The 68,796-nt window shown below is 59.0% G+C and overlaps 3 protein-coding genes across 3 annotated transcripts in view; 1 reads left to right on the top strand and 2 right to left on the bottom strand.

The window, feature by feature from the left end:
* TUBB4A (tubulin beta 4A class IVa) overlaps positions 1–942 on the bottom strand; it is an 11,381-nt gene extending 10,439 nt beyond the window's left edge. The window contains exon 1 of the mRNA XM_073318553.2: positions 792–942. Within this exon, the coding sequence (XP_073174654.1) occupies positions 792–848 (57 nt within the window). The 5' untranslated portion in view covers positions 849–942. The remainder of the gene's footprint in view (positions 1–791) is intronic.
* An 11,406-nt stretch (positions 943–12,348) lies between these two features.
* On the bottom strand, positions 12,349–29,218 carry LOC140900891 (phospholipid phosphatase 3). Its single transcript, XM_073318825.1, has 7 exons — positions 29,005–29,218; positions 27,590–27,978; positions 20,328–20,485; positions 19,395–19,675; positions 17,606–17,663; positions 15,808–15,984; positions 12,349–13,424 (listed from the first exon to the last, which is right to left on the bottom strand). The coding sequence occupies exons 2-7, from the start codon at positions 27,783–27,785 to the stop codon at positions 13,329–13,331; spliced, it is 966 nt and encodes a 321-aa protein (XP_073174926.1). The 5' UTR covers positions 27,786–27,978; positions 29,005–29,218; the 3' UTR covers positions 12,349–13,328.
* A 36,166-nt stretch (positions 29,219–65,384) lies between these two features.
* LOC140900929 (E3 ubiquitin-protein ligase RNF220) overlaps positions 65,385–68,796 on the top strand; it is a 4,546-nt gene continuing 1,134 nt past the window's right edge. The window contains exons 1-4 of the mRNA XM_073318932.1: positions 65,385–65,629; positions 66,608–66,694; positions 67,467–67,584; positions 68,596–68,670. Coding sequence (XP_073175033.1) covers positions 65,586–65,629; positions 66,608–66,694; positions 67,467–67,584; positions 68,596–68,670 — 324 coding nt within the window. The 5' untranslated portion in view covers positions 65,385–65,585. The remainder of the gene's footprint in view (positions 65,630–66,607; positions 66,695–67,466; positions 67,585–68,595; positions 68,671–68,796) is intronic.

The following is a 68,796-nucleotide window of genomic DNA, read 5'->3' as shown; positions in this document are numbered from 1 at the left end:
GCTCCCACCTCTCCCCACAGGCGCTCCCTGCAACGGGCAGGTTTCCCCGAAGGGAGCCATTGCGAGTGTGCGCAGGGCCGCCTCTCCACCCAGCCCCACTCATGCGGCACTGGCAGATTTCTCCCCCCGCCCCGTTCCACGGATCGTCTCCTGCAGCTGGGGGGGGGGGGGGGGGGACACGACACGCTGCATTTTCGTCCCGGGTGGGTGGGGAAGGGCTGCTCCCCTGGCTATCTCGCCCGTTTATTTCAGCCCGCCCCGTGAATCCGCAGCTATTTCAGGCACAGGGGGGCTGGGAACCGGCCCTTCTGCCCACCCCACCCCACCCCTCACTGCAGCAAACAGCTGCTCGGCGTGTCCTTCTCCAGGCAGGCGGGATCGGGGCACAGAAAGGACTTGGGGTGGGCAAGCGGGGGGGTACCCCAGCCAGACCGGGGGGGGGTACCCCAACCAGACCCCGCCACCCCCCCCCCCACACACCGGGCACAGAACTACTAGCTGCCCGATCAGGTTACCAGCCCCCGCCCCCCACGCAAGCGCCTGCTAAGGGGTCTCCCCAATCAGCAGGGCACTGAGAGCGGTGGGGGTCGCACTGGGCTAGGGACCCTGGCAGGGAAAGACAAACCCCAGGATAAAGGGGTACCCAAAGCCTTTACCCGCCCCACCAGGGGCCGGGCTGAGATCCTGCGGGCCCCCGCTTCCCACCACCTGGTCCCGACCCCCAGCGGCCTTCATGCCCCCACCCCCAGGGCCCCTCCCTACACCCCCTTTGGCCCGGCCCCCGCCCTGACCTTGGCTCCGATCTGGTTGCCGCATTGCCCGGCCTGGAGGTGCACGATCTCCCGCATGGTCTCGCTCTGGCTGCGGCTCTTCCCTTAAGCCGTCCGCGGCCTCGCATGCGCCTTTAAATGGAGCCCGGGGGAGACGGGGAGGGGCGGGCCAGCGAGAGCCGCTGTGCAATTTGCGCATGAGCCAGAGCTGCCCGCCGCCCCCCCCCCCCCCGCGCGTGTTGCACCCCGCTGCGCGCGCCCATGGCTGCACCCCAGCTCCAGCGCGCTCCGGAGCCCCTCTCCGTGCAGCGCGCGCCCATGGCTGTACCCCGGCTGCTTCCCCCCGCCCCCACTCAACTAGCCTGCGGCACCTTCCCCCCCCCCCCTCCGCAAATTCTCCATTCCCTCAACTTCAGCACCGCCTGCACCCCCATCTCAGTAGCCCATGCCCCCAGCTTCAGCACCCCCGCCCCCCAATAACCCCATGCACTCTGCATCCCCAGCCTGTGCTCACCCAAGACTCCCCCCGCCCCCCCTAGAAGACAGACGTGCTCTGCTTGCCCCACAGATGACTGTGGGGGTTATTAAGGTTTTCCTGGGGATTTAGTGAAGGAGGGCAGAGTCTGCGGTGCGAGGGGGAAGACAGGTGGAAAAAAGTGGCGGAGCTCCTATAAGGCTGAGCTGGAAAACAGGGTGCAGCAGGAAAGATGGGGGCTCTAAGGTAACAGACGAGGCTGGAGCACGGGGGAAGTAGGCCAAAAGTACCAGGTTTCCCGGAGTACTGTTCTCTGGAGGGAAGCGATACGTCCCGGGGGAACAGCCCAAGCGCTGGGCCTGGATGTATCCTGTCCCTGTGAGCGAGCAGCACCCTGCCCGCTAGGCCATTCTTGTGCACCAGGGAGTGCTGATGACCCTGCTCCTTCACCGTTAGCGTTGCCAGGTAGATCAGACCAGGAAGGGGCCCATCTAGGCCAGTTGCTCCAGGTTAGGGAATAGGTTCATCTAGATCAGCCTCCCCTGTGTGGGGGAGAGAAACTGGTGCCCCTTTGAGGAGAAAGGCCACAGATCCTATTCCCAGCCCCCCTGAGCCAGCCAGTCCCGTCCCCTGCCCAGCGTCTAGATCAGAGCCGGTGTCCCCTACAGGGGAAAGGCCCCAGATTCCATTCTCCTCCCCCTGAACCAGCCAGCCAGCCAGTCCCCCCGAACCTGGGGCTGGAGCTGAGCCAGGGGAAGGCCTCTCATGCCTTTATGTGGATGGAAATGAAAGGCTAAACCACACAGCTCCAGATGATTACTGCTGTACTCCAGCGCCATCCTCTGGCTTGTGGCTACAAAGGAGTCCTCGCTCTGCCTCCAAGTGTTAAATTGTGGGAGCTTCCCCACTTGATTACCCTGCACACCACAAGCTGAAGCCTCAGATAACATAGCAGAGTGACAGCGTAGGTTAAAACCAGACCACTATGGCAGCAGTGAAATTGCTGCGTGCCCTTGCGGCTCCGAGGCTACCAGCTGTGACATTCTGTACCCCGATGTTCACCCCTTTCGTAGACAGGTGATGAATGTTGTACCAAGTATGCCTGGTGAGGTATCATCTGAAAACTCATAATTTGCTGATCATTATTGTATGGATGGAATATGTGTGGCAGCTTTGGGTGTAAAGACATAGAGTTCCACTGTAGGATACTACTGAGGCCATGTCTACACTGACAAGTTTCCAGTGGCACGGCTGTAGCGTGTAGCTCTGTTATGCCGATGGGAGAGGGGGTTTTTCACAATCCTGAGCGAAAAAAGTTTTAAGTGCTGGTGTAGATGTGGCCTAAGACAGGTTCCAAGCAAGGACAAACCAGTTCCCCAGCGACAAAAGCTAGCCCAGGCCTCAGCCTGGTGTCAGTGAAATCAAATGGACCATCACCTAGTTAAGTGGCCATTCTTTGGCAGGAAAGAGGGTGTGAGCAGAAAAATCTACATCTGGACAAAGAAACAGCAGGGAGTTCCCCTCCACTCAGGCCTTTTGTCTCAGGAACCCCAGCTGGAGGTGTTTCTTGAGAAGGCTTTAAGAGGAGAAAGCAATTGGCCCAAATGGTCTCTTTCCTTTTCTCTTTACCAATGGTGTAGACAACACTTGAAGAAAAGAAGGGATACTGGACTGGGGAGATCTTGGCTGAAAGATTCAGCCAGTTTGGGTAAAGCTGTTGTAACTGACAGAGAGAGTTCTTTGCTTTGCATTCACTTTACTTGTTAAGTCTGGTGTTAGCTGTGTTTTACCTTTTATCTCTTTGTAACTGATTCTGACTTCATTGCTTGTAATCCTCATGTAATAATCATGCCTCATTGCTTGTAATCACTTAAAATCCATCTCTCTGTAGTCAATACCTTTGCTTTGCTGTGTTATCTAAACCAGTGTGTTGGGATTGAAGTGTTTTGGGGAAACTCCTTTGGCATAACAGGATTTGTGAATGTCATTTTCTGTTGACAGATGATGGGTTTTATATGAGCTCGTGTTGTCCCGGAGGGTGCAAGGTGCAATTTCTGGGGGAAAGTCTAGGCCGGGGAATTTGCTGGTGTGGCTCTGCTGTGTAATTCACGAGTGGCTGCCTACAGCTCTCAGCTGGGAGTGATTTAAATGGTGGTGGCTGGCTGTGAGCAGACTAGGAGTGATCGCTCTTGTAAAAGGTGTCAGAGAGGTAGCCGTGTTAGTCTGTATCAGCAAAAAGAACGAGGAGTCCTCGTGGCACCTTAGAGACTAACAAATTTATGTGGGCATAAGCTTCCGTGGGCTAAACCCCACTTCATCAGATGCATGCAGTGGAAAATACAGTAGGAAGATATAGATACACACAGAGAACATGAAAAAATGGCTGTTGCCATACCAAGTATAATGTCACAGCCATTAGCACCTGCTCTAAGAGCCAGAGTGGCTGGGTTCAGCCCTGCCTGGGGGCAATGGAGCATGACCCTGTGTGGGGGCTTGTGGGAGGGGGACCCAGGTTCGGGCAGGATGCAACAGGTGGTGAGAGCAGGGCAGTGGGGGACTGAGGGTTACCAGCCCTGGCTCTGAGCTCCCTGGAGGCCCTTCCTGCTGCCCTTGTCCCCGGCTCTGGCCTACTTCTTTCCCTGGAGATCTCTCTCACACAGGAGTGTTCGGGGCGGGTTCCCCAGTCAGCCTCCCTCCCCCAGTGGCTCTAGTGGGGGTGCCCAGCAGGAGCTAGGTGGGGGGAGTTATTTCTGGTTCTATCCACAAGAATCTGGGATTGGTTTGGGAAGATCCAGAGGGGCTGGGATGGGGGGAGGGAGGCAGGTGACAGTCCCCTCCCAGTGTTTGGAAGAGGTTGCAGATCTGATGCTGTGGATGCCTTAGCCACCCCTCTCCCCCCAGACCTGTGGGTCACATGAATCAGGACAGGTTGCATTTGCATAGCTGCTTGGATGCAACATGAGTGCCGGTTCTGCAGGGCCCTCACCAGGGCTGCACTGCCCCCTGCTGGGCACCCCTCAGCTGAGCCCTGCTGCATTCATTCCACCTGTGGCTCAGGGGTTAACGTTGGCTAGGGACCTCTCGCCACCTAGTGGGCATCGAGCTGTAGTGACACCCGGGGGGAGCTGAGACTTTTTCAAGGCATGGGTCACTTATTAAGATGGGAGATTCTCTGGGATAATTCATGATTGATTCATATTAATTACTGTTGATTAATGGAGTATTAATAGTAAGTAGTGAGGCCCACTCCCCCCAAGGCACTACAAACAGCATGATGGATAGGTAGAAGTCTGAGGATAGCTAGCTAGCTAGGTGTGTATAGGAATGGGTAGGTAGGTAGGTAGATGGGTGTGTATCGAGATGGATGGATGCAAGTGTATAGGGATGGATAGATAGATAGATAAGGTAACAAGTCTTGTGGATGGGGGGAAGCGGTAGATGTGGTATATCTTGACTTTAGTCAGGCTTTTGATAGTCTCTCACATGACCTTCTCATAAACAAACTCGGGAAACACAGCCTAGATGGAGCTACTATATGGTGGGTGCAAAACTGGTTAGAAAACCATTCCCAGAGAGTAGTTATCAGTGGTTCACAGTCATGCTGGAAGGGCATATCAAGTGGGGTCCCGCAGGGATCAGTTCTGGGTCCAGTTCTGTTCAATATCTTCCTCAATGATTTAGATAATGGCATAGAGAGTACACTTATGAAGTCTGCAGACAATATGAAGCTGGGAGGGGTTGCAAGTGCTTTGGAGGATAGGTTCATAATTCAAAATGATCTGGAAAAACTGGAGAAATGGTCTGAAGTAAATGGGATGAAATTCAGTAAGGACAAATGCAAAGTGCTCCACTTACAAAGGAACAATTAGTTGCAGACCTACAACATGGGAAATGACTGCCTAGGAAGGAGTACTGGGGAAAGGGATCTTGGGGTCATAGTGGATCACAAGCTAAATATGAGTCAACAGTGTAACTCTGTTGCAAAAAAAGCCAACATCATGCTGGGATGTATTAGCAGGAGTGCTGTGAGCAAGACACGAGAAGTTATTCTTCCGCTCTACTCCGTGCTGATTAGGCCTCCACAGGAGTATTGTGTCCAGTTCTGGGAGCCACATTTCAGGAAGAATGTGGACAAATTGGAGAGAGTCCAGAGAAGAGCAACACAAATGATTGAAGGTCTAGAAAACATGACCTATGAGGGAAGATTGAAAAAAATTGGGTTTGTTTAGTCTGAAGAAGAGAAGACTGAGAGGGGACATGAGAACAGTTTTCAAGTACATAAAGGTTGTTACAAGGAGGAGGGAGAAGAATTGTTCTTCTTAACCTCTGCGGATAGGACAAGAAGCAATGGGCTTAAATTGCAGCAAGGGCAGTTTAGGGTGGACATTAGGAAAAACTTCCTAACTGTCCGGGCGGTTATGCACTGGTATAAATTGCCTCAGGAGGTTGTGGAATCTCCATCATTGGGGATTTTTAAGAGCAGGTTGGACAAACACTTCTCAGGGATGGTCTAGATAAAATATAGTCCTGCCATGAGTGCAGGGGACTGGACTAGATGACCTCCCGAGGTCCCTTCCAGTCCTAGGATTCTATGATGGTCTATCCATGTATCTCTGGGCAGGGAGCCAGCTGCATTTGCTGTGTTATGGGGTCCTCTAGTGGTGGGGTTGGGGTGGAAAGGGGGATGGTTCTACTTTCTTCAATGGGTCCGACCCCAGAGCATTTGTGAAGCAATATCAAGTGGAGGCCCGACACCACAAGCGGTGTGTGTGTGATTCCCCCAAGGGGGGAGGGGGTCACAATGACTTACAGCCCCCGCCCGGGCTTCTGCTGAACAGGTATGAGCGACGCAGGCTGGGGGTGCTCTCCCCTCGCAGCCAGCGCTGTGCTCACCCCGGCACCGTGCCGCAGGGAGTGGGGTGCTCTCCCCGATCAGTCAGGGCTGGCCCCATGCCCTGTCACCCAGTGACTATATCTAGCCCAGAAGGGATCACAGCCCGAGGGGGGATGAACCCAGCATCTAAACCAAACCCAGAGCTGCTGGGAGTGGGGGGGGGGGGGTCCAGAACCCCTGACCCTCAGTTCCAGCAACTCCCTGCTCCCACCACTGCAGCACCCGCATGGGTCCCCACACTGGCAGCCACAGTAGGTCTGTTCTCCACTAGGAAGCAGCACCCCTGTCCCCTGACACAGGAAGGCCAGCAGTGATATCCAGCCCCGCTCTCTGGGTAACTTGAGCCCCCCTTGGGGTATTTTTAGGGCTGAGCCGACCTGCCCAAATCTCAGTCTGGCCTTTCAAAGGACAGGTATGAGCCAAGGAGCTGCCCTGCCCAATGATCTGTCCCCCATCACTTCCAGGGCAGGTACCAGATGCCCCCAGAGGGAGGGGAAGGGGGGGCAGGGCCCCAGGGAGCGGGGTGGGGGCAGGAGCTGTGAGGTGGGCTCCTGGGGTGTGTGTGTGTTTGGGGGGGGGGGAGGCTGGGTTCGGCTGCCTAGGAGGGAGGAGATATTCATATGGGGAGAGCCTCAGCTGCTAAGAGGCTTTCAGAGATGGAGACACACACCCTGCAATACCCCTCGCAGCCAGGAGGTGGCGCTCTAGGCCTTGCTAATGTCTCCCACTAGCCTCAAGCCTGCAGAGTAACCCCCGCCGCCCCCCCCCCCCCAATTCTCTCCCTTCTTATTTGGTTGGGCCAGTTCTTGCCGCCTCAGGGACCCAGATCTGGCAGGGCCTTCGTGGGAGGGGAGGCCGGGGGGGGGGGAGGAGGAGTTGAAGAGGCTGGCAGGGGCTTCTAGCCATAGGGCACTGATCTGGGAGAGCAGCCGCCCAGTCTGGCCGATGCTGACTATGAGGAGGAACGTATGGGAGGCTCTCCGTTAGACCCTATCGCTACGGGGGCTATGACACACAGTCAGGCAGTGCTGAGCCCATCCAGCAGCGGGCTGTGAGTCGCATGCGCTCGCACAGAGTGGGGCATTGGGGTCAGCACTGACTGTGTGGGCCAAGCGCCCCTTCCTGAGCCCCCACCTTGCTCCCTGCATCACAGCGCCCCCTAGTGTTGCACTAGGGGGAGCGCTGCCTGTGTGGGAGAGCGCCCCCTGCTGGATCTCCACCCACCAGTGTCTGGGTGGGGCAATTCCCCCCTTCCCCCCCACCCAATGATGGCAGCTGGGGTGTTATCAGCCCCTCCCCCTATCACTGGCTCTGGCCCTGGTCTCAGTTCTGGGAATCATCCCAGCTTCTGGGGAAAACCCCTATTTATAGACGCAGGCTGCAGGAAAGGGCCCGGCTCAGAGCAGGCCCGGCTCAGCTGTATTCAGTGGTCTGCGGGGGTGCCCTGCTCCAAGTGAGGGTACGCCCGGGGTAAGGTGCAAATCACCCCATCCTCTTCCAGGCACGGCTCTCTCTCCCCCCCACATGCCGCTGCAGCTCCTAAGTACGCTTGCCCAAATCCCCCTTCATTCCACAACACAGCCCCACCCCCACTCACCCAGGTGCCCCCCACCTGGGAGGGAGGCAGCCCCGTGCACGGTGGAAAGCAAATGGTGCCTTCCCCTTCTGCTGCCAGTTCCCCCCCCCCACCCAGTGAGAGCGACCCCCCCTCTTGGGACCCTGCCCCCCCTCCACTCTGGGCTGTCAGTACTTGTCCAGTGAGAGCACCCCCTGCTGGCCCTCCACCATGTGACCCCCCCGGTGAGAGCACTCCCCCACCCCCGATCACCCTGAGATGCAGCCCCAAGCTCTTGGCACACACCCCCCCCCCGTCACCCCAAGTCGCAGCTTTGCATGCGATGTAAATGCAAAAGGCCAGCGAGGGGGCCCTGCCTCTTGGAACAGACTCCATGGCCCGGAAACGCAGAAAACAAACCCGGCTCCTCGGGCCTGCAGGGCTTCTCTCCCGGGAGACAGGAAGGCCGACCTGAGCTGACCCTCTCCCTGGATCCAAACAATCCAGATCACCGGGGGAGTCCATCCCAGGCAGGACACACCGTGCAGCCCCCCCACTGGCCAGGCTCTGTTGAAGCAGCTGGGCACATGGCAGGTCTCACCAGGTCCCAGCCGGCAGTGCCTGGTGTCATCACAAGGGGTCACCCTATGACACGGCTGGCACAATTTGAACTCTGGTTCCTACGGGGCGGGGGGGGGGGAATACCCCAGCTTATTCCCCTGTGCGGCATCGCTGTGCTCTGTTACCAGCTGCCGTGCCCCACCCCAGAGGTGGCTGCATTTCAGCGCTGGGTGAGCCAGCCCCGGGCAGTGTTGCAGTGTGGCTGTGAAACAACTGGCCTACCCCACCCCAGAGGCGGGCGCATTCAAGCAGGGCTGCGCAGGTAGCGTTTGGGCTCCCCGGGCCGTGAGATATGCCCCGGGGGCAAGGCTGAGGTGTCCCCTCTGCCCCCGCCCAGCGCTGCAGCCTCCCTCCAGCCCTGGCCGCCCGCCAGGCTGGGAAGTGACTATTCCCGTTCAGAGCCAGTGGGTTACACAATGGGAAAAACAACCAGGAAATTAGTATCCAGCCCATCGCAGCAGCTGCCCTGGGGCTGGGCGCACAAGTACGCCGGGGACAGCCACATAAATATGGTGCATGCATGCACACACCGGCATGGGGGGGCGCGCACACACATATACACACAAAACTGCAGGCAATGTGCCCCCCCCACAATACCCTAGCCAGCAGGGGGCAGTGGAGACACGACCTCTGCCCCCAGCTCCAATCCCATTGCAGGACTTTTGCCCCCCTCCCTCCCCCGCACTGAGCCCCACAGGGGGCTGCTGCCAGGGCGAGTCGGGGCTCCAGTCTCAAGCCTCCGCCTCAGCCGTTTGCAGGTTGCTTCCTTTCTCCCAGGACAAGCCCTGGCAGGATTCTGGTAGAGCAGGGAGGCTGGGCCAACCCAGCCGTCTGGTGCATGTGGGAGTCAGGCCAGGAGCTGGTAAACTGGGGGGGTCAGAACCCAGGGCCTTCAAGGCACAAGTCAGGTGAGAGATGGAACTGATGGTGTCAACACCATTCGGCCTATTCCTGCTTTAACCACTGGACCCCACTCTCCTCCCAGAGCTGGGGCTAGAACCCAGGAATCCTGGCTCCCAGCCCGTCCTTACTCCGACCACTAGACCCCACTCCCCTCCCAGAACTGGAGCTAAAACCCAGGCAGCCTGACTCCCAGTCCAGTGCTTTCCTCGCAGGCCTGTGTCCTTGTGCCCCGGGTGGTATTTGGTATCGAGCCACCCTGTTCTATTAATGTGCCCCCTTCCGAGGGCCTGGGGTGCCCCGGCCAGGATTGAGTGCCGGGGGCTGTGCCCTGCCCAGGGTATTGATCCAACCAACCAGCCCTGCTTTGTACCTGTTCCCTCACTCCTCAAATTTTAGCTTGAAAACGGCCACAAACACATGGGAGCGCGTGGCTGGGGTGGGCAGGCACTTCCTCAACCTCTACACAACAGGAGCTTCCCCCCTTCACGTCTCTCCCATCTGATGAGCCCCAAGCTAACAGCTGGACCTCGTTAAGGACAGCTGGAACTGCAGACTTCCCCCCCCCCCGCCCCACAATCCTCTCTGTTCCCCAGCTGTTGGCTGGTGCAAAGCTGCCCCCCCCTTCACTGCATCTTCCAGAGTTGGGTCAGTGCTGGGTCAGACTCCGTGGCCGCTGTTTATTTTGGGCCGAGCGGGAGGTAGTAGAAGGACCCTTTCCACCCTGGATATATCCCCAAGGGGGAACTCACGTCACTTGCATTGGTTTGGGGGGAACTCACGTCAATTGCATTGGTTTGGGGTCCAGAGCGCTGGTTCGTTTTACCTCCACCCCACTCCAGAAACCCATCCAGAGTTGGCTTCACCCCTGTCGCTAGCCTGGGGGAAGGCTCCCATTTTCCCTTAGCAAAGGCCACGGTTCTAATACAGAAAAGATCTCCTGGCTGTCGTTACTGGAGTGTTTCTGTTGTTACAGCGGGAGCCCTCGCGGGGAGAGGGGGACATCACTGCATGTTGTCTTCCAAGTTCTTATTGTGCGAGCAAGTGTTCTGCCCTTGAAGACATGCTGTGTGGTGGTGTTCATTGAAATGATGCATGATGCGTGTTATGGGGCGGGGGTAGTGGCAAGCAGTGGAGGAGTTTGCTCCAAAGCCAAATTCTTCATAAATCGGTCAGGTCAGGTCAGGTCCGGTGCTTCTTACGCTGCCAGTGGCTTCTTGATTGAAGCTGCTGGCAACATGGTGGAAGAAGTGGGATTAGAACCCATGTCTCCATAGCAGCTCTTAGCAACCATCTCCGCTCCTAACTGTGATACCCTCAACCACCTCCCCTCCTGCTCATGAACCTGCTGGATCCCTGGGGAAGCCACAGCCGTGGTTTGCGTGGTACAATGAGGTTAAGAGAGACCGGGGTGTGTGCGTCCCAGTGTGCTGCTACCCACATCCTGTCACCTCAGCCAGCGGGACAACCAGACTGGCTCCCTCTTCCACATGCTTTCACAGGCATCCAGGGACTGCCAGAAATGCTAGGAGCCACAGTGTGGGACCACAGAACGGGCCATGTGGTCTAGTGGTTGGAGCAGGGGAGGCCGGGAGTCAGGACGCCTGGGTTCTATTGCCAACTCTGGGGTAAGGAGTGGGGATTAGTGCTTAGAGCAAGAGACAGTCAAGACTCTTTGTTCAGTGTCCTGCCGTGTGACTTTGGTCAGGTCACGGCCTCTCCCTGTACCTCAGTTTCCCCCCGCTGTAAAAACGACTCATTATCCCTTATCTCCCAGGGCTGGTATTGCGGCTTTGCTTGGTTACCATCTGCCTTGGGGCTCAGAAGGAGCAGATACGGCTCCGGCTATTGTTCCCCTGAGCCTAGCGCTGGGAGTCACACGGCCCCTGTCTCCCACTGGGGTATAAAGGAGTCATTCATGGCAGCCTTGAAAGGAACTCACAGCCTCCCCCCCACCAGAGGCTGTTGTGAAATAGTCGGAGGCAGGAGACAGACAGGGGCTCTGGTTCAAGAGCCTGGATTCCCCCTGAGGATTTGTTGATTGGGCCTGTTGATACCAACCCTGAATTCCTAAAAAGGCCCAAACACTTGATGAACTATGCAGGGATTGCTTGGGCCAGCTCCGAGATGCAGCCAGCTCTGGGGTGAGGCCTGGCAGCTGGTTAACAGCCACAAAGCACCACTGTCCAGTGTTCCCGACAGAGCCACCATTCTTGCTCCCTGCTGCACAGCACCCCCTAGGGCATGGGGGCTGGCACTAAGATCCCCCCATTCCCCTGAGCAGGGGCACGGTGGGCCTTTTTGGGTCTCCCATCCAAGAACAAACCATGCCTGAGTCTCCTTAGCTCACAGGCCCTCGTCACACAGGCCTCCTTGGTGCCACTTCCAAAGCCAGAGAGCAGCAGGAGCTGCCTGCGGGCATGCCCTGGGCCTGATCCTCCCCTCTCCTGCACCCAGCGGGCGAGCTCAGCTCATCCACGCCAGGCCAGGCCATGCCCTCCTGCTGGCCCCCAACCCCATCAGCCCAGCTGCCTCCCCTGCACGGCTGGGGCAGGGCCAGCTCCCCCATCGCAGCCCCGCTCCCAGGGTCAAGGACTTGCGTGGAATGTCTCCCAGCTGCAGGCCGACCACAGCGTCCAGAGCCACTCGGCCAGGACGGGGCCAGGCGGCGCGAGGGAGCCCCGTCCCTAGCGGGAGAACAAGGCAGTGTCTTTCCCTGGGGTTGGGACCGTCATCCAGAGGGCATGACTGAAACCCAGCCCCTCAGCCCCACGCCTCTGCTGTACAACACCTCTGCAAGTGTCCCTCAGTCCCGACCTGCAGCCCCCTGCTACCCCAGCCCTGGGATCCCCCCAGCTTCTCCAGTGCCTCTGAATCCCACCCTGCTGCAGCTCCTGCGTGAGCTAGGAATTAGCCCCTCTGCCACCACCATTCAGCTCTGGGCTCACAGCCCCTCGGTCCCCGAACAATCCCCGCCCTGACAGCCCCCTCCATTCAAACCCACCCCCGATCGCCCGCCTGAGTCCTGGAGGGCAGCCACCAAGGCAGGTCTCGTGGAGAGGAGGAAAGCCCCTTGCCTGAAGCCCCAGGACTGACCCATGCTCCCCACACCAGGGCCAGCCCCAACCCAGTCGATTGTCTGTACCATTTATTACAAAAATACCATTCACATTATCAGGGCCAGCTGAGCATGGGGGGGCGAGAGGCACAGTCCAGCCCCCGGGGGGAGCCCGGAAGCATCTGAGAATGGGAGCCACTTGTGGCATGGATGAGCCCCCTTTGAGCGGTCCCTGTGGACCCCACTCCCATGGCCCAGCAGCCTGTGGTTCATCCTTCATGTTTGACCACCTGCCGCTCTCCCCGCCCTCCTCATCCCTCTGTCCACCAATCACAGCCCACCTCCCCGGCAGCGGAGCGGGGCGGGGCCCTTTCATTGGAGGGGCAGGTAGCAGAGTCTGGGAAGGTGGCCAAAGCGTAACATGCAAATCGTCGTCATAATCCTTCAGTGATCTGGGAAATCCCAATGTGTGTGGGGGTGGTGAGGGGAGAGGTGGGACTTCCTGTAATGCCCATGTCAAAGGAAGGAGGGCCTTCCTGCAGCGTTCCTGCGACGTCCGTGCCAAAGGCAGGCGGGACTTCCTGCCATGCCCTTGCCACAGGAAGGTGGGACTTCCTGTGATGTCCATACTAGAGGCGGGCGGGACTTCCTGCCATGCCCTTGCCAGAGGGAGGTGGGACTTCCTGCGATGCGTCTGCGATATCCTTGTTAGAAAAAGGTGAGACTTCCTGCCATGCCTTGGCCAAAGGAAGGCAGGATTTCCTGCGGCGGACAGAGGAGAACCCCACCCAATAGGAAGCCTTTCGGGAGGTGGTGACGGCCTGACCCAGGGCAGGCATTCAAGAGGAAATTAAAGTGCTTGGAAAACAGACGGCGGCGACCAGAGCAACAGAGGAAAGCCCAGCCCTGCCGGAGAGGAAGCACGGAGGACCACGTGCTCTGTGGAGGAGCAGAAAGAGGGGCTGGCCCTCCCCCTGGCCGTGCGGAGGCCAGCTGGGTGCTGGGTGCTGCTCCTAGCAGGGTGATCCCTCCAGCCCCCCATTCCGGCGCGACGCCTAGCAGTTGGTGTGGCCGCTGGAGTCCGGGCTATCGGGGCAAAGCTGGGGCAGGCGGGAGGCTGGGGGGTGGAACATGCCTGAGATGTGGGAGGCCTGGGAGGAGGAAGAGAGAGAGAAAAACAGGGTGTGAGGAGGGAGAGACTGAAAAGGAGGGGAGCGGGGCAGGGGAGAGCTAATTGCACTGACATGACCCTCCTCCCCACCCTGCTCTCGGGGTGGGGGTTTATTCCACAGCTGGGGGGAAACCGAGGCAGGCTCTAGTCTAGCCACAGGCCCAGGTTATAGAGTGAATCAGTCTGTAAGGCAAGAATAGGGCCCCCTTGCTCTAACCCACCCTCTCCCACTCCCAGAGCTGGGGATAGAACCCAGGAGTCCTGACCTAAGTTCCCTCTAAGCTGCACGGCCGTGCAGCAACCTATTAAGGGCCGCGCAGGTGCTCAGGGCTGCGGCGGGGAGAGGCGCCTCTCCCCCAGCCCTGGACCTGCTTTGGCCGGGAGAGGTGCCTCTCCCCCGGCCCCGGGCTGCTGTGGGGAAAGGGGCCTGAGGGGAGTCCTCTCTCCCCGCTGTGGCCCCGGGGCAAGCTGAACCCCAAACCCCTCATCCCTGGCCCCTCCTCAGAGCCCGCACCCCCAGCCAGAGCTCTCACCCCCCCCCACCTGCACCCCAACCCTCTGCCCCAGCCCTGAGCGCCCTCCCCCACTCCGAACCCCTCGTCCCCACCCCCATCACACATCACCTCTATATTGGTGCACGTAAAATTCATTCCACACACGGATGGGAAAAATTAGAGGGAACATTGGTCCTGACTCCCAGCCCCCCTGCTCTGACCCACCAGATCCCCCTCCCAGAGCTGGGGATAGAACCCAGGAGTCCTGACTCCCAGCCCCTTGGATTCCAGAATCCATGCTCCCGGGCAGGCCGCTTCCCCCCCTCTGTGCCTCAGTTTCCACATGAGTACAAGGGAGTTCACACCTCCTGCTGGGGCTGTGCTGTGCTAAGGACCCCCCCGGTTGCGAGCTGGGCTGCTGGGCCCCCATGGAAGGGGAGGGGAGGTTGGCCGGGAGCCCTGTGATGAGGGAAGATTTCCTCCCTGTTGCCTGTTTTAATGCTGAAGCAGGAGGTGTTTCCTGTGCCGTTTCCTGGCAGCCCACGGCTCCGGCCCTGGGAGCGACAGTGTTTCAGCCCCTCAGCTCCTGGCCGGCTTCGCAGCCCCCTCCCCCCAAGGCCGGGGGTGGGGAGAACACGGGGGAGAATCCCGGTTCTGGCTGCAGCACCTGCCACCCAAGGAGGTCAGAGCGTTCTCCACACGTTCCCTCCACCGCTGCGGCCCCTTAGAGAGGGGAAGGGACTGGCCCAAGGTCACACGAGTCAGCCGCAGAGCCAGGAATGGAGCCCCAGAAGTCCTGGGTTCTGGCCCCCACACTGATCTAACTGCTAGACACCGCTCCCCTCCCAGAGCTGGGGAGAGAACCCAGGAGTCCTGGCTCCCAGCCCCCCCGCTCTAACCACTGGACCCCACTCCCCTCCCAGAGCTGGGGAGGGAACCCAGGGCTCCCAGTCCCCCACCTCAACTCTAACCACTAGACTCCTCTCCCCTCCCCTCCCATCCCAGAGCTGGGAATAGAGAGTCCTAGCTCCCAGCCCCCACACTCTAACCACCAGACTCCCCTCCCCTCCCAGAGCTGGGAATAGAACCCAGGAGTCCTGGCTCCCAGCCCACCCTGGTCTAAATCCTAGACTCCACTCCTCCACTCCACTCCCTCTCCCAGAGCTAAGAATAGAACCCAGGAGTCCTGGCTCCCAGAACCCTGCTCCCCTCACCTACTTTAACCCACTCGACCCCGGAGCTGGGGAAAGAACCCAGGAGTCCTGGCTCCCAGAACCCCGCTCCCCTCACCTACTTTAACCCACTGGACCTCGGAGCTGGGGAAAGAACCCAGGAGTCCTGGCTCCCAGAACCCCGCTCCCCTCACCTACTTTAACCCACTCGACCCCGGAGCTGGGGAAAGAACCCAGGAATCCTGGCTCCAAGAACCCTGCTCCCCTCACCTACTTTAACCCACTCGACCCCGGAGCTGGGGAAAGAACCCAGGAGTCCTGGCTCCCAGAACCCCGCTCCCCTCACCTACTTTAACCCACTTGACCCCGGAGCTGGGGAAAGAACCCAGGAGTCCTGGCTCCCAGAACCCCGCTCCCCTCACCTACTTTAACCCACTCGACCCCGGAGCTGGGGAAAGAACCCAGGAGTCCTGGCTCCCAGCCGGGCTCATGGACGGAGCACGGGGTGGGCTGGGACGTGGACCCCCCGGCGCTCTAAGAAACCAGACAAACTCATCGCTCTTCTGGGAGCCGGGCCAGAGTCGAGCTGGTGACCCAGAGGGGTCCAAGCACTGATCAGTCCTGGACAGACAGACAGACAGCCGGCTGGTGGGGGGCGGGGGGAGGGAGGGACGGACGGACGGCGGCTCCCACTTACCACCCAGTAGGCGATGAGCGCCCCCTGCAGGAAGCCCACGGCCACGTCCGAGGGGTGGTGCCAGTAGTCAGAGATGCGGGTGAGCCCGGTGTACAGCGCCAGCAGTAACAGGACAAACTGCACCAGGGGGCGCAGCAGGCGGGCGCCCCGCCAGGTTAACCGCGCCTGCAGGTACAACTGGGGGGGGGGCGGGGAGTAAGGGGGAGAAAAGGGGCCAGGCTGCTCCTGGCCCCCCACTCTGCCCCCTTCCCCCCAAACGCTGCTGCTCCCACCCCAAAACCCGACCAGCTCCCCCCTCGTGCTCTGATTCCTGCCCCCTACGCCCCATGCCCCGCCCCTCACGCCCCACCTGCAAACCCTGCTGCCCCCCAAATGCTGCTTCCCCACCCCCACCGTGCTCCCACACCCCATCCCCCCGCACAGCAAGAAGAATAAAGGGCGTCTGAGCTGGGGGGCTACTCGCAGTCCTAGTCGCTGGCGTCTCCGCTGCCCCAGCCCGAGACACGTTCCCAACCCCCCCCCCCATTCAGGCCCATCAGCCAGGGACGCATAAAGGGCCTGTTTGTGCCACTCCCCAAGGGAACAAGGGGCCCTTCTCCACCGCCAGCCACATGGACCCAGGCATCCGGGGCGGGGGGGCCATTCGGGTGCGGTGGCGGAAGCAGGGAACTGACCCACTTTGATGAGGGGGGAGATTGGTCGGGTGCGGGGAGTGGAGGAAATGAGGGCAGTGAGTGGGACAGGTGCTGAGAGCAGGGTCAGGACTCCTGGGTTCCATCCCCAGCTCTGGGGAGTGGGGTCTCGTGGTTAGAGCAGGGGGCTGGGCATCAGGACTTTCCCCTCTGCGTGACTCAGTTTCCCCATCCGCAGAGGGGCCAGTACTGGCCTGGGCTGGGCGGGAGGAGCAGTGAGTTAACTCCTCTCCAGTTCTCAGAGGATGCGCCGCGGCTCACGCATTGGCCCGCACTACCCTCCAGCCTAGGTCAGCCTGGGTCAGCCAAGAGACAGGAGCCGGGGCAGCCAGACATTGGGAGCACCTCATACAATTGGCTGCTCTGGCTCCAGATGAGTCTCTGTAGGTATGTGGGGCACAGAATCACCCTTCTGCCACCAGCCACTGGAGGGAGCTCTCTGCTCACCCCACTCCACTCTCAGAGCCAGGTCCCTCTGGTCTAACCACTAGACCCCACTCTCCTCCCACAGCTGGGGATAGAACCCAGGAGTCCTGACTCCCAGCCCCTCCTTGCTCTAACCCACAAGGAGCCATGCCCCTCCAAGTGCCAGGAATAGAACCCAGGCATCCTGGCCCCCCAGTGGGCTCTGCGTGTAACCCTCCAGCTCCCACACCGACAACTGCCACCCTAGCAGGAAGTGCCTGGCATGGAGGGACCCTCTGCTGGGCTATTCTGGGCACTTGGCTCCACTCCTTGCTGAGGTCTCAATCGCAGATGGCTCAGGGTGGGACCCTGGACAGGGGTCGCTGGCTAAGAGGGGCTGCCAGGCCCAGCCGCTCCTTTAGGGTGATCCCACCATGTACCCAGTCACCTTCCCCAGCCTGGAACTGCGGGGAGATCCCACCATGCTCCCCAGTCACTTCCCCCAGCCTGGCTCTGCGGGGAGATCCCACCATGCTCCCCAGTGACTTCCCCCCAGGGCTTCTCGGGCCAGGAAACCCCCCCCCCCGGGCATTCAGGCGTGGCCCAAGAGGGATGGGCCAGGGTTGCCAGGGAAGGTTCTAGGATGATCAGATCGGGCCCGTGCAGCGTTAAGGTCTGTGGGGCCGGGCGGGGGCGCTTACCACCAGGTATGTCATGCTGTACATGGCGAAGGAGGCATGGCCGGAGTAGAAGGACTTTCTGGAAGGGGGCAAATAAAGGCCAAGGTTATAGCTGGCGGCACCGCCCATCGCCAGGGGTGTAGGGTGCAGAGGGATCCCACCAGCAACCCCTCCGCCTGTCACCTCCACAGCTGCCTTAGATCCTGTCCAGGGCCAGGCGGGCAAGGCTGGGGGGCTCCAAAGCTGCTGCCCGGGGTGTGGGATTGTCCAGCACGGTGGGGGCAGTCTCCACGGGGAGCCACCCCCATGGCCCCAGACCCTGGGACAGGGCAGCCTCCATGGAACCTTTCCGGGTATTACAGACACACACAATATCTTGATGCCAGTTGTCCCAGCGTTGCGATCTGCATCGGTGCGAGCCATGGGCCACGTTCTGCCCCCCTGGGGGTGCAGTACCAAGCTCCCTTTAAGGACTAAACTCAGCGGGGGACAATTACTGCAGACTCTGGGAGCGACTGCACAGACTGGGTCGGACCAGGGTCCAGAGGCCCAGGGGCTGGTGGTATAAAGGGCCAGCATGAAGTAGCTGGGAACCCTTCACTCTGACCTTTAACCAAGTGGTCGCATCCTGCCAAAGAATCTGAAGAACGTGGGCACCTCCTGGACCCCTTGGCGGAAGTTGGCGGCGTGCTGAAGTGGGAATTTTTGGTAATATTTGTTCTGAAGCCTGTGTGTGCCTCAGTTTCCCCGATACACTGCATGGCTGCCCAGCAGGGGAAGGGATGAAGTTTGCTTTCATGTCACTTTCCTGTCTGGGTGGACTGAATAGTCCTTAAGGAACTGGCTGAAATCCCCCCAGATCAACAAGGGATCGACCGAGAGATGATGCCAGCCCGGTGCCTCACGGACATGCAGCAGAGGGAGAGCGGAGACCCTATCTTGGAAACAAAGGTCTGGAAGAGGTGCGGTGGGGGATAAGTTGGCTTGGAAACCCCGATGAGTCTTTCACCTGGGAACTGAGGAAATCAGAGACACGCACAGGGCATGCAAATAGGGGTCACTAGAGCTCTGGTCTGACCAGAGTCTCCTTCGAGTCTCCATCTGTCTACGCCAATTGTGCTGGGTCCCGGCTGATGAATCAACCCACGGCTGGAGCGTCACTGGGACTCCTGGGTCCCTGAGGAGCGGACAAGCCTCCCCCCCGGGGTCTGTCCCAGCTGGGCTCGCTGAGCAGAGCTCAGAGCGTGAAGCAGGAGGGCTGGAGCCCCAGAGGTTTCGGTCTCAAGAGGTGGCTGGTTTACGCCGAGTTTCCCCTGCAACGCTTCTGGCCCAAGAAGAACTGGCCTGCACTGTGCGAAAGGACAGGGCCTAAGAGGGCCTCCCCTGAGCAGACACCGGTTCAAACCTGGCCTGGCTCAGGTAACCCTGATCCCCCCGACACCCTCCACGGTGACCCCGCCCCGATACAGGGCCAGGGCAGCCAGCAGGGGGGCAAGACGCTGGCAAGGAGCAGTCTAATATCAGAACTCCCCCTGGCCCCCCATCACTTCACCCTGGTCTCAGCGGCAAGAGCCGAGATGGCTCTGTGGGGGAATCCATAGGGGATTTTTTCAGGCCAGGCTGCTGGATGCAGACAGACCCTGCGGTTCTCCTGAGCCTGTACGGCCGGGTGTCACCACTAGGGCCCCCCCCCAAACCTGGGCCTGCACTCCTCAGCTGGCTCCACTAGAAGGGGACCCTTCCTTTAGCTCAAGCCCCCAGAGCCAGCCCCCCACCCCGCCTTAAAGGGACAGTGCCCCCGGGAGCTCACCTGGCTTCCTTCTCCTCCGACGGCCCCGCAGTGCAGGTGTACTCCTCCACGTAGCCCCGGGAGCAGTTAAGGACGAGGAGGTCGGGCCGGCAGACGGCCAGGAAGTGGGGGCGGAGGCGACCGACGGTGATCTTGGCCATGTTGGTGAGGGACTGGCCCACGGTGCAGCCGAAGAGGAAGGCGCCGATCTCCTTGTAGAGGACGGCCACGTAGGGGTTGGGGACGAAGGAGCGGGAGCCCAGGCGCAGGGAGTGGATGCGGTAGCTCTCGCCCAGGGAGATCTGCACGGCAAGACGGGGAGGCACCGCGGGACGGCAGCTTGAGATGGGCAGCTGTCCCAGCCAGCTCCCCCCTCCACGTGCTGGGACACGGACCAGCCCCCAGGGCCGTGGGAAGCTCAGGAGCGACTATGGGGAGCAGGGGGGACTCCCTGTGCACTTTGCAGAGCAGCAGGACTCATTCCCTGCTTCCCCTGTCCCAGCCCCTTGGTTTACCCCATAATCTCATCCCACCAAACCCTGTTTTTAAAGCCAGCCCTTGTCCCCCAATAATTTGCCTCACCCATCCTATTCTGCCCCATGCCCTGCAGCAGGGAGTCCCGCGAGGCAAGCAGCCTGCTGGATGTGGCGTTCAGCGGTAATGGATCACGCCCAGTCTGGGATCCTGTCTCCTGGGCCAATGGCTGATGCTTTGGAGGAAGGGTTGGAAACAGGTGCTCTGCGCCGAGGGGCATGGCTAGCATTTCGTAAGGGGCACATGGGGGTGAGCTACCCAGAGCCCACCCCTCTGCCACCTCCAGCCCCTGACACCCTGCAGGGAATGTGGCAGGGGGGCGCTCTCCCCTGGCAGTCGGTGCCGGTCCCCGTGGGGCACTAGGGGGCGCTGTGCTGCGGGGGGCCCAGCAGGGGGCGCTCTCCTCTCACAGCGACTCACCGAGAGGGAGGTGATGAGGATCCCCACCGAGATCAGCACAGTGTCGCTGACGGTCTCCGCCCGCTTGAGCGGGTAGCGGATGCTGCTGTCGTTGCAGTAGAAGCCGCGGCGCATGGGGGGGACCAGGCCAACCTCGCAGACCAAGAACGGGACGGAGGCTGCAGCGGGAAGAGAGAGTGGGGTGCTGAGCAGGGGCTAACCCAGCCCTGGGGGCCCCTCTGTGGCCCCCCCAATCTCATGAGCCCTTCTCCCTCAGGGACTGGCTCAGGACATCCCAATCTGACTGTCCCCCTCAGGGACTGCCCTGCCTTCTCCCCCCACAATCTCACTGCCTCTCCCACCCCCGGGCACCAGCTCATGACACCCTGCCCCCATCCTAATGCTCCCTCCCAGGGACCACCCTGCAACAATGACCCCCCCCCCACGGCCTCCAAACCCCCCAACTGAGATTCAAAACCCACTGCCCTTCCCCTGGGCATCATATCATACCACCCAAACCCCATCCCACTGCCTCCACCCCCCCAAGGACCAGCCCAGGACTCCCCCCCTCCACAATATCCTGCTCCCCCTCAGGTCCAGTTCATGTCTCACCCCCTCCATCTTGATGTCCTCACCCCCCATGACTGGCCTGTGACAGCCCCCCCACTCCTGATACCCCACCTCCAGGAACCAGCCTCACTGTTTTGGCGGGGCTCCCCCCTCCCCCCCACCCTCCAACTCCTCTCTGCTCCTCACCCCCCATCCCCTCCCTGCCACCACCACCCCAAGGCAGCGCACATGGGTCAGACCCCAACAGGTGGCAGCCCCCCCAAATCTGATCTGGGAGCAGAGCGCGGAGACCTCCCCTCCAATCCCAGCAGAAACAACGCCGGCAGCCCTTGGATGCCAGGATGGGGTGCAATCTGCTTTGCATTAGGGCTCCTGGCAGGAGCCAAGGAGGGGGGGTGCGGGGCGGGGGAGAAGATCAGGCCTTAAACTTCCAGCCAGGATGGGTGAGTTCCTGATTCCAAGAAGCCACGTCCCTGCCTGGCTCTTAAAGGGGCAGTGAAGCCAAATTCCCCCTCCCTCGTTAGAAGAGAAAAATGCCCACGTGGCCCCACCTTGCCCCCTCTCCACCATGAACCCTGCACCTGTGAGAGACCCCTGCAGCGCTGGGGGCTGGAAGCACCAGGCTGGGCAATGGTGAACAGATCCTGGTGAGGTGGGAGCAGAGACCCTGGTGCTCCCGCGCACGGATCCTGTCGCACGTGGGGGCTACAAATGTGAAACCAGGCAATGGGTGTGGATCCCAGCATGCTGGGCGATTTAAGTGTGAATCCTGCCAGGTGGGCCCAGCTGCACACCAGGGTGGGAGCAGGAAGCCTGGCACTCGGGTGCTTGGACACCAACATGATCAGAGGCTGGGAGGCATGAGGATCCTGGTGCACTCAGAGGTTGGGAGCATGAACCTGGGCACTAGCAGGCTGGCACGGGAGTGTGAAGAGACGGAAGAAGATCCCAGTGAGGTCGACGTAGGGAGGGTTTGACGTAGGGAGGGGTAGGAAGTGCAAATGGTTCCCCCTTCTGCTTCAGTTCGGTGGGATTCAAGCCCTGGTGGGACCCAGGTGTCCTAGTAGGCCATGCCTGGGCTGTCACTTTAAGAGACAACGAGGCTGCATAACCTTCCCCAGGGGGCTCTGGGCTCCTTTTTGGGGCTGAGAACGATGTTTCCACGTTCGGTTCCCAGGTTCCCTCCCTTCCCGTCTCGCTTGGCAACCGAGTTTTCTCAGGATCACTCTTTCCGACGGGCTAGGCCGCCCGCCAAGATCCAGGGTGACGCCTGCAGAGCACCTTGGGACCCAGGAGGGGGCGCCGCGATGGGTGAGTGGCGAGGGCTGGGTGTGCTCTCCTGGGGGGCCAGCAGGGGGCACTCCCACCCTCGTGGCGGGCAGGGAGAAAGCGAGGACTCCAGAGCTGGGAATGTCCAGCAGGGGGCACTGCCAGCTTGGGGCAGGAGCCCCCCAGGGCTGGGCATGCCAGAGGGGCACGTCACCCTGCTGCCTGCAGGAGAAGAACACAGCCACGCCGGAAGCAGCTCTGCAGCCCCGGGGCAGGAAGGAGCCACCCTAGGCTTTGATTTCAAAGATCTGAGACTCTTGGGGACGGTCGGCCAGGGCCAAGGCTGGAGCCCACCCAGCTCCTCCCACACTGTGCGGATACCAAGGCCTAAGGGACTGGCTTGAGCCAGCTCCAGGTTTCCATCCTGACTTGGCTGCCCTGCGCCTTGCCTGGCCACGGACTGCGCCCGCTGCGTATTTATACCGAGAGCCCAGGGCTGGAGTGATAGCCGTGCGTTCAGAGCCAGAGCCCCAACCCCCTGGGGGGGGGGGCCGCAAACGTGTGTGCATGGGGGTTCAGCTAGCCATGCATGGGGGAGCTTCTTGTTGCCAGGACACCACCGTGCGAGCGGGGCGGGCAGGCGTGCAATCACATCCACCGAGCGGCGGCTTGTGCGAAGACGTCAATTTCCTCGTCTGCCACTAGCCGAAGGCAGCTTCTTAGCCGGCGCGCGTGTTACTGGGGCATGAGCCTGTGCCCACAGAGGGCATGATTCCGCTCAGCCCCTTGCCCTGGTCTACATCAGCTCTGTTAATGCCAGCCCAGTGCCCCCAGCAGCCAGCCTGCCCTTGACCCAGCCCAGCCCAGCCGTGGGGCCCCCGTCATCTCACACACGCCAAACCTCCCAGCTATTCGGAGAGGGCTGGGCTATTAATAGTCACTCTCTTGTCCATGTTCGGGCGTCCCCCACTCGCCCTGGCTGGCTGCCCGGGTCGAGGGGCTCCCTGCCGTTCAGGCCCAGGCTGGGAGGGCGAGAACAGGGCCCGGGAGGGGGTTCCCTACCGTGCCGCGGGGCAGGGAGGGATTCTTGGGGCTACTGCCTCAGTGGGTCGATCCTGCGTGGGTGGGGGCCCTTGGGACTAGTGCTCTGCGGAACGGATCCCATGGCCTGCAGGGCACGAGCGTGCAAGTGCCACTAACACCTTTTGCACTCGGGACGAGCGTGGCAGCCCCGCTGCCCCTGCAGCACCCGCTCCCCCCAGCCCCCGGGGTGGTGTCTAGGGCCAGAAAGTCTCCCCCACTCCTGGCTTGGTTCAACAGGCTCGGGCACCGAGGGGCGGAAGCAGGCAGAACCGGTGGCGGGGGAGGCCAGGGGGCACGGTGAGGCCAGGGGGCACAGGGAGGCCTAGGGAGAGGAGCAGGCAACAGCTGCAGGGCGCGGCCAGCCCTGAATGGCAGCCAAGAGCTCACGGCCGGGGAGGGAGGGCAGCAGGGACGGGATGCAACCAGGGCAGAAGGAGGAAGAGAAAAGCGGGCAAGAGGAGAAAGGGTGAAGCAGAGAGAGAAGGAGGGGAGTCCCCCCCCACATGCCACTACACCTGCCCCCCGCCCCCCCGCAGGCCCCTGGTGGGCAGCGAGCTGGTGCCATGGGCCCTGGAAGCTGCCCAAGCCAGGGTCCCGATCCTGGGGTGGGCTGTGCCAGCGGAAGAGGGGGAGCACTGGGGTCCCGCAGCAGATGGGGGGCATCCCCAGGAGTTGGGATGATGGCATGGGCACTCCCCGGCATAGGCGGATAGTTGGGATGTGGGCAGAGCCCCGGTGGGGGTAGCGGGGGGGGTCATGACCTGGCACAACCCATGACCCCTTCTTAATCCCCCCCCTCGCCCAGTGCTTTATTCCAGAGCCTTCTGGAGATCAGCTTTGTCCATCCTTCGCCCAACCTGACCCCCCACTTCCCCACAGCCCAACCCCCACGACCTGCCCCACCAGTGAGTCCTCCCTTCCTTCCCATTTAACACCCCCCCATGACCTAATCCCCCCAAACAGCCTCCCTTTGCAATCCAATCCCTCCCCCTAGGATCCAGCCCCACTCACCTTGTCCCAACCCCCCACGATCCACCCTGCCAGACTGCCCCCCCACGATCTGACCCCTTCTCCAACTCCGACCCTCATGATCTACTCTGCCAGCCTCCCCCTCCCCCAGGATTTGACCCAGGCCACCCTGCCACAGTCCCATGATCCAACCCACTTTGCCCCCTCCCCAACATGATCCAACCCCTTAGACCTGAAGGCCACCCCCAGCAACTGAGCTACCCCAGTCCAGCAGCGACCCCCATGCTGCAGAGTGCTCCCCAAGCCAAACTGACTCGGATCTCCCCTCCATGGCACCCCCAGCTCTGCTAACGTGCCAGGATAGTCCCCTGGCTCACCGCACTGACTCCGCCCCTCTGAGCCCAATGGCTAGCCATCAGTGTGGTCAGGTCAGGGGGCTCAGAGAGAGGAAGGATGGCCCAGTGGTTAGTGTACTAGCCTGGGAGCTGGGAGACCTGCGCTCAGTTCCCAGCTCTGCCACAGAGCTTGGGCAAGTCACTTGCCTCTCTGTGCCTCAGTTTCCCCAGGGGGTCCTACCCCACAGAGAGGGGCTGTGAGGCAACGTACATTAAAGATGGCGAGGGGTTGGATACCAGGGCACGAGACTTCCCTGCGAGAACGAGCGCTATCTGGCTTTGCCCTGCTCCCGTTTGACTGAAGTGGAACTGAAGTAGGGTCTGTAAATCGGTTTGGAAACAGACCTACACCAGCACAGCCTCTCCCGTCCAGCGGGGACCCCCTGAAAAGGGTTCCGTTTGCAATCGGTGTCAACTAAACTGATGTCAGATCTTGTCCACCCCCCTGTCCCCCCCCAATTAGCTTAAATCAGCTCCCGAGCCAATACGTAGGGCTCTTCCAAATTCACAGGCCATCTTGGTCCATTTCAGGGTCATAGGATTTTCAAAACAGCAAATATTCTGAGTTGAGATGTTTCGATCTGAAATGTCTCCGTGCTGTAACCGAGGGGGCCCTGACGCAAATGGAGCTCCTCGGGGTGGGGTGGGGGGTGGTAAGGCTATTCTAGGGTGACACGGGATTGCCATCCTCACTTCTGCCCGCTGCTGGCAGAGGTGCTGCCTTCAGAGGCGGGCTCCCAGCCAGCAGCCGTGCAGCTTCCCGGAGGTGGGTTTGACCCAGTCCTGGGAGCTGTCCATGCAGGGGAAGGGGAAATCCCATCCCTTCCTGGCCTGGCTGGGACTAGAAGCTAGAGCCCAATGGGTGCCCCAGCCCTTCCCCTCCTCTGGGCCCAGCACTTGGGGGCTAAAAGGGTCTTGAACTGGCTGCGTGGGGGGTGAGGAGGGGGAAGAGTTGTGACCATGGCGCCCTGGGAGGATAGCACTGCCCCTTCCCATACCATCCCAGCCATCCCCTTTCACACATTCCCTCTGACAAGCAGAAGATAGGGACACCATCCCTGCCTATCCTGGCTAATAGCCATCGATGGACCTATCCTGCATGAACTTATCTAGTTCTTTTTTGAACCCTGTTCTAGTCTTGGCCTTCACAACGTCCTCTGGCAAGGAGTTCCACCGGTTGACTGTGTGTTGGTCCGTGCATCAGGTCTGCTCAACCTGTTGTGTGCTCAGAAATCAATCAAAGCATTCTGATTTCTTGGTTTGAAACGACTCGTTTCCTTCCAAAATGTCCTCTAGTTTTACTTAACCCCCCCCCCCCCCCGCCCGATGTTTCAAAACGGCTGCAGTCAAGTCAAAACATTTTGATTTTGTCAAACAAATATTTTGTTCGACCCAAACGATTATTTTGCTTTGTTGTTTCAGTGAAAGAAACCAACCATAAAATCCATTATCTGCCCAATTTTACTTATCTGGCCCCCAGTATCCAAAATAGAGCAGTCCTGTAGATTATCCCAGGATATTTCTGCCTATATATAGACAGAGACATCAGAACCCAGACTGGCGATGGACTGGTGGATCTATTTATCTCACTACCCTGTCTCTGAGAGCAGGCAGTGCCAGAGAATAAAATCCTGTTGTCAGCCGTTAAGGAAGAATACATATTAACCTCCAAGATTCAAAGGTTAATGTATACACCAACAGGCCCTTTCTAGTCCTTTCAAACCTCTTGGTTATTACTGTTTTAGCCCTCTCACTCCAGATAGTCTCATTTGCCCTTCCCCTTTAAAAAACAACCACCACCCTGCTGAAATCAAGGACATCTTGTAGCAAGGAGTTCCACAGACCAAGGACACAAACTGCATGCGCAAAGTATTTCCTTTGCTCTGTTTTGAGTGAGCCACCTTTTGGTTTCGTTCAATTTCCCCTTTGTATTGTGAGGCACAGAGAACTGATCTACCTTTAAGGCCCGGCTTGACAAAGCCCTGGCTGGGACGATTTAGTTGGGGATTGGTCCTGCTTTGAGCAGGGGGTTGGACCCTCCTGAGGTCCCTTCCAACCCAGATATTATCTGATTCTCTGCCTCATTCACCTCTAACGCTCCCGCAATGTTAATCTCTCTCTTCCCCCGTAAGAGGCTTTTTCTCAGGCCTCAAGCCATGCTCCAACCGTCTAATGCTACATCCTTCTGCTGATGGCTCTGAACTGAGCCCAGCCTCCCTGGTGGGTCTGGCCCACTGATGCCATTAGAATATTTTCCATCTTATTCTCCTTCCCAGCCTAACACGTTTTCCTTGCTTTTCGCTTAGTGACACCAGCAGTTTACTGAGTACCAGGCTCTGAAAGCCCTGATCCCTCGGGTCCAGATGCAGCCCTGATGGGGAGAGGCGCTAGATCGAAGTGAGATCCCTGCTGCTACTGTGCCATTAAATATCCCTCCAAAGGAGAAGGTTTGGGGCCTAACTGATGCCCCGGACACACCATACAAGGCCTGGAGCTTTGAATCGTCAGGTTTGCGCAGATCCAGGCTCCCCGGAGTCACTGGTTTCATTCCCAGCAAACCCAACTGATCCTTATGCTCCAGCCGGCTAACCTGGCTTCCATGCGATTTATAGCATGGGGACGATTGGACTTTAAACTGCGCTGGATCCGAGCCCCCCCCGCAAAATAAGAACCAGCATTTCTGTCTATAGGGAGACATAATCTTTGCCTCCATGGGGCAGCTAGTAATTCTGCTTCCTCCCCCAGACCAGCTGGCATCACTCCCCCACGTCGACGCCCTCCAGCTCAAGTCCCGGCCCAAGTTTCCTCCCCAGAGGTGGCTGCATTTCAGTGCCCCGGCACAGTATGGGAGCCGCAGCATTACATTAGAGTGGGCAGGAGCCCCAGAGAAAGGGGAGGCAGGGGTTCCAGCTTCCCTGTGGGAAGGAGAACCAGGAGCCAGGGGTCCCGGGGAAGGTGGATCTGCACCGCATGGGGCTCTGCCCGCACCGCACTCACCCACGAGCAGACAGACGATATCCAGGACAACCAAGGTCTTTCTCTGCCCCAGCCCCGGAGCGGCATAATCCTCAAGCTGGGAGCTGGGCCCCCGGACTGTTACCCGGACGTCTCCTTGGCCTCCCCGCCATGCCTGGGGCTCCACCGAGAGCCTTGGGGGCAGATCGGGGAGGAGTTCACACTTGCCCTTTTGCATGGCCTTGGGGCGGGGGAGGAAAGGTGTAATCCAGATTCCTAGAGCAGGACCAGGGGAATGTGGATTTCCAGCCCAGGAGCGGCAGGGGATTGGGAGGGAATCCGGATTCCAAGCCCAGCCTGGCACAAGGACAGGGCAGTAGAGGGCTGGTGTCTTTCCTTCTCCTCCTCTCTCTGTATAGGGATCAGGGAGCCTGGAAAGCAGCAAAACAAACAAACCTTTCTAAGCTACAGGTCAACCAAGGCTGCGGCTGCATTGGGGGGCAGCATGGGAGGAGAGGGGGCTCAGTAGGGGGGAAGGGGGGATGCCAAGGATCTATGCTCCAGGGATGACGGCATCGGAAGGGCTGTGGGCAGAGATCCCAGCTCCAGGACGGGCACGCACAGGGCCAGCTGTAAGAGACCATGGGCAGAGATGGCAGCTGCCCACAATGTGTGTGTGGTGGGGGGGGAGGGCAGAGATGAGTGCAGAGATCCCAGCTCCCCCTGGCTGGACCCCCCCTTCCCAGGCCTCTTGCGCCCCTGAACCTCCCCTTTGGGGGGGCAGGGGTCCCAGCTCCCCCCATGGATGAGGGGATTCAGGGGGCCTGCATAGGGGGATCTAGGCAGGGGGTCCCAGCTCCCCCCAGGGGAGGAGGGGTTCAGTGGGGTGGAGGACCAGGAAGGGGGGGTATAGTGGGGCCCAGGAAGGGGGGTCCAGGAGGTACTGCACATACCAGAGATGGATGGAGATGGGGCAAAGAGATCAGAGCTCAGGGCACCTTCCTCTGGGGGACCCCGCAGGCAGGTGAGATCCAGGGGAGGGGGATCTAATCATGGGGTCCCAGCTCCCTGTGGGGGAAGGGGAGTCCAAGGGGGCACCTAGGAAGGGGCATATAGGAAGCAGAGATCCTCAGAAGAAGGGGTCCAGCCAGGGGTCCCAGCTCCCCTCAGTGGAGAAGAGATTCGGGGGGCAGGGGTCCCGAGAAGGAGAGTCTGGGGATCCCGGGAAGGGGGCCCAGCTTCCACCAGGGAAAGGGAGGTTCAGGGGTCCCGGGAAGCGGAGGCTCGGGGAGCAAGAGGCCCGGAAAATGGGGCCCGGGAACCGGGGCCAGCTAGGGGTCCCAGCTCCCCCCAGGGAAGGAGAGGTTCGGATGGCAGGGGGCCGGAGACTGGGGAGTCCCGGGACAGGGGGGCCAGCCAGGGGTCCCAGCTCCCCCCGGGGAAGCCCTTCCAGGTACCTGTTGGCCGCTGCCGCGCTCGCCGGCCCTGGGCTCCCCCGTTGCGCTCCCGGCTCGCTGGGGCCGGTCTCCTGTCCCCGCCGCCGGGGGAGCGGGGCAGGGGGTCTCCCTGTAGCCGGGCTGGGGGGCTCGTTCCCCGGGCTCCTGATCAGCCCAGCGCCGGACTGAGAGGCGCCGACGGCTGCTCCTTCCACCTCCAGCTGCTGGGACTGGGGCTCCTCCCTCCCCGTCCTGCCCCACGCGGGCTCTGGGCTTCCCAGGGGCTGGAGCACGGATCGGTGCGGGGGAGAGACGGGCGGGATTGGCTGGCGGAGCTCAGCGTCTCTCCAGCCTGGGACCCTCCAGCAAGGGGTCGCGACCCCCCCCCCCCACCTGTTCGACCCCCCCCACACACTCCGGGAGCCCCAGCCCCAAGGGCATGGGGCAGGGGGGAGGACTGAGCAGGGGTGGCGAGAGGGGGTCTCCAAAGCCCAGCTGGCCCGGTGAGAGGGGTTCAGGCCTCCGCTTTGCGGGAACCTGGGTTCTATTCCCTGCTGCGACCTTGGGCCTGTCACTTTACCGTGGCGTGCCTCAGTTTCCCCATCTCCAATGGGGATGAACAGCTTTGCCCTCCCCCGCGGGATGGGCGTGTGTGAGGATAAACAGAGCGGCTGTGAGGTGCTCAGGGGGTCCAGATAAAGACCTTAGATTGAGTTAAGACATCTGTGTTAGCTCCCTGGCCAGGCTGGAACCTCTGGCTTGCGCCATGCGGCAGGTCTGTCCAGATCACCGCCATGGTCCCCTGTGGCTGGCTTCCCCGCTGTGAATCTAGAGAGCAGGAAGAGCTGGGAGAGGGATTTCCAGGCGGGGCACAGTGGGGTCCCACATAGGAACCACTGCACTAGTCGTTTACCTTTCTATCTATGCATCCCCATTCACATTCCTCTATCTAGCTATCTATCCCCAGGAACCCCCACTCTCTGACTATCCCCCCCCCCCGGCCCTGCAAACCCTCACCCCAGTCCCTATTGAGTTATAGGGGCCTTTCCCCCTGCATTAAACTGCATACCTGCATAATAGCCCGCTCCCATGCATAAAGTTATTCACAGGCCTGTGTTGGCACTTTCCAGGCCTGTCTCTCCAAGTGAGGATGCCCACAGCCATGCAACGCCCTAGCTGGGCCATTGCTAGGTTTAGCAGGCCTTCAGCGCTCCATTCTGCACCCCCTGAAGGCAACGGTAACACCCACACTGAGTTCAGTGGGGCAGGACATGGTGGCTAAGCTCTTGGATCTTTCCCCAGCCCCAGGACCTGTGCAAACCAAACCCTCCCCAGCAGCAGGGAAAGTTACCTTTTGCACAGATGGCTTTAAATGGCTTCTGATTTTGCACCCTTGGGGGACACAGCTCCACCTTGTGGCAATAGTGGAAGAAACCCCCAAGTCGGGGCGGGGATATTTCTGGGCACGATTTTGTCCCCTCGACTTTGTGAAGAAAAGAGGGGGCTGTTTTGCACTGGGGGAAACCAGGAAGGCCGGTGGAAACAGCAACTCCTAAAATGTGTGTGAGGGGGAGGGGCTGGACCCTTCTATTGGAATCCGTCCCCGGAGCCGTGGGGGGAAAAGCCTAACTGAGCTGATACGTTTCTGGATGGGATGGTATGACAGGAGGGCCTACAATGGGAGGGGGAGGGATAGCTCAGTGGTTTGAGCATTGGCCTGCTCAACCCAGGGTTGTGAGTTCAATCCTTGAGGGGGTCATTTAGGGATCTGGGGCAAAAATTGGGGATTGGTCCTGCTTTGAGCAGGGGGTTGGACTAGATGACCTCCTGAGGTCCCTGATATTCTATGATTCTGTGGCACAGAGCCGATGGGCGATTGCTAGCAGCTAATATCCCCAATGGCTGGAGATGGGACACAAGATGGGGAGGGCTCTGAGTTACTCCAGAGAATTCTTTCCCAGGTGTCCGGCTGGTGGGTCTCGCCTACATGCTCAGGGTCCAACTGATCGCCAGGTTTGGGGTCACGAAGGAATTGGCCCCTGGGTCAGATTGGCAGAGACCCTGGGGGGTTTTCACCTTCCTCTGCAGTGTGGGGTCACTCGTTGGTTTGGACGAGAGTACATGGGGGATTCTCTGTAACTTGAAGTCTTTCACCTGTGATTTGTGGATGTCAGTGACACAGCAAGAGGTTCGGCGTCTATTCCAGGAGTGGGTGGGTGAGGTTCTGTGGCCTGCGATCTGCAGGAAGTCAGACTGGAGGACCACAACGGTCCCTTCTGACCTCAAAGTCTCCGAGTCTATGTTTGCACCCCAGCTTTGCCCCCGTCTCTGCATGCCCGCTGACTTTTAAGGGCAGAAGTTGTCTCCCTGTCCCCTAGGCACTGCTCTTAACCACACCACTCAGGGTTGGGCGGGGGGGGGGTTTACCGGTACAGAGAGGGGTCGCAGGCTTCCTGCGAGTTGGCCTAACTCTGGGCGTCATGCAACTTTTAAAGTGCAAATGGAGGCCTGAAAGAGCAGTAAGCGTGTGTGTGTGTGTGTGTGCGGTGGTGGTGAAGGACTTGGCTGGGGAGCTGGCTGGAGTGAGGGGGCAAAAGGCACAGCGGGAAGGGGGGGCAGGCTGGAATGGGGGGACAAGGGGCCTGGCTGGCAAGCTGGACTGAGTAGGGGGCGTGGGACCCAGCTGGGATGGGGAGGATTGTGGGGAGAGAGGTCTGGCTATGGGGGAGTGGCTGGGTGGGGGCTGGCCAGAGTGGAGGGGTGAGGGCTGGTAGGGGAGGGGTGGACTGGACTGGAGTGGGGGGTGAGGGGCTGGCCAGAGAGGGGAGTGAGGGGCCCAGCGGGGGTGTGGGGACTGATCAGGATACAACCCCATGTATGGATGTCATCAGACCAGTATAAAGCTGCTTTACACCAGTGTAGCTTATTGCCCTTCCCGGACAGGAAGAAACTCCCCTGGCACAAGTACCTTTATGCTGGTAGCCCTGGGTCCGCACTCGGGCTTGTACGACTTTAACCCCACACTGGTTCAGTCCAAGCGCAGTCAGTGTTAGCAGGGTTAGACTGTGAGCTCTGTGGGGCGGGGACTGTCACTTGCCGGGTGTCTGCAGATCCCGGCATGACCGGGCCCAGAGCTCAGTCCTGGCCTTGGCAATACAGCACAACAAATTGCGCCTGTACAGCACCGTGCACCACGGGGTCCTGGGCCACGACTGGGCGCCTAGGCGCTACCGTAATACGCCTAATAAATAAGGCACAGCACCTGGCACCACGGGGTCCTGGGCCACGACTGGGTGCCTAGGCGCTACCGTAATACGCCTAATAAATAACACACAGCACCTGGCACCACAGGGCCCTGGGCCACGACTGGGTGCCTAGGCGCTACCGTAATACGCCTAATAAATAACACACAGCACCTGGCACCACGGGGTCCTGGACCACGACTGGGTGCCTAGGCGCTACCGTAATACGCCTAATAAATAACACACAGCACCTGGCACCACGGGGTCCTGGGCCACGACTGGGTGCCTAGGTGCTACCGTAATACGCCTAATAAATAACACACAGCACCTGGCACCACGGGGTCCTGGGCCACGACTGGGTGCCTAGGCGCTACCGTAATACGCCTAATAAATAACCCACAGCACCTGGAACCATGGAGTCCTGGGCCACGACTGGGGCTCCTAGGTGTTGTAAAAATAATCACTACACATAATGAAGACAAAAACTCGGTTCAATGGCTATTAAGGGTGCAAAGCCAAGCTCTGCTGTCTGTGTGTCCTCAGTCCAACCCCCTTGCTCAAGGTCTCACCCTGCAGTTGAGAGGCGAAGCTGTGGAAGAGAACCCAGGCGTTCTGGCTCCCTGGCTGGTGCCCAACCCCCTGGGCCCCTCCTAACTGTCCACGGATAAAAGGAATCCAAATGACAATCACAGCATGAAAACGTCGTTGCTTTAAGTTTCTTCAAATGGGGCGGGGGGGGGGGGAGGCGGCAGTGAAAGGGTTAAATGATTTGGCAGCCAGCTAGGAACAGTAGGGAAGGTCACAGCTCTGGTAGGGCAACGTTGTGCCGGCCTCTTTGAGGGAAGAGCAAACAAAGGGAGTGACTTTGAACTCCCCGCTAGATTGGCAGGGGGTGGGATGCCTGGCCTATAACAGATTAGGGATCCTTTCATCTCTAAATCACTAGATGGGTGGATTCTGGCCTTCCCTCTTAAACCTGAGCCAATCCAGACTCACTCTGAATCCACGCTGGGGTCCCTGAGCTCAGCCTATCCCAGCTTAAGGCCATCGGGCGACCTCCAGGTGAAATGAGTTGAGTGGGGTCTCAGCCCAGATCCTACCAGGGCTGGTATCTACGGCCATAAATACCCACAATGGACCCTGATTCCCCTCCCTGCTGACCAGGCTGTGGGCTCCCTGCTCGCCCCAGGGCGGGGGTGAATCAGAACAGCAGGGGGCGGTGTGGGGGGAAGTTTTTCAGTATGTACACTGAGAGGATTGGGTCTCAGCCAATGGCAAAAGCAGACTCTGTAACTGGTAGGCGGTGTGGGATGGTGCCCTGGACTGGGCCTCAGGACACCTTGGTTCTATATCCAGATAAGTCTCTTCTTGCCTTTGTTTGCTGTGTCTGTTTAGATTATAAACTGCTTGGGGCATTGGACCATCTCTCACTTTACAGCAGCTAGCATCAGGGGATTGAGAGCGAGGTCGGGGTCTGTGCAGCACCTGGCACAAGGGGGCCCTGATCTCGGTCGGGGTCTGTGCAGCGCCTGGCACGACGGGGGGCCCTGATCTCGGTCGGGGTCTGTGCAGCGCCTGGCACAAGGGGGCCCTGATCTCGGTCGGGGTCTGTGCAGCGCCTGGCACAAGGGGGGGCCCTGATCTTGGCTGGGGTCTGTGCAGCGCCTGGCACAAGGGGGGGCCCTGATCTCTGTCGGGGTCTGTGCAGCGCCTGGCACAAGGGGGGGCCCTGATCTTGGCTGGGGTCTGTGCAGCGCCTGGCACAAGGGGGGGCCCTGATCTCGGTCGGGGTCTGTGCAGCGCCTGGCACAACGGGGGGCCCTGATCTCGGTCGGGGTCTGTGCAGCGCCTGGCACAAGGGGGCCCTGATCTCGGTCGGGGTCTGTGCAGCGCCTGGCACAAGGGGGGGCCCTGATCTCGGTCGGGGTCTGTGCAGCGCCTGGCACAAGGGGGGGCCCTGATCTCGGTCGGGGTCTGTGCAGCGCCTGGCACAAGGGGGGGCCCTGATCTCGGTCGGGGTCTGTGCAGCGCCTGGCACAAGGGGGGGCCCTGATCTCGGTCGGGGTCTGTGCAGCGCCTGGCACAAGGGGGGGCCCTGATCTCGGTCGGGGTCTGTGCAGCGCCTGGCACAAGGGGGGGCCCTGATCTCGGTCGGGGTCTGTGCAGCGCCTGGCACAAGGGGGGGCCCTGATCTCGGTCGGGGTCTGTGCAGCGCCTGGCACAAGGGGGGGCCCTGATCTCGGTCGGGGTCTGTGCAGCGCCTGGCACAAGGGGGGGCCCTGATCTCAGCTGGGCAGTTCTAAAGCTTGGTGGTTACACAAATAACAACAACCCTGCAGTAGTAGCTGAGGTGATTCAGGAGAAGCCCGGGGCTGTTTCCGTTGCTCTCCCCTCCCTTCGCACGCACGCCTGGGGCAGAGGAGTTTGACAGAGCAGCTGAAGAGGGGCCTCTGGGAGGGGTCTGTGCATTGCCCGTCAGCGCATTTCCCATCCTCCCAGTTCCACCAGGTGCTTCTCAGGGGCTGGGAACAGGCCAAAGGCGACTTTGTGCAGCTGATGCATGCAGCGCCCCCTGCTGGGGAGCGTGGACAGCCCATAGTAGGGCAGGGGCAGCTTGGCCACCGGTATGTCAGGAGGGGACTAGGAGGGTGAGGGCCGATGGGGCCATGGATGGGAGCTGAGCTCCCCCTGCTGGTGAGTTTGAGAAAAGCTCCTCATCGCCTCCAACCTCCCAATAGAGCAGGGGTGGGCAAACATTTTGGCCCGAGGGCCACGTCGGGTTTGCCAAACTGTACGGCGGGCCAGGTAGGGAAGACTGTGCCTCCCTGAACAGCCTTGCCCCTGCCTCCTCCCATTTCCTGCCCCCTGACTGCCCCCCTCAGAACCTCCGACCCATCCAACCCCGCCTGCTCCTTGTCTCCTGACTGCCCCCTACTGGGACACCCCGTGCCTAACTGCCCCCCGGGGATCCCACCCCCCATCCAAGCCCCCCTGCTCCCTGTCCCCTGACTGCCCCCTACTGGGACACCCCGTGCCTAACTGCCCCCCGGGGATCCCACCCCCCATCCAACCCCCCCTGCTCCCTGTCCCCTGACTGCCCCCTACCGGGACCCTCTGCGCCTAACCGCCCCCTGGGATCCCACCCCTCATCCAACCCCCCCCCGCTCCCTGTCCCCTGACTGCCCCCTGGGCCCCCCTGCCCCTTATCCACACCCCCTACCCCTCTCCCCACCACTTTACTGGCCGGAGCCAGCCACGGCACGGCGAGCTGAGGCTGCGGGGGAGTGGGGACAGCAGGGGAAGGCCCAGGGGCTAGCCTCCCCAGCCGGGAGTTCAAGGGCCAGGCAGGACGGTCCCGTGGGCCGGATGTGGCCCGCAGGCCATAGTTTGCCCACCTCTGCCATGGAGCCAGTGTTGCTGCTGGCCTGTTGGAAGTAATGGGGCTGTGCGCTTGGGCAGGGAGGGGGATCGGATGAGAACAGGCTGCAGTCAAGAGTGCTGGGCTGTGGGCGCTGGTTCATTATTGTAGGGTTGCTCGTGATGTCTGGCCTGCATGTCTCGGCTTATTATTGTAGGGTTGCACTCGAGCGCTGGGCCGCACACCGTGGCTACTCCATGCGCCAGCTGCTTACCCATTCCCGTCCCCTAAGCAAGCAGCAGGCCCCACAGAGAGCCTGGAATGAAGACCTGAGCAGAGAGACGCTCTCCTGGGCCTGCTCGAAGGCAGGTTAAATATTGTGTGTGGCGTGGGGGAGATCCAGCAATAGGAAGTGTTACCTAACAGCTCTGTGTTCTTGGGGAACCAGGGCGCAGGACTCAGCCTGTCTGACTCACAAAAGACCCTCCCCTACCACCCCCGCCCCCTGCCTCTGCTTGAACCAAAACCAATCAGAAGAAAGACTGACAAAAAGTAACGACAAGGTCGTGGGAGACACCCCTAAACCTCTGGGATAAAGGTGACAGGATTAAGGAAATTTCCCTGGCCTCATTTGCATCCAGGATGGGACAAGGAGGCATCTCCATGAGCATCCAGAATGAGAATGGAGATTCCAAGGCAAGAACTGCAGGGAACTCTGGGACCAGAAAAGCAGGGAAGCATCTGCTCCAGATGTTAATGAACCCACGCCTGCACACCCCCAGCTCAGTAGTGATCAGACCAATTCTAGTAATAAATCCTGTATTGGTATCCAAAATAGTGAAGCTCCCTAACTGCATTGTGAGCTCCCTCCAAGGAACAGGGCCCAAAGCCAGGAATGATTAGCTCCCATGTCTAGCCTGAACAAATCAACTTTGGTACCCTCCCTTGTTTACAGATAAACAAATCTAGTATTCTCCCGTGGACCATTGCTGTTTCTCTAGACAAACCCCGACCCATGCTCTGGATGCCTCGGTGTTCTGATGCCTGGATCCAAAATCTGCATCAGTTCCACAGGGACTTCATCTTCTCCTGACTGATCGTGCTGGGGGCTCTGCCTGTCTCCAGCACTCCGGACCCTAAGTTACCACCACCACCTGGGACCCCCGATCAATTCAAGCTTCATGGAGTGGTGAGAACCCAGCTCTCTCTCTCGCTCTAGGTGTAGCCTTCTGACCCTGGCTTGTGTGATCAGTTCTAGTTTGTGACTTTTACAATCACATTTAAGTTAGATTTAATATTATCTCTGCTTTGTTCGTTTGGCTTCCCTATGGTTATCGGGCAATAACCAACTTTCATGATTAAGCTGGGTGCTTCTCTCTCTCTCTCTCCCCCTCATGGGTGTTTTTGGGTTTCCTCATTCTTTCTGCAGCAACGCTCCTCGTACCGAAGCTAGAGATCCCTGCAGCGCCCAACAATCCTGTGGGGTTTGCTCATCAAGTGGGTTATGACCAGAACAATTGTAACGGGAACGTGGGGATAGGGACGTGCTGAACCTGGGGCATACGAGGGTGGCAGCTTGAAAGTGCTTCTCGAGCCAGTCTGCTGAGGCCAGGGACATATAAGGGGTCATCTTGAGAGTGCTGATTAACTCCTCTCAGACGCGCTCTGTTAGTGTGTGTGTGTGTTCGTCCGATCCTGGGGCTGGAAGAACCCAGCCCCGGGGGAACCTAGGTCCTGCAGGATAGCCTCATGTTACCAGATTTGCCCGTTACTTTGGGGTATGATAATTTATTAGGGTTACTCTTCGCGGGGGGTGTGGGGGGGTGCTGTACTTCTGACTGCTTGTGTGACTTGTGTTCTCATACGGAGCTCTGCTTCTCCCTGCTGCAAGTCCCCTCCCAGTGGAGCTATCCTGCAGGACCTCGGTTCCCCAGGGCTGGGTTCCCTCCAGCCCCAGAATGGGATGAAAACACACCCACCCACCCACACACACACATACACTAATAAAGCAAGTCTGAGTGGACCGGGTCAATCAGCACTCTCCAGCTGACCCCTTATATGGCCCTGGCCTCAGCAGACTGGGTCGAGAAGGACTTCCAAGCTGCCACCTTTGTATGTCCCAGGTTCAGCACGTCCCTATCCCCACTTTCACGTTATAATTGTTCTGGTCGTAACCCACTTGATGAGCAAACCCCACAGGATTTTGGGGCGCTATAGGGATCTTTAGCTTAGGTAAGAGGAGCATTGCTTCAGAGTAAATGGGGAAGCCAAAACCAGAAAACAGTAAAGTTCAGAGAGAGAGAGAGAGGGAGGGAAGCAACCAGCTTAACCATAAAAGTTATTTATTGACTAACAGTGATAACTACACAAGGAGAGCCTGAACCAAAATAACAGTTACATTATTAAAGATTACAAAGGTCAGATATACAAAACTATACCTGATCAAACAAGTCAGGGTTAAAAAGTTATACCTGTGGTAGAAATGAAAACAGAGAGGGGGGGGTGTCTCACCACTCCATGAAGCTTGAACTGGTCGGGGGTCCCAGGTGATGGTGGTAGCTCAGGGTCCTGAGTGCTGGAGACAGGCAGAGCCCCCAGCCCGATCAGTCAGGAGAAGATGAAGTCCCAGTGGAACTGATGCAGAGTTTGGATTCAGGCATCAGAACACTTATTTGGGTGTGGGTCGGGGTTTTTGCAGAGAAACAATAATGGTTCAAGGGAGAAAACTTGATTTGTTTATGGGTAAACTGACGACTTTTCGGCTAGACAATAGGAACTGGTCATTCCTGGCTATGGGTGGTGTTCCTTTCAGGGAGCTCACAATGCAACAGGCAGCTTCAGTATTTTGGATACCAATCAAGGATTCATTACTAGAATTGGTCTGATCACTGCTGAGCTGGGGGTGTGCAGGCGTGGGTTCATTAACATATGGAGCAGAGATCCCCCAGCATGCCGTGCTTCCCTGCTTTTCTGATCCCAGAGTTCCCTGCGGTTCTTGCCCTGGAATCTCCGTTCTCCATTCTGTATGTTCATGGAGATGCCGTCTTGTCCCATCTTCAATGCAGATGAGGCTAGGGGAGTTGCCATAATCCTGTCACCCTTATCAGCGGAGGTTTAGGCATGTCTCCTATGGTCTTTTCATTGCTTTCTGTAAGTCTTTTTTCTGATCGGGTTTGGTTCAAGCAGAGACTGAGGAGGGACTGTCCTTCATGAGTCAGGCAGGCTGGATACTGTGCCCTGCTTCCCCAAGAACACAGAGCTGACGGGTATCGCCCATTGAGAGGGAACTTGCAGCAGGGCGAAGCAGAGCTCGTATGACAACACAAGTGACACAAACGGCGCATTGATAGAAGTACAGAACCCTCCACCCCAGAAGAGTGACCCTAATAAATGAGTGGACCCCAAAGTAACGGGCAACGCTGGTAACAGAAGGCGGGAGGAGACTTTTGGGAAGGACAGAGACAAGGCCCCTTCTGTGCCTCAGGTTTCCCATCTGTAAAATGGGGTTAACGGTCCTATCCATCTTGCATTCCTCTTCCATATCTATCTACCAGTTACCCAGTACCCCAGTCCCTAATTCCCCAGCCTGCCAGGAAGCTCCGATCTGGATCAGCATCTAAGCTTGCTGCTCAACCCCATGTAATGTGAAGGACCCTCTGCCCCCCCCACCTCACCCCTCGGCCTTTTCTCTTCAGCATGTAAGGGGCTGTGCAATTTAACGAGAAGCAGGCATGTGACGCTCCCTCCCATCTCCCCCATCCAGGAGTGAACCCAGATCAGAGGATAGGGCCATGAGGGAGGGGGGTTTATAATCTCTGGCTGGTTGCACTTCTCCCCTGCAGCCTGTTCCAGTTTGTGCTGGGAGCAGGGATGCCTGTTTTGGCTGGGAATCCGGCGGGGCTGGGGCTGAGTCTGGAGGAGGGAACTCCCCGTTGTCGCCATTAGATGGCACCAAGAGGTCGGGGCGGGGGCGTTGAACTGCTCTAGGGAGGCACCAGGTTCTCTTAGGAGCCTAGAACAAGACACAGGACGACCGCCAGGGGCTCCTTGGAGCCCACTATTGTTCTGACACCCAGCCCCCCTGAGCTCTAACCACTAGATCCCACTCCCCTCCCAGAGCTGGGAATAGAGCCCAGGAGTCTTGACTCCCAGCTCTAACCACTAGACCCCCCCACTCCCCTCCCCTCCCAGAATGCCAGGCACTGCACGGACCCCAGCTGAGCTCCAGACCCCATCGCAATGGGTGCTGCACAATCACAGAGTGAGAGCCAGACCCTGCCCCAAAGAGCCCAACATTGAAATAGGCAAGACAGAAAAGGAAAAAATATTGTCCTCATTTTACAGGTGGGGAAACTGAGGAAAAGTTGAAAAATTGGAGTGGGAGGGGCTGGGAGTCCGGACTTCTGGGTTCTATCCCCAGCTCTGGGATAGGGGAGTGGAGTCTAATGGTTAAAGTGTGTGTGTGTGTGGGGGGGATTGATAGATTCCAAAGCCAGAAAGGTTCATTTTGATCATCTAGTCTGACCCCCTGGATAACCCAGGCCGGAGAACTGCCCTTAGAGCAGAACTTTAGAAACTCATCCAAGCTTGGTTTAAAAATTGTCCGTGATGAAGAATCCACCACGACCCTGGGTTACTCTCCCTGTTAAATATTTACCCCTTATTTCAGTCTGAATTTGTCTAGCTTCAACTTCCAGCCACTGGCCCGTGTTATCTCGTTCTCTGCTAGCCCGAAGAGCCCCCTGTTAAATATCTGTTCCCCACGGAGGTGCGTAGAGCCTGCGATCAGGTCACCCCTTCACCTCTTGTGGGTAAGCTGACAGAATTGAGCTCCTGGAGTCTATCACTGTTATTTCCAACGCTTTGATCATTCTCGTAGCTCTTCCAAACCCTCTTCGATCTGTCAACGTCCTGCTTGAATTGTGGGTGCCGGAACCGGCCACAGGATCCCAGCAGCGGTCGCACCAGTGCCTGACACAGAGGGAAAATCACCTCTCTGCCCCTACTCCAGATTCCCTCGTTGATGCATCCTGGGATCCCATTAGCCCTTTTGGCCCCAGTGTCATGCATCACGTTCAGCTGATTCTCCACCACGGCTCCCGGATCTTGGTCAGGGTCACTGCTTCCCGGGATAGAGTCCCTCCCACCCTGAGAGTGCAGCCGATGTTCTTTGTTCCGAGTCAGGACACCTGGGTTCTGGCCCAGCTCTGAAGGAGCAGGGGGGTCTAGGGCATGGGCGGTGGGCTCGGGGGTCTGGCCAGCCCAGGGCTTCTCTGCCCGCAGGGGCCTCATGTGGAAGAGATGGGGCCGTGGGGCTAGCCTCCCCAAATGCGGGGGTCTACACCCTACCCATGGCCTAGGGGATGCAGCAAGAAGAGTCAGAAATGATCCAAGAGCTGGAGAAAAATGCTTGTCGGTGAACGGCTTCAAGGGTCCGATCTGTTCAGCTTCTCACAAGAGCCAACGGCGAGACTTTAAAGCCAGGTGGATTCAAAGTCAAAACGAGGCACCGATTTTTAGCAGGGAGGGGGATTAAGCCCTGGATCGAACTCCCCGGGGAAGTGGAGGGTTCACTGTCTCTTGAACTCTCCAGATCCAGGCGGGAGTAGGGGTGCCGGAACAGGGGCCGCCAGGGGACCAGGGCCCCCATCACTTTTAAAAGTGGGAGGCCGAGCAACTGGGGTGAGGGGGTGGAGAGGAGTGAGGGAGAGTCGGGAGGAATGGGGGGGGAAGAGGTGGTGCGAGGGCGTGGCCTTGTGAGGAAGGGGCGGGGTCTCTTGGGAAGGGGTGGTGCAAGGGCAGGGGGAAAGGGGGCGGGGCAGGGGCGGGGCCTCGTGGGAAGGGACGGTGTGGGGGTAGGGCTTCAGGGGAAGGGGCAGGGCAAACAGGTGGGGCTATGGTTTGGGCGCCCCCCCCCCACTTCTAAGGAGCTTCTGCTGCTCCTGGACAGGAGGCCTTTCTGGAAGACGCTTTCGCCAGGCGTAGGACTCAGTACGGGGGGGGGACGGGTGTGACATTTGCTGGCCTGCGCTAGAGGAGAGGTTGGAAGAGACGACCCAACGGTCCCTTCTGGCCTTCAACTCACTGTCCCACACCTCCGAGGGAGCAAAGCTGGGAGGGAGGGACAGAGCCGGCGCAAAGCTGGGGTCCTTGCGCCCCGTCGGGAGCGCTGGGGGTCCCATCACCTCCTCTGTGCCTAAAGAAAAGGGCGGGCGCAGGGCAGCTCAGCACATCGAATTGTAGAAACGTCGGACGGGAGGGGACCCACCTCGAGAGGTCGGCAACTCCAGCCCCCCGCGCTGAGGCAGGACCAAGGGCTGGGGTTTGCCCCACCTGTCCTTAAAAACCTCTCGGGATGGGGAGTCCCTGAGCCCCCTGAAGCCTGATCCAGAGCAGATCTACCTTGGAGGTAGAAAGTTTTCCCCAGTTCTACCCGACTTCTGCCTCGCTGCAGATTAAGCCCGTTGCTTCTTGTCCTACCTTCTGGGGACATGGAGAACTGACCCCCGTCCTCTTTAGAACAGCCCCGAATGCGGTGGTCCCCAAGCTGTGGGGCACATCTTAGGGGGGTGCGGGGAGGAATATTTGGGCTGCACGCCCTGGCCCCACTCCTGGCTCCAGCCCCAGCTGCAGCTCCGCTCCCGGCCACGGCCCCAGCCCTCACCGTGGCCCGCGGCCCCTGGCTTCTGCACCCGGCCTCGGTCCTGGCCCCGACTGCAGCCCCAGCTCCCGACCCCGACTGCAGCTCCGCTCCCGGCCACGGCCCCAGCCCTCACCGTGGCCCGCGGCCCCTGGCTTCTGCACCCGGCCTCGGCCCCCGCTTCCTGGCCCCGACTGCAGCCCCAGCTCCCGGCCTCGGCTCCTGATTGTGGCTCTGGGGGTTGCCGGGGACGGCCCGTTATGGGGGAGGGGGGCGTGACCGAAAAAGTTTGGGGCCCACTGCCTTGACGGATGTACACACTGTTCTCGGGTCCCCCCTGTGCCTTCTCTTCTCAAGACTCAACACAGCCAGGGGGTTTTAACCTTTCCGGTTCTCTGAAGCCCGGATCGGTTCTGTGGCTCTTCTCCAGACTCTCTCCCCTGCAGCCAGCGCTGCCCCATCCCGAGCCGGCGGTTGGGTCCTTCACCCCCCAGCTTGAGGCTGGGTGGGGCGGGGAGGGAGTTTCTTGGATTGAGCTGGGGAAGGGATGGGTGAGGGACGGGTGGGGGCTGAGGCAGCAGGGAAAAGGGAAACGCAAAGCGGACAAGAGGCCCAAAATAGTTCTTTGTTGAAGGAGAGAAAGGGGGAGAGGGAAAATCCAACAGAAAGAGAGAGAAAGAGAGAGATCCCTGCACCCCCACATCTGCCCCTCTAGGGAACTGGCCCCAGAAGAAAAGAAGGAGATAAATGGAGGAAAGGAACGAGAAATAAAGAGAGAGAGAGAATAAAGCAGAGTTTGAGAGGGATGAACTAGCCGGGTGATCAAAGAGGGAAGAGTTGTGTGTGAGCGTCTGGGTGTGTGATTGTGTGTCTCCAGGAACCTCTTTCTGGGCGTGTGTGACACTGTGTGGGAGTGAGTCCATGTGTCTGTGTGTTATCATAGGCGTGACTTGCTGACTGTGTCCTGGTGTAGCTGTGTGATTGTGTAGCACACGGGATTGTGGGGTTATCTGCGTGTGTGGGATTGTGCGAGTCTATGTGTGATTGGGCGTGTACCCGTGCATGCATCATTGTGTGAGCCTATTTTGTGTGTATGTGTGTGCACCTGTGTAACTCTGTGTGTGTGGGGGGGGTTGTGTCTGTGTTATTGTGCATGTCATTGTATCTCTTTTGTTTGTGAGAGTGCGTGTGTATGTGGGCGTGTGTCTGGCTGTTATTGTGTGACTCTGTCCTCGTGTGATTGTGTCTGTGTGGTGTATGCGTGCAGTTGTGTGTCTGCCTGTTATTGTGTGAGTCTATCGCTGTGTGATTGTGTCTGTGTTGTGTAAGCGTGTGACTGTGTCTGGCTGTTATTGTGTGACTCTGTCCTCGTGTGATTGTGTCTGTGTGGTGTATGCGTGCAGTTGTGTGTCTGCCTGTTATTGTGTGAGTCTATCGCTGTGTGATTGTGTCTGTGTTGTGTAAGCGTGTGACTGTGTCTGGCTGTTATTGTGTGACTCTGTCCTCGTGTGATTGTGTCTGTGTGGTGTATGCGTGCAGTTGTGTGTCTGCCTGTTATTGTGTGAGTCTATCGCTGTGTGATTGTGTCTGTGTTGTGTAAGCGTGTGACTGTGTCTGGCTGTTATTGTGTGACTCTGTCCTCGTGTGATTGTGTCTGTGTGGTGTATGCGTGCAGTTGTGTGTCTGCCTGTTATTGTGCGAGTCTATCCCTGTGTGATTGTGTCTGTGTTGTGTAAGCATGTGACTGTGTCTGAGTGTTATTGTGTGACTCTGTCCTCGTGTGATTGTGTCTGTGTGGTGTATGCGTGCAGTTGTGTGTCTGCCTGTTATTGTGCGAGTCTATCCCTGTGTGATTGTGTCTGTGTGGTGTAAGTGCGTCTGCCTGTCATTGTGTGAGTCTGTGTGCGTGGAAACATCCTGACAACAGAAAGTGAAAGGGAGGGAGGGGGCTGGGGGGCGACCCTCGCTGGCCTGACCCTAGAGAAGAAAGAGCATTGAGCAGCTGCCCAGCGAGCCGGCTGTCCCCAGCCACAGCCCTCAGCCGTCCCAGCGCTCCGGACCCCAGCCCTCTCTCTTCTGGTGAGTGACCCGCTGGGGCATTTCTGCGGGGCTGGGGAGGGAATTGGGGCTAAGGGGTTGTACTTTTCCAGGGCTGTGGGGTGGAATCCAGGCACGCAGGAATGTGGTGGGGGGCAGACGTTACTCTGGGGAGGCAATAACTCCTGCTGGCTCTGGTGTAAATCAGGAATAAACCCCACTGCAGTGTGCCCCGTTCTCTGCTCACCCTGGTGGAAATCAGGAATAAACTCCATGGAGTGAGCTGTCGCTCATGAAAGCTGATGCTCAAATAAATTTGTTAGTCTCTAAGGTGCCACAAGTCCTCCTGTTCTTACTGCCTAAGTAGAAAAGCGGCAGCAGGCCCTTAGTTCGCATGGCTTTGGGTGACAAAATCCATCACCGGGCCAAACTTTGCTCTTTACACTGGTGTAAATCAGGATTCCGGCGACATCAATGGCCCGGCTTCTCTTCTCATTTACCTTTAACTCCGTTGACTTCCGTGGGGTTACTCCTGATTAACACCTGCGGTGAGCATGGACTTGGGTCTAATGTTCCAGATTTACCCCATAGCAACTCAGGGCCAGCTTTGAGCCAGGGCTCATGGACCCCTCTGGCCTGATCCTGACCTCGCTTATGCCAGCGCGACTCCAGGGATGTCAATGATCTTGATTTACATCGCTGTGACTGCGAGCAGGATCGGGCCAGGGGGATGATGCTGGTTTACCCTGGGGAGCACCAGAGGAGAATCGGACCCTTTCTTCACAGCCTGGATGTTGAGTGAGAATTTTTAAAAATAACATTTTTAAAACGATCTTTTATTTTACTAACTGGATTAAATGAGACAAACCCCAAAGCTGTAGTTGGATGAGCTTGGACATCAACGGGGCCAGCGGGTGTAAGGGAGCATTGGCGCATGGCTGATTTATACTGGGAGCGGGTGAAAGTGTTTTTTTTCTCTGGGGTTGTGGTTGTTGAGGGCGAGGCGGGGGCGATGCGGGGCCGGCTCTGTTATTCTGGTGGCGGTGTTGGTGGTATCCGATGGTTTGTTTGGGTTTTTTTTCCCTTTCCCTTAAAAGCTTTTGTGGGGAAACATTTTGTTATGAACTGAAATCAGGAGTGACTCGGTGGAAGGGGCTGATCCAGAGCCAGCAGGCTGCTTGCCCTCGATTTCCAGGGGCTGTGGATCAGGCCCGCTGTCAGAGGAGGACTGGGGCAGGGGAATCAGCTATTGCATGGGTGTAAATCTGGAACAAGCTCTTGATCCCTAAGGAGTCACTCTGGATTTACACTGGCATAAATTGGAGTCCCAGTTTGAGAACATGCTTTAAGTTCAATTGGTCTTTAGCATCTGCTTCAAGTTAAGCAGTTAATACACACGCCTCTGCCTGCTAACACACACACACACACACACACACACACACACACACACACACACACACACACACACACACACACACGCTGCTCCCAATCAAACACAAATCCTGGAAGCTGCGAATGATTTATTGGGCCTAATTCTGCTCTTGCAGGCACTGGTGTGATAGGGTGCCGGTCCATTGGCCTCAAAGGGCCAGATCCCAACCTGGTGTAAGTATGCATCAATCCATTGGGGTAAATGGGAGCAACCTCCCCAGCTGGCGTAAACGGGCTGTAGCCCCAGCTGGTGTGAATCGATGTCACTTCCTTGACGTCAACGAACCCTGAGCCCCAACTGGGGTAAAGTTGTGTTGCCCCATTTACACCCACTGGGGATTTGGCCCAGTGAAATTACCCTCCTGTTAGCCAGCAGAGAATCAGGCCTGCGGGCCCCCTGCAGCCCAGGAAGAGAGAAGGGCCTGGATTCTCTCTCCTCTGCGAGTGTGGAGAAAGGGGCAGTAATTTGCCTTTAATGGCCGAGTAATGGGATTAAGTGTCCCCCTGCGGGGGTGGGTAGGGGGGAACAATCCACAAGGCACAGCTCTCCTTCCCCGGCCAGCAGCATCCTGTATCCTGACCCTTGGGTCAGTGACTCACACCCCTGCCTGGGCCCTTCCCAGCTGACCCAGCCCCCTCCCAATTCCCAGCCCATTCTCTGGAGCCCGCCTGAGCCACAATCCCGGCCCATTGGCTCAGCCCCTTCCCCGAAGGCCCTTGCCCCCCCAGAGCAGCTGTTTATCTAACTGTTCTCTTCGCTTTCCCCTTTGTCCCATCAGGGGGTCTTCCTTGGTTCCTTGTAATTCACCCGCCCAGACCACCCACAGTCCGGCCTGCCCAGCTGCGAGGGAACCACAGGGGCGGCGTGGGGGTGGGGGGGGTGTTAGGTGCTCCCCACTTGCCTTTCCACCTGCGGCGTTTGGCGGATAACACTGAGCCCCAGACCCAGAGACGATCCACATGGGAACACGCAGAGCGAGTGGGTAGAGCAGGGGCTGGGAGTCAGGACTCCTGGAGTCCACGCCAGCTCTGGGAGAGGATTGGGATCTAGTGGTTAAAGCACACTAGGGGATTGGGAATCAGGACGCCTGGGATCTATCCCTAGTTCTGGGAGAGGATTGGGGTTTAGTGGTGAGAGAACTGGGCACTGGGAGTCGGTACTCCAGGCTGCTATCCCCAGCTGTGCTGCTGAATCATGTCACCGCTCCATGCCTCAGTTTCCCCATTGGTAAAATAGGGATAATAATATATCTATCTATAGATCACCCTACATATCTATCTAAATATAGATCACCAGACATACCTAGCCAGCTAGTTAGTTAGATATAGATCAGCATGTCTGCCCATCTAGTCACTTACAGGAACTTTGTGTATAGTGGAGTAAAATGAAAGTCTCAAATGAATGGTTTCCAAGCTCCAGACAGTGTATGTTTCAATCCTGCTTACAGCAGAATGTCTGCCAGGGACAGAAGTGAATTCACGGGTCATATACCCTCCTACGCATCAGGTTTCAGAGTGGTAGCCCTGTTTGTCTTTATCAGCAAAAACAAGGAGGAGTCCTTGTGGTCCCTTAGAGACGAGCACATTTATTCATGCACCTGATGAAGTGGGTTCTAGCCCACGAAAGCTTATGCCCAAAACCATTTGTTAGTCTCAGCTGACTGAGTTTAGGGTGGTTCGCACCAGCTGAGGATCTGGCCTTTGTACGATGACCGTGAGGCCCACCAAGGCAGGGGGAGAATTCGGCCTTGCTTGAGCACCGTCCAGATGGTGGGTCGGTTTTGAGAACCGGCCCCGTGTGCTAAGCCACAACTTGGGACCTAGTCGAGACAGTGCAGCAGCTTCTGAAAGGTCGGCTGGGTGTGAGCCATGCTAGGCTGCCTTTAGCACAGCGCCCCCTAGTGCCACACTGGGGCATTGGAGCCAGCACTGACTGCCCCGGGGCTGGAGCGCCCCCTACTGAGGCCCCACCCTGCTCTCTGCAGCACAGCGCCCCCTAGCCCGTTGGTTAATTGTCTCTCTCTCCCCCTAGGTCCCCGTGCCGTGGCATGATGGAGAACTCTCCCGGCCTCCTGAACCCCCTGGCGTCCCCAGCCCTCCTGGTCCTGGCCTCCACTTCGGAGGGCACCCGGAGCACCAGCACCCCGTGCCAGCAGCCCCGCCACTTTGGGGTGCCAGTTGCTATGGAGAAGCCATCCCAGCTGCCCTTCCTTGGTGCGGCTTACTCCCTAGTGTACCCCCACCCCGACCGTCTGGCGCCTGCCAGTCACGACTACCCGCCGCAGCTGCTGCCCCTCCCGCCGCCCTTTGGCCACCCCAGCCTGGAGCGGGGCGGGGTGGGCATGCTGGGCTACGGTGCCCTGCACCCCTTCACCCCCTTCCACCTCGCCGACGACGTCGAGTGCTTCCCAGGGGGCTTCCTGGCGGGCAAGCGGCCCAAGGGCCGGAGCGGGTCGGAGCCGCCTCAGGTCTGCTGCCTGGCGCTGGAGAAGGAGATGGAGGCCCAGCGCGCCCAGATGGGGCCGGAGCCCATTGGCAGGGTGTCTGGGCTGCAGCCTTACAAGGGCTCCCCGAATCCACGGCATGGCAAGCCAGGTAGGGGGCAAGGGCAGCACCCCCAGGATCTCTCAGCAAACCGGGGTGTGGGGGGGAGCAGGACGACAGAATGGGGGAAAATAGAGGTAAAGAGAACCAAGTGGGGGGTGGATCTTAGGGGGCTTGTCTGTCCTCCTGGCCAGGCCAGGGGCTCTAAACCTGGGTCCCCGTGGGGAACCCCTTTCTCCCACCTTTCTGTCCACACCCCCTTCCCTTGCCCTCCTCAGCAGCCCTCCCTCGCCCTGTCTGCAACCCCCCCCACCGCAACACCCACTTTCCCTCACTGTATTCACTAGCTCCCCCTTCCCCTTGGCCTTCTGGGCTGCTCCCCCATCCTGGTAGCCTCCACCTCCCCTCTCCAACTCCCCCCCTCCCCTTGCCATCCCGGGACCCCCTCCCCCAGTGTCCCCTGCTGCCATCCCTCCCCTGACTGGCCCCAGGACCTCCCCCTTGCCATTGAAGGGGGCTGGCGGCTGTGTCCAGCCCCAAATAGCCATCGCGGAGGGGTGGGGAAGTGGCGGGGTGTGGAGAGTGTACGGGGAGCAACGCTGTGGGTGGGTCATGGTGCACTTACACTGTATTCATGTTCTGGGAGCTATTTAAGAAGATCTGGGGCCTGTGACCCCTGAATACGAGGTCAGGGTAGATGTGGGAGTGGGGGATTGGACAGGACCTCCCCCCCCCAAAGGGAAGCAGCCAAACCTCCCAGGGTGGGACAGCATGGAGTGGGTAGAGCATGGGGGGGCGGAGATCTGGGGAGCTGGACTCCTAGTTTCTATCCCCAGCTCAGGGAGGGTGGAGTGGGGCCTAGTGGTTAAAGCGGGGGTCGCTGGGAGTTAGGACTCCTGGGTTCCACCTCCAGCCCTGCCACTGACTCACCGTGTGACCATGGGCATGTCCCGTCCCCTGTGCTATGCCTCGGTTTCCCTCAGGGGATAATGAGGGGTAATGATACCAACCCTCCTTTGCAACATGCTTGGAGACCATTGGCTGGGAAGGTGCCAGAAGCAGGGAAAGGAACAATAAACCTCCCCCCTCCCCCAGTCCATCTGAATCAGGATAGTGGGGTAGCGAGGAAGTTGCAGGACAGACCAAGAACCAAAACTGCAGCAGGGGCCTCGTGGGGTGGATGGCTCCTGGGCCCCCATTTCAGTTACTCGCAGCTTCCTACCCTCAGATCACACCCTGGGCCAGGTCACCCCAGAAAAGTGGATGAGCATCCTGCTCTCACCAGGAGACCTCACTGCTCTCCCAGAGCCAGGGATAGAGTCCAGGAGTCCTGACTCCCTGCCCTCCCTGCACTAGGCAACACTCCCTTCCCAGAGCTGGGGACAGAACCCAGGAGTCCGGGACCTAGGAAGCTGCATTCTTCCCCTGGGCTTTTCTCATAGAGATGGGCTGGCCGCCACCTGCCCCAGGGGGGCTGGAAGGGTGGGGTCGGAGGTGGGGATGGCACTCCCAGGTTGCTCTGGGGTCATTGTCCCCAGGGCTCCTACTCCGTCTTGCATCGCTCCCCGCACACCCTCTCTCTCATGATTACATGCTCCCCTGCACACTGTCTGTTGCATACTCACCCTCTCACACATGCGCACGCTTCCCCAATCACGTCCGCTCAGACACACACAATCGCCCCCCCATCACAGCCCCCTCTCACGATCACCCCCCTGCACATTGTCTGTCGCACACTCACCCTCTCACACACGCACACGCTTCCCCAATCATGCACACTCAGACACACACAATTCCCCCCCTCCCCCCCACATCACAGCTTCTGTCTCACAATCACACCCCACAGGCCCTGGCGCAATCATCCGCCCCCAGAGACAATCTCACACACACACACACACACACACACACAGCCACCCCCCCCCCCCCCGCCAACACACCTTCAGCAGCTGCATCTGAAAAGGGAAAAGCTGCCATAAAGCCCATTGCGGGGGTGGGGGGAGGCAGCACGGTGCTTTTGTTTGCTGGACAGAAAGGGCAGCCTATAAACAGTCACAACCCCCCCCCCACCACCACCACGCCCTGTCCCCCTCCCCTCCCCTTCCCACCCCATCTGCTCTGACAGTGCAACTTTAGGTTGGGAAAAGCAAACAAAGATTAGGCAGGTCTTTAAACTACTCCCCAGGCCCCCAGCTGCCCTCCTGGGTTTGATCCCCAGCTCTGGGAGGGGATAGATCCCAGCCCCTGTGTGCTACAAATCCGGACATCTGGAGCTGGGATTTTCCTCTCTCCATTGACCCCCCCAAATCTGCTGAGCCCCCTGAAATTGACGTGCCCGGGGGTGGCCTCTCTGTTGTTTGGGGGGAGGGTGTTTCAATCCCTCTTGAACCCTCTGTACTCCTGCGGCGGCCTGTCCCAGCAAGTGCTCGCTCTCCAAACCGTCCCTGTTTGCTTTAACTCCCTGCGGCTAACCACAATTTCAGGTCAGGGCCTGCCAGGGCCGCGGCTAGTTGGGAGATTACAGCCCTCGCTAAAATGGTTGTGACAAATTCACCACAGACAGCAGCTCTGTGGCAAACTCTAGGGATCCCACATAATCTCCCTGAGTTACCACATGGGCCGGGCAGACAGCCGGGGCTGGGAGAGGCAGCGAGCCAGCAGCTCCATCCTGACTCCCTCTGGGGCCTTGAGCCGTTTTGCTTCCCGGGCCTGCCCACGCCTCAGTTTCCCCATCTCCACAGAGCTGCAGGAGTGTGGCGCCGACAGCCAGTCAGTGGGTCTGCTTCTCTTCTTCCTGACACTGGGGCACATCAGGAGTATGGGGTGTAAATCAGCAGCTGCGCTGGTGTATGTGAGATCAGAATCAGGCCCAGTGGGGTCTATTCCGCCGCAGGATCAGGCCATTATTGCTTAAATTGAGCTCCTGCTGCTATGCAGTGGGCATAAGCTGCATTAGCTGTGGTTGGGGGCTCATTAAGGCTGGCATTGTCCAGGAAATTGTCCCCTAGCGCTGCTGCCTTCACTCCCGATCCTCCCGTTGTACCGGCCGTTGTACCCGCCGGCCCATGTAGACAGGACGCTGGCATTCTTGCCGCCCCAGCGGCTCCTTGCCGCATGGCTCACCCAAGCCCCTCGAATTTACGGCCGCGCCTAGAAGTCTGGCTTCAGGGTGCTGGGACTGGGGGGCTGTCCCACCCATCCCGGTCTCTGGATCTGGGGTCCCACTGTTATTTTAAGGCAGGGGTTCTCAACCTTCTTCTTTCGGAGTTCCCCCCACCATGCTCTAAAAGCCCACCTGTGCCTCAACAACTGGTTTTCTGCACAGAAAAGCCAGGGCCGGCATTAGGGGGCAGCAAGCAGGGCAGCTGCCCAGGGCCCATGCCACCGGGGGCCCTGCGAAGCTAAGTTGCTAAGACTTCGGCTTTCTGCCCTTGGCCCTGGCAGGCCTAATGTCAGCCGTGCTTGGCTGGACCCCCTGAAACCTGCTTGCGGCCCCCCCAGTGGTCTCTGAACCCCTGGTTGAGAACCACCGTTTTAAGGGCTAATTGGGGTCTAAGGTCTGATGACCCTTAACCCCGCACCTCCAAATTCCCAGGATCACGTCGTCGCGTCTACACTAAGCGAGGAAACCCCTTTGGGGGAGAGCGGCTGCTTCTCTTGCTCGGCTGGGGGGGGGTGTCTTCAGAGCGACCCCGCCCCCCCTTCAGCTGTAGCTGTGCCGGTGCCTTCTGGGAACCCCCTGCCCCATAGCCACCAGGGCTCGGGAACAAAGTGTGGAGCGAGGAGAACCCTCCGTCTTCGCTGGGCATCTCTTACAGTAGAGACGAGCCAACCCTTCATAGAAAAGGGGCCTTCTGCATGGAGGCTGCTGGACCCCGGACAAACCCTGCGGCTGTCCCGGGCTTGCTCACCGCTAGGGGTCTCCCCATTGTCTGGTGGAAGAGGTTGGCATGGTCCAAGGCAGGCTGGGGAGGGTGCCGTGGCTTTGATCCTGCTAGGATGGGGTCCCTGCTCTGCGGCTGGGCCCAGGAGGGGAGGGGGCGGTAACTTGGCAATGGCAGGGCGGACGCACAACAGAGCAACCTCTGTTTATCTCCCAGCAGGAGTCAACCACACGGTACAAACCCAACGTTTTCACGAGCCGCTGAGCAATCCGGCCTCCCCTGTGCACGGCCGTCCCACCCTGGGGGGGGGGGGGAGTTCGGGTGGGCCTGGCTGGCCCCCTCTTTCTCTTGGATCTTGTCTTTTTGTCATGCTAATCCCCTCACTGGGTGTATTCATCCCCTGCATTATCTCCAGGCTGCCAGGAGAACAGTGGCAGATGGATGAGATGCGGGGTAGAAAGTCTTCTCCATAATCCAGTTCATTTCCTCCTCTCCACCCCCACAGGCACTCATTACTAATGGGGATAAGAACCTTGCTAATCACTGGGACAGCATGCAAACAGCATGGGCCCACCTGTGCCTACGGTTGATGCATCATACAGAGGATCAGCTTTGAGAACCCCCAAGTCTTCAAAAAAAAAAAAAATCACAAGCCCTCCCCCCCCCCCGACCACCATAAAGTTGGCTTAAAAGTCTTGAGGGATTTTTACAAACAATGCCTAGATATTTTAAATTGTACCACTTCCCTGGGGAGGGGATGGCCTGACCATCGTTTGGAATCTTTAAAATGAGATTTAAGGATCTTTTAATTGGTGTGTTTTAATCCAGCTTCTGGGAGAAATTCAGCCTGTGTGTGGTGGGTCGGGGGTCAGGTTGTGTAGGTCCCTTTTGGCCTGGGAAGCTTCCTGATGCTCCCAGCTCTGCATTAAGATAATGACTAGAATCCACTCTCATGCTTCAGGGCTGCAACCGGTTGCATGGAGGGGTCAGGAAGGAATGTCCCACTCCCTCCCCCCCCCCATGCACAATTGGCCAGATGGATCCTGCGGGTTTTTCCTGCCTTCCTCTGAAGCATCAGAGCTCAGTCACAGCTGCTGCTGGGACACGGGGTGGGCTGAGCCAGTGCCCCGAGCAGATCCAGAGAATCCCCTTTCTAGCTGTCTGGCTGGTGGGGCTTGCTCAGGGTCAGACTGATCGCCTGATTAGGGGCGAGGAGGAATATTCCCCAGGTCAGATGGGCAGAGATCTTGGGGGCAATTTGGTTTCCTCTGCAGCATGAGGCTGGGATCATAGGGGCATGTCTCACCTTATCAGTTCTCAGGCATTGGTGACACCTGGGTTCCTCCTGATGCTCTGCCGGTGGCACATGATACTTTACCCTTCCAAATGCTTTGGTTTAACTAAAGTCATTGGGCTCAGCATGGGACCAGGAGGTCTGGCAGGAATTTCATAGCATGTGCTCTGCAGGCGGTCCGACTCGATGGTCTAGCTCTCCCTTCTGGCCTTAAACTCTAGGAAACAAAGTATTTTCCTTTTGGTTCCGGAACCTTTAGGGACCCATTTTTCAGCATCTCTCTGCCACCGCAAGGGCTAGAAATTTGCTTTAAAAAAAGTGGAAAGTTGAGAGTCTCACCTAATCCCCTGACTCCAGGGGGTGGGGCTTTAACTAAAAACACCCTGGGCAGCATCCTGGCTCGGGCAGCATCCTGGCGCTGTAGGTTATTTATTAGGTGTATTACGGTAGTGTCTCGATGGCCCAGTCACGGCCCAGGGGCCAGGACCCCTTTGCGCTGGGCGCTGTAGGTTATTTATTGGGTGTATTACGGTAGTGTCTCGATGTCCCAGTGACGGCCCAGAGACCAGGACCCCTTTTTGCTGGGCGCTGTAGGTTATTTATTAGGTGTATTACAGTAATGCCTAGGAGCCCCACGCATGGCCCGGGACCCCCATGTGCTAGGCGCTGCACAGCCAGCCCACAGAAAGCCAGGCCTTGCCCAGAGCATTTCCAATCTATGGTCACATTCATCTCCCTACCTGGACTTCCCAGCCCCTCTGCTTGGGCTGCTCTCTCATGACCCTGATCTATGCTGTCACTCTTGGGCGTTTCGATGACCCTTCACTGCCTCAGCCTCTCTGGCTTGAGAATCTCCCCACAGCGCCCTTCCAGCGCCATCGTCCCCACGACCCAGACCTCCCCGCCTCCTGGCCGAAAACCACAGGGGATCTCAGACCCGAACCTCCTCAGCTTCAGCCTATCTCTGGGTCCTGCTGGCCGGGCAGATAGGCCCTGCACGGCCAGTCCCCAGGACAGGGGTGCCCCTATCCCCGCCCCATGCTCCCAGCTAACACAGACTGGGGACCCTGCGCGGGTTACTGAGGGGCTGGGGAGCTGATCCTGCCCACCCCCAGGGGCCAAATCCCCCCACCCTAGTGCCCCCTGGGTCAGGAAGAGAATGCTTGACCCCGCCCCACGGCAGTGACAAATGAGGGGGAAGGGGCTGTGCCGGGGGGGGCCGGGACTCCATTACATCTCACATGTATTCACAGCTCCCCGGGTGTGACCGGCCGCCCAGCTAGGCACATAAAGCCTATTTTCCGCTCAGCTGGGCGGGCTCGGGACCCCCCACAGCACGGCTGGGAGGGGGAGGCCCCTTTGGGCCTCTCTGTCAGGCTCCTGGTGGTGACAGGGCGTGAAGAGGACAAATTGGCGTAGCTGATTCTCCCCAGGGGGGCCCCGGCCTCTAGGGAAGTGGGGAGCCCAGATCCAGCCCCTGCGAAGCAACCCAGAATGACTCCTGCTGACACACCCTCCCGATTTGTCTTTGGCAGACGGGGTGGGGTGGGGTGGAGAGGGGGGCAGGGTAGACAATGGCCCTTCAGGATCTTAACTCAAGCAGAACTTTCGCCTCCGCCCCTCCCCCCCCCCTGCACTGTGCAGCCACCCACCGCCTCCTCCTTCCCGTTTCAGGGAGGGGCTGAGCTATGGGAGTCCAGCACCCCCCCTCCTCCATATCCCCTGCAGACACACCCTCACTTGGCCCCATCTGGAGTCAGCTGCACAAAGACCGGGACTCAGCCTTCTAGGGAAATTGGGGAGCATTATCCTCAGTCTACAGACTAGGGAAACTGAGGCTCTGGGGTGGGGGAGTGACTCTCCCAAGATTATGCAGAGAGCTAGGGGCTAGACTAGGAATGGAACCCAGGAGTTCTGCTCTAGCCACTGGACCCTGCTCCCTGAGCTGGGAACAGAACCCAGGAGTCCTGGCTCCCAGCACCGCTCTGCTTTAACCATGACACCCTACCCGCCTTCCAGACCCAAGAATAGAACCCAGGCGTCCCGGCTCCCAGCCCCATCTGGGGTCGGGGGTCTCAGACACCAGAGCTCTCCATCACAGAAATGCCCGGTGAAGCTCAGCTAATCAGTCACCCCCCCGCCCAAACCCCCCCCCCCTCTGGTGTTGTGTTGTTGTTACAACTCATGACACGTCTGTAGTGAAATTGGAATCCCCACCACTGGGAATTGCCTGGTTTCCTTCAAAGCTCCGCCCCTGGCTGGTGGGAAGGCTTCCCCCCCCCGCCCCCCCCCTCTGCGCTGACTGGTGGTTCCTCCCCTCCCCGTCCCCTTGGTCGTGGAAGTTGGAGATTTGGAGCTGAGTTTCACTTTGAGGGGTTCTTTGGGGTTTTGTCTGAGGTGGAAACTCAGAGTGAAACTTAGGCCTGCACCAGTCAGCTGGGGAGAAAGTGCCGTCAGGGAACTCCAGTCAGATGTCATATTGTAAATATTGACAGGGTTCAGAGTAACAGCCGTGTTAGTCTGTATTCGCAAAAAGAAAAGGAGGAGAGCCGGAGGGATAGCTCAGTGGTTTGAGCATTTGCCTGCTAAACCCAGGGTTGTGAGTTCAATCCTTGAGAGGGCCATTTAGGGATCTGGTGCAAAAATTGGGGATTGATCCTGCTTTGAGCAGGGGGTTGGACTAGATGACCTCCTGAGGTCCCTTCCAACCATGAGATTCTATGAAGACTTGTGCATCCGATGAAGTGAGCTGTAGCTCACAAAAGCTCATGCTCAAATAAATTGGTTAGTCTCTAAGGTGTCACAAGTCCTCCTTTTCTTATTGTAAATATTGCCAGCCATGGCACTAACTGGGGGGACCATTGTGCCAGGCGCTGCACAGACCCCCGATTGAGATCAGGACCCCCATTGTGTCAGGAGCTGCACAGACATATGGTAGGAGACAGTCCCACCCTACCTCACAGAGCTCACAACCTAAACAGACAAGCCAGATAAAGGCCGGGTGAAAGTCACTGCCATGGTGGAAAGGTGTGCGTGTACGGCATTAGATGGAGACTCAGCTGCAATTCTTGGCTGTGCCATGACTCCTTGTGTACTCTGGGGCAAGTCACGGCCCTGCTCTGTGCCTCAGTTTCCCTATCTGCAAAATGGGTTACCCCTTCTGCCTCTCTACATTGAAGAGTTCTCCAGGAAGGGTCTGCCTCTCCCCTGCAGTTTATACAGCACCAAGCGCAACAAGGCTCTGATTTTGGATAGAAACAACAATAATTATCCCCATTTTACAGATTGGGGAAACTGAGGCACAGAGCCAGCCTGGCGTAGCTGTGTTGAAAATCTAGGTGCCTCAATGGGAAGTAAAATCCTGACTGGTGCGGGGAGCCCATGGAAGAGCTGGGAAGTGAAGCTAAATCTCCAAAGGCCCAGATCGTCCCTTCCAGGCCCAGATCAGCTTCTGTAAGAAGCTCAACCGTCAATATTGATATGCATATTGTCTCTGTGGGGGGCGGGGCGCCCGGCCCCGCTCCACCCTACAGCTGTCTGAGGCCTGCCCTGCAGGCGTCAGTTTCGCAGGAAGTTCTACCTTGAGGCTGGAAAGTTTGGGTTTTTTTTGAGGGCAAATAAACAGAACCGAGGCACCTTGCTGATTTTTGGCCTCCCGGGACATGGAATTGAAACTGGACAACGTGGCTGCTTTTCAGATCTAGAACATTGAGGTGGGGGTGGATGTTTGGGGGCGGAGGGGAAGGCTAAAAACAACCCACGGCTTGGGAAACAACATTTCATGAGATCAGTGAGACCCAGTGAATTCTCAACTCTGCCACTGCCTTGGGGGAGGAGCGTGCCTGCTCCGTGCCTCAGTTTCCCCTCCCACTCCCTTTGTCTATTTAGCTTGTCAGTGGGAGTTTTGCCGCTATGAAGTCAAAGGTGGGGCTGGTGTCCTGACCCTCAGTCCAGTGTCCGATTACAGGACAGCGCCTCTGCGCGCACCTTATCTCTTGGGGCGCGTACAGCGCCCGGCGCAATGTGCGGGGTGGGGAGGCTGGTCTTGATTGTTGCCTCTGGCTGCTCTAACCAGGACTGATCTTGCAACTGTCACACCTTTGATCACTCTGCAAAACCTTATGACCTCAGCCTCATTGCGTGTGTCTCCACCCCCCCCCGCCTTAATCTCTCTCTTACCCCAACCCGTTCATTCCCTTCCTCCCACCCTTGCCAGGCAGCAGGTGCCCTGCTGTCCCTGGTTGGATACAATAATCCCAACAGGCAGAGGGGACAAAGGCTCAATGGGAGTGATTAATAGCTCGTTAACCAGGCCCTGACCCTCAGCCAGAGCTGAAGGAAGAAGCTCCTGGGGTTGACCAGACTGTGATTGATTGGGGATCTCCGCTCCCCGGGCTCCTTGGCACCAGCTGCCCTCTGCTGGCCCCCTGGAGAGGCCTTGGCTTGGTAACCAACTCCTCCTGCCCCTTAGGGTGGCACATGCAGATTCAGCCCATCCCAGCAGAGGGCGCTGTGGGGAGTGGGGCAGGAGCAGGGGGGGGAGCACCCAACTACTCCAGAACTGACCTCTCCCAGCAGGGGGTGCTGTGGGGACCAGGCCGGGAGCGCTGGCTGGGCGGGGGTGGGGGAGCATCCCACTACTCCAGGTGGCTCTATAGGGAGCATCCTGCCGGGACGTCCTCGGGGCTGTGGGTCTGACCAGGCTGCCTCCTTTTTCCCAGGGGAGAAGAAGCTGGAGCCGTTGGCCCTTCTGTGCCCTCTTTGCCAGAGGGAGCTGCAGTGCGCGGAGCTGGGGCAGCACCTGCAGCAGGAGATCGAGAGACTCGCCCACCTCCTGGACAGGTACGGGAGCTCCCCGCCCCTCCCCATGGACAGGTGCGGGAACCCCCCTCCCCCTCCCCATGGACAGGTGCGGGAACCCCCCTCCCCCTCCCCTGGACAGGTACAGGAGCCTCCATCCCCACCCCTGGACAGGTACGGTAACTCCCCACCCCCTCCCCCTGGATAGGTACGGTAACCCCCCGCCTCCTCCCTGGACAGGTATGAGAACTCCCCACCCCCTCCCCTGGACAGGTACGGGAGCATCCCTACCCCAGTGAGTCAGCGAGGCCCCTGGATGGCGGGGGGGCTTTGTGGACTGGTCCCACTGGGGCTCGTCACTCTCCCTCCCCCACTCCCCTCTGCAGCTCACCCTTTCATTCTCTCTCTGCAGGGAGGCCATGACCCCGCTGGAGGACGCCCAGAGATTGTCCCAGGTGAGACCTGCCCCCCCACTCCTGCCCTCCAGGATGGCTGCTTCAAAGGGGTTTTGTCCCTCTCCCCTCCCTCCCCGGGGACTCCCCCCACGTCCCCATCACCCTTCCTGGGGAAGGGCACTTAGGAGCTAGAGGCTGATGTCTCCCCTATGGGTGAACTCCAGGGGGTGCTACCCTGAGCATGTGTCCCGACCCGGCCCAGCCCAGCCATTGCCCCAGCTCACAGGTTGCAAGAAGCAAGAGGAGAGGTGGTGAAAACTGATTCTTCGCAGAGAGCTACTGAGACTGGAGCAGCCAGGGGCTCACCCTACAGCCAGCGCTCCTGCCCCACTCCCCACAGCGCCCCCTGCTGGGCGAGGCTGGGACCGGAGTAGTCAGGAGCTCCCTTGCTGCCAGCGCCCCCTGCTGGGAGAGCTTGGACACCAAATGCCCCTAATCGCTCAACCCCCGGGGGCTCCAGCCACCCCGCCGTTCTTCCCCTGCTGCTCCAGCCCCACATGATCAGCGGCGCAAGCTCACCCCTCACATCTTCCCTTCCGTTCCAGCCTCCAGCGATCTCCGCTCAGGGTGGCGCAGACTCTCCCAAGGGGTCGCCGCAGGCCTACGAGGACGGGCACAAGGTGGACAGGCAGCAGGTACGCTCCCCCCCGCCCCCCCCGCGCACCCTCCCGCCATAACCAGGCCACAGCCGAAACTCGAACCAGGGACCTTCGGCTGCAAAGACACTAGCCCCCAACACGGGAGATAGAGGGGCCCATCCCCCAGCTGGCTGTTGTAGTACCTAGACTCTGCCACTAGAGGGGGACACGATTGCATGGAGTAAGCCAGGGTCTTGCACGAAGGTAACAATTCAGCCTGGAGCCATGTGGTGGGGGTTGGGAGTCCTGACTTGGGGCCCCCTTTCTCCTGACCCCTGGGCCGGGGCAGGGGGGGGGCAGGATCAGCAAATGCCTCTGGGAGAGGGGAAGCCATCCACCCACATCCTCCAGCTGCTGTTAACCGCTTAGAGCCTGGGGTGGGAAACACCATGAGAGCAGTTTTCTTCCTTCGCCTTCGACTCACCCCTTTGCTTTCTTCCCCCACAGACCTTTTTGCAGGTGAAGTCAAACCGGGAGGGCCGCATGGGAGGTGAGAAGGGGATTTGGCTTGAATCTGGGGTGGAGGGTGGCATTTATACTGGGGGGGAGGGTCAGACTGAAGCTTTGTTGGCCGTGGATCAATGCTGATAAGGGGTAGGAAGGTCTGGTGGTTAGGGCACGAGACTGGGACCTTCACACACAGGGCTTTCAATTCCTGGCTCTGACACCAAGTGTTGTCTAGTGATTAGAGCGGGGACTCTAGCTCTAGAAGAGAAGTAGCATCTAATGGTAGGGGAGGACTTTTCCCAGCCGTGCCTCTCACCGACTACGCAGCACGTCACTGCTCCGTGACTCGTTTTCCCCATATTTGTAGAGTGGGGGATAATAATAATGAGCCACTTTGGAAAGTCTCGCAGGGGAGGCACTTTAGAAGCAGCAAGCGTGACCTTGGGCCTGTGCCTGGCTTGGCAGACCCCATTGCTTTTGGAATTTAATAACCAGGGTGGGTTAGATTGAAATCTGGGCCCTGATCCAGTGACTCCATCCCCCTGAGTTGTCCCCTGCCCAGATCCCTCATGGAGATCCAGCTGCCCAGCTCCCATCAGCTGTCCAGCACTCCCCATCAACCCCCTCTCCGGTGATGCACAGCCTCCCCTGACACATGTGTCTCTCTTGCCTTGCAGCCAGAGCCGGCCGGTTTAAGCGGATCAGACCCTGCCTGGAGGAGCAGGTGAGGATCCGGGGCTGGGTGTCTGGAGGTGTGCATGGATCGGGCACTGTATATTAGGGATTTAGCCCCGGTTTATTTCTGCCCTGGGAGAGGCTGGCAGGAAGTTGGGGGATATGGGGCTACTTGAGCCCAGGGGTCTGATCTGCAGCAGTGTGGCCGGGGTGGGGGATACTAGATTGAAGAGGTGTCCCTTGAGGGTGCTCTGGGGAGACGGTCTCTTCTTCCCACCCCTACCAAGTATTGAACTCCCAGCAGCAAGAGACAGGCTCCCCCCACATACTTATGGTGTCTGTGTCTTTCCCGGAGGCCCAGATGGAGGGGCCTCTCCCCACAGTCTCCAGGCTGACCGAGGCAGAGGACGAGTTCTCCGACGAGAGCCGCTGCGGAGGGTACGAATATCGCAGCCCGAAGAAAAACGTCCTGGAGACGAAAGGTAGGGGACAGCTGATGGGGGGAGGGGGTGTGTGCGTGTGGGTCCCTGCCCCTTCTCCCCGGGTGTGTGTCTTCTCGCCCTCCCTCTTCCTTGCTTTCCCCCTCCCCTGCTGCTCGGGCTGCCTCCGAGTGAGGCCTGGAGCTGTTCCTCCCCAGTTACAGCCAGGTCCCGCTAGGCTGCTCTAGTGACCTTAATTTGGGATGGAAATGGCCCCCAGGGGTCTCTGGAGCTGGAATGGGGCTGGGGTTAGGGTTCTGCACCAGTCTGGCAGGAAGGGGATCGGGGGCATGGTTGGAGTTCACTGCACTGTGGCTATTCCTGCCCTCCAGGACCCAGGGGGTGGGGGGTGGGATGGGGGTGGATCAGGGGTGTGGCCAGGGCTGTGGCTCTTTTCTTCTTTCCCTAGCGGGTGGACCATAGTTTAGAGCAGCCTGGAGGCTACTCTACCTGACAGCATGGGCTGGGAATGTGTGGAGAGCAAAGGTAGCTTCAGGCAACTTTCCCTCTCTCCCTCCACTGCCCCATGCACAGGAAGGGAGTAACTGAGAATTCACACGTGATGGGTCTGTTCAGCACTGGGCTGCACCGGCTCTGAGCCAGCTACCCCCTCCCCAAAGGAGCCCTCTTGAAAGGGAGGGGGCTGTTCATAGCTGTGGAGCTACTGGATGAGTTTGTTACACTTGTGTTAGAGTCGGAGCAGAACCTTTGATGCTGGAACATGGGCTTGGTCAGGCTAGAGTCGGGTGTGATACACCTGTGTGTACTGGGGGGAGACCACTGCCCTCTACTGGATGGAATCAGAATGCTCAGCTATATGTCATAAGCCCTGTATTGCTAATGGAGATTCTCCTTTAATTCAGGCAGCACAAGTTTAACCCTTTGGAAGAGGAGAAGGCTCTGTCCCCGAGGCCCCCTGTGTATGGCTTAGCTGGAATCCAGGGTGTCTCTGCTTCACAGTGCCCAGATTCCAGGCAGATTCACCCCTTCTGCTTTGTTCTTGTTTTTAAATCCAACCCCTTCCCCACAGCGTGTTTCCCAGGCAGATGTGGAAATGTCACAAGTTCCAGTTCCTCAAACCCACACCTGGATTTGTACAGACTTGTTGGGTCAGCAGAACTGGGCTGAGAAATCTGATAGAGTTTCCGGTGTTTCATGCTTCCTGCCCTTACTTCAGCCTGGGCTCAGTTCCTTGCTATGGCATTCACATCCCAAGAGACCTAATGTGATTTGAGTGAGGGGGACGGGGGGCTGGGAGTCAGGACTCCTGGGTTCTCTCCCCAGCTCTGGGAGGGGAGTGAAGTCTAGTGATTAGAGCTGGGGGGCGGGGTGCAATCAGAACTCCTGGTTTCTATCCGCGGCTCTGGGAGGAGAGTGGGATCTAGTGATTAGAGCACAGGGGGGCTGGAAGTCAGGACTCCTGGGTTCTATCCCCAGCTGTGGGAGGGCAGTGGTTACCTAGTGCTTAGAACACTGGCTGTAGGAGAAAGGAGTATTGTGTAGTGGTTGGAGCAGGGGACTGGGAGCCAGGACACCTGGGTTCTCTTCCTCTGTGTGACCAGGGTCAAGTCATGCCCCCACCTGGTGTGCCTCAGTTTCCCCTATTTTTATCATGGGAGTTATACTTCCCAGGGTGGGTTGTGAATCTTTACAAAGCGCTTTGACACAATGCTTAGCTCAGCTGGCTGGTGCTATAAGAAAGGCAGGATGGTCCAATGAGTCTAGGATGTGGGAGACCAGGGTTCAAGTCCCTGCTCTGCCACAGGCTTCCTGTGTGACCAAGGGCTTCCTGGGCAAGTCACTTAGCCTCTCTCTGCCTCAGTTTCCCCATCTGTACAATGGGGATAGTAGCCCTGCCCTGCCTCCTGGGGGGTTGTGAGGCTGTGCAGATCATGCGGGTCTCCGATGCAATGAGAATGGAGCCACCTAAGATAGACTATAAAAATACAACATATTATTAATTATCAGTGGTAATTAGCAGCAAAGACGGGGCCAGGGTAGGAGAGAGGGCAGCCTCAGATCCCTCAATGGAAAGTGGGAGGCCTACAGAACAGACACCTAGGTCCTGCTCCCCAGCTGGCATAAACTGGTGTCACTCCTCAAGGGGGGACCAGATCCTGAGCTGGTGTAAACTGGTGTCACTCCATTGGAGTCGGTGGAGCTCTGCTGCTTTACACCAGCTGGGGATCTGGTCCTTGTGGAATAACTTGCCCTGAATCTCTCCCGCTTTCCTGGGGAGTCTGTCCCATGGGAACAGGAAGGAAATCCTTGGCGGAAGAGCTTCCAGGCCCAGCCGGAGCAGAGCTGGGGGCAGGTGGGCGGGATGGAGCAAGGGGCAGAGTCACCGGCTACGCAGGGCTATGGGCTGAGGTTGCTGCCTTCTGTGAGGCTGTGGGCCCTCACCGGAGGTCAATGCAGGAGGGGATTCCTGGTGTGTGACCCCGGCAGGGCCTGTTAGCGCCCTGTAGCTCATGGTCTCCAGACACTGCACGGGAGGTGGAGGAACAGCAGCAGGAGGAGGTGTATGGATGCAGGATGTGGGCTGTGGGGCAGCCCCACCGCCCCCTGCAGTGCGATGCTGGGAGGGGGCTTAATTGGGAAGGAGGGAGGGAGAAGTTTCCTTAGAGTGGATCGGGCACTGGGCTGGAGTTTAGGACACCTGGGTTCTCATCTTGGCTCAGGCTCTGACATGCTGTGTGGCCTAGGGCAAGTCATGTGGCCACTCGGTGCCTCAGTTTCCCCTCCCAGTCTGGGTCTATTTGGAATGTAAACTCTTCGGGGCAGGACTTGTTCTGTGTCTGAGGCATACTGGGAACCTGATCTCAGTTGGGGGATCTTAGATGGGAAGCTCTCTCGGGCAGAAACGATCTCTTTGCTCTGGCTCTGTATAGCACCTAGCCTAAGGAGGTCCTGGGCCATGACTGGGGTTCTTAGGTGCTACCGTAGTACATCTAATAAATAATGTCCAGCGCCCAGCACAATGGAGTCCTGCTGGGCCACGACTGGGGGTGCCTAGGTGCTACTGTAATACACCTAATAAATAAGAAACTATGCTAACACACATCCTGGGGGCCAAGAGTCTTACAAAATCGACCTAACGCGGCTAAATTCGACCTAACCTCGTAGTGTAGACCAGACCTTAGTCCAGTTATGCTTCCATCCTCCGCCCTCTCCCCCCCGCCCTGTCTTCCTCAGGGAAAATTGTGCAAAGTCTTAGCTTTGCTGAACAAAACCAAACGTCAAACCCGGCGAACTTTGCACGAGACGGAATTCTTGACGGGATCATCGCTTTGCTGGGCGCTGAGGACAAAAGCGGCAGGGGTCCCGAGGCACCCACGCTTTCGGAGAGGAGCCGGTGGCCCCGGTGGCGTTGGGCTGATACAGTCCAGCTCGGGGCCCCATTACGCTAGGTGCTGTACAGACCCGTTGTCCCATGCTAATGCCGCAAGGGAGCGAGGAGAGGGAGCGAGGAGGGGTCCTGGCTGTTTACTTTTGTACTTCAAACCGGGGCCTGTCTGGTCAGTTTCTTTGGTGTTTTCGGTTCTGTGTGTGAACTGGTCTAGGCAGGAGCACTGTTAGGGGTCTGAATGCGCAGGTGAGATGGTTTAAAGGACTGGGGCATCTTTCTGGCAAGGAAAACTCCCTTTTAGCAGGACTATACTGTGATTAGCATGGGAGGGGGGGGCTGCTTTGTTTGCCACCTAGGATCTGCCTGGGCTGTGTGAGACAGGATCTGCTGAGGGGGAGGCGCTGCTGAGTCTACACTGGCTTCCTGCCCCTAGAACAGTGCAGCTGGGAAGGGTCTCTCCCTGCCCCCCTCTCCCCCCCACTCCCCAAGTTCTCCCAGTTCAGGTTGTCACGGCGGAATCCCCTGGCATTGTGGTTCCCACTTCCTCCGCTCGCCCCTCTGTCTGCGGTGTCTGGGCAGAGACTTCCCGCAGAGGAATAGTTGTGTTACTACCTGGGGGCGGCGGGGTGGGGGCATCACTACCCTTATTTTAGGAGCCTGTGGCCCTTCCTGCTGCCCCCCCCACCAGCTGCCTTCCTTCCCCCCCCCCCTTCTCTGCACATCTGTCCCACCAATCCACTCCCCAAAGCTGCCGTCCTTTCGGGATTCCCCACCGGGCCAGTGGGGTACAGCGGCATGGTGGTCCGATGAGCTGGCGTCCCTCGTCCGCCCCTCCCTCCTCATGCTGCTGGCTGCCCTTGGGCAAGTCACTGCCCTGCTCCATGCCTCAGTTTCCCCTCTACCTTCCATCTACTTGGATTGTAAACTCTCTGGGGCACTGTCTCTCGCTGGGTGTTTGTGCAACAGAGGGGCCCGTGATCTCAGTTGGGGGTGTGTCTGTGAAGCGCCTGGCGTGACGTGGGAGGGGGGAGGTCTGATCTCAGCTAGGGGGAGTCTCAGTCAGATGCTACATTAATACAGCAGTAACTCTGTGCAGCGTTCGTTTCTCCCTCGCCCCCTGGCTGGCCCGGGCAGAGCGGTTGATGAGTGGGCTCCAGCTCAGCCAGCAAAGCCGGATGCAGTTAGATCTCGGGGGTCGCAGGTTGGGTCCGTTCAGCTGATGCCCAGTGCTATATTACAGGCCCCCCAATAAGAGCCCCTCCCGTGTCTCTCCCAGACTGCAGACTCTTGGCGGCACGGAGCAGCCCCAGCCAAGACAGCGACGAGGCGGACATGGACTCGGAGGGCGAAGAGCTGCCTGCCTTCGCCAAGCAGACGTATCCTGCTCCCTGTGGGTCTGAGGGAGGAGCTGACCCTCTGGGCTGGGGTGAGGAGCAGGCGTAGGGGCTGCGAGGTTTCCCTTCTGCTCCGAGACTAGGTGATCAGAGAAGTGTGTGTGTGGGGGGGGGAAGGGGGGGGTAGCAAAGCCCCATGGCTGCAGCATTCACACCCGCAACTCACAGAGCTGAGGCTCGGCCGTGCTTCCAGGCCGCACAGCCCTGCGGCTTGAGCTGATGGAGCGCTCCCCCGGCTGGCAGCGGCAGTAAGTCCCTTAGTCGCTCCCAAGTGGACCCAGCTGCTGGTGATGTGCCACACCCCCTATAGGAGCGGGGAGCAGACAGGACACACTCTAGGTCCCGTCAGTGCCAGGCCAGCTGATCAGCGCTCGTGCGACCTGGAGCAGAACCAGAGGCCAAGGTTGGCTTGAAGAGTCATGCTGGGCTGGCAGTGAGCTCGCACTCAGTGGAGTGGGATCTAGTGCTTAGAGCGGGGTGAGCTGAGAGCCAGGGTGCCTGGGTTCTAGTCCTGGCTTGGGAAGGGCAGTGGGGTTTAGTGGTTAGAGCAGGAGGGCTCCAACTCAGGACTTGGATTTCTGGGCCTGGCGCTGAACTCTGCCTCACTCTTTAATTCAGGCAGGTTGCAGTGCCTTTTGTGCCTCAGTTTCCCCATCTGCACAGTAGAGACATACCCCCTTCCCACCCTCCCCAGCCAGTTTGCAAAGTGCTTTGAGATCCTTGAATGAAGGACAAACCACACTTTGGGATCGGCGTAAAGTCCTGGCCTGGACTGTGGGTTCTGTAATTGTCACATTCCATGGTTGCCTCTCTCAGCAAACTCAGCTCGGGCCATCTCCCTGATTTCAGCCCCGGCTCTTGGGGGACACTGTCTAGATCCCTGGAGCTCTACGGCTGGCGGGGGCAAGGGGGAAAGGGGCTGTAAGGGTATTGTCTCTTCCTTCACTGCCACCTAACCAGGTGCCTGTCTCCAGTCTCGAAGAGTGCCCCGGTGGAGGAGGACAGCAGGAAGCCAGGGGGCCTGGGTGCACCTGGGACGGCAAGAGGGTAAATCAGTGGGGGCTCCCTCTTTCTCTTGGCATCTTTCCAGTGCCCTGTTACTCAGTGGCTAGTGCCTGTCCTGACCCCCTCCGCCGCAAGCAAAGGGGAGCCTGCTAGACGCTACAGAGGACCTATTCCTGGCCATCCCCGTCTGCAGGCCAACAGAAGGGTGCTCCCATGGGCCATCTGTCCTGGCGCCCTGCATCTGGCACCGCTGAGACAAACCAGCTGGTCCAGCCCCATCGATCACCAGCCCCGGATCCGTCAGAGGAGGATGTGGGGAGATACCATAGTGTGGGGCAGGGGTAGATCTCGAAGCACCTTCCAAAGGAGGGAAGAGCTAGGGGCTATGAGGCCAGGAGGACGCCTGAGAGGTCCTGCCTCACTGCGGCCGGGTTAAGTGCACCTAGAGCATCCCCGCCGGATGTTCGTACAACCTCCAGTGATGGGGTTTCCCCAGCCTCCCTAGGCCACCTGTCCCTGAGCTTCTCCAAGGGCTCCCAGCCCTGGGGGGCTGGGCTGCGGGTGTGTGCCCTTGCCTGCCCTGGCCTGTGCTCCTCATGGCTCCATCCTGCTAAGAGATGGCCCCGACGCCGCGCCGTCCGTCTGTCTTCTCTCCCCGGCCCTGCCCCAGAATCCCAGAGCTCCCTCGGGTCGCCTGGATCTGAATCCTGGCTTAGCTCCCGCTCCAGCTGTCTTCTTCCCCTCCGCCCCGCCGCCTTGCTAACGTCCAGGGCCAGCCTCTCGGCTTCTCTCCAACCATCTCCTCTCCCGGCAGCAAGGTGGAGGAGGAGGAGGGAGACTCCACCCTCACCGTGGAGCTGCTGAAGGCTCAGATCCAGGAGCTGCGGCACCGGCTCCTCCGAAAGGACTCGTACAAATGCCACATTTGCCTGGTAAGGGTGGCCCATCCCCTGGCTTGTTACCGCCCCCCTGCCCGCCCCGCACACACCCATGGGGCCCACGGAAGCAAAACTTGGACCTGGATCCGACATCTTGGGAGCGGGGGGGCATCTGAATGAGCAAGTTCATGCGACGGGCTCCCAAGGCAGAGCAGTTAGAGGTGGAGGTGCTGATGACCTCCCCCCCTCTCTGCTTGGGACCAAAACGTGAGGTCTGGATTCGCCCCCTCCCACCCCCACCCCAGAGTCTGGCATCATTCTGGATACTGGAGTAGCCAGGAGCTTCCCCCCGCAGCCAGCACTCCTGCCCCGCTCCCTACAGCCCCCCCTGCTGGGAGAGGCTGGCTGTGGGGAAGTTCCCGGTTACTCCATACTGGGAGAGGCTCGGGGTGGAATAGCTGGGAACTCCTCCACAGCCAGTGTTCCTGCCCCATGCCCTACAGCGCCCCCTTCTGGGAGAGGCTGAGACTGGAATATCCAGGAACTTCCCCCTCAGCCACTGCTCCCTGCTCCCTACAGCGCCCCCTGCTGTCAGGGGCTGGGGGTGGAATAGCCAGGAACTCCCCCACAGCCAGCGCTCCTGTCCCACTCCCTACAGTGCCTCCTGCTGGGAGCGGCTGGGGTGGAATAGCCAGGAGCTCCCCTGCAGCCAGCGCTCCTGCCCCCCTCCCTACAGCGCCCCCTGCTGTCAGGGGCTGGGGGTGGAATAGCCAGGAACTCCCCCACAGCCAGCGCTCCTGCCCCCCTCCCTACAGCGCCCCCTGCTGTCAGGGGCTGGAGGTGGAATGGCCAGGAACCCCCCACAGCCAGCGCTCCTGTCCCACTCCCTACAGTGCCTCCTGCTGGGAGCGGCTGGGGTGGAATAGCTGGGAGCTCCCCTGCAGCCAGCTCCTGCCCCCCTCCCTACAGTGCCCCCTGCTGTCAGGGGCTGGGGGTGGAATGGCCAGGAGCTCCCGCCCTGCTCCCTACAGTTCTTTCCCAACGTCCAGTCTCCTTCCTTTCCAGGACTCGTACTCAGTGCCATTGACTTCGATTCACTGTTGGCACATCCACTGCGAGCAGTGCTGGCTCCGGACCCTGGTAATGCCCCTCTGCCCCAACCCCCCGGCCCCTTTGGGCTTCCTGCCCGTGCTCCTTTATCCGCTCCAGAGCATGAAATACACGGTCCAGAGCTGCCCCTTTCACATATGTCTGCATAACCCCCCC

This window comes from Lepidochelys kempii, chromosome 20, assembly GCF_965140285.1.
Source record: "Lepidochelys kempii isolate rLepKem1 chromosome 20, rLepKem1.hap1, whole genome shotgun sequence".
NCBI classification, from domain to species: Eukaryota; Metazoa; Chordata; order Testudines; family Cheloniidae; genus Lepidochelys; species Lepidochelys kempii.
Note: the sequence above shows the minus strand (reverse complement) of the source record. Positions and strands in the feature narration are given on the sequence as shown.

Excerpts from the sequence above, each read along its gene's own strand:
- LOC140900891 (XM_073318825.1), bottom strand. The coding sequence starts at position 27,785 with ATGCAAAAGGGCAAGTGTGAACTCCTCCCCGATCTGCCCCCAAGGCTC. Across the intron at positions 19,676-20,327 it reads TCCTCATCACCTCCCTCTCG|ATCTCCCTGGGCGAGAGCTA; the intron begins GTGAGTCGCTGT and ends CTTGCCGTGCAG. Across the intron at positions 13,425-15,807 it reads CGCTCATCGCCTACTGGGTG|GCCTCCCACATCTCAGGCAT; the intron begins GTAAGTGGGAGC and ends TCCTCCTCCCAG.